The sequence below is a fragment of the Primulina huaijiensis genome, chromosome 2 (assembly GCF_012295235.1).
Source record: "Primulina huaijiensis isolate GDHJ02 chromosome 2, ASM1229523v2, whole genome shotgun sequence".
Lineage (NCBI taxonomy): Eukaryota > Viridiplantae > Streptophyta > Magnoliopsida > Lamiales > Gesneriaceae > Primulina > Primulina huaijiensis.
In genome coordinates this window covers 7,944,615-8,016,703 of record NC_133307.1, presented here as the reverse complement: position 1 = coordinate 8,016,703, position 72,089 = coordinate 7,944,615, and the positions used below count along the sequence as shown (strand labels likewise).

The following is a 72,089-nucleotide window of genomic DNA, read 5'->3' as shown; positions in this document are numbered from 1 at the left end:
AGCTTCATTCAGAGCACCTCAAAGTTGTTCTTCAGTTGCTGAGAGAGAAGAGGTTGTATGCTAAGTTGAAGAAGTGTGAGTTCTGGTTGGAGCAGATTTCTTTCTTAGGACATGTTGTCTCGAAGGATGGTATAGCTGTTGATCCAGTGAAAATAGAGGCGATTCAGAAGTGGCCTATTCCTACCACTGTACCAGAAGTACCCAGTTTTCTTGGTTTGGCGGGTTATTATCGTCGTTTTATTTCAGACTTTTCCAAGATTGCCCTGCCGTTAACTAATCTGACGAGGAAGACTGTGAAGTTTGAGTGGTCCAATGAATGCCAAAGAGGATTCCAGGAGTTGAAAGATAAGTTGACGACAGCTCCAGTACTTGCGTTGCCCAGTGGTTCAGAGGACTTTGTTGTTTTTACCGATGCGTCGAAGAAGGGCCTCGGTGCAGTGTTGATGCAACGAGGTAAAGTTATAGCCTATGCTTCTCGCCAGTTGAAGGATTATGAGAAGAATTATCCTACGCATGATTTGGAGCTGGCAGCTGTGGTTTTCGCCCTGAAAATCTGGAGACATTATTTGTATGGCGAAAAGTGTGAAATTTTCACAGACCACAAGAGTTTAAAGTATTTGTTTTCACAGAAAGAACTTAATATGCGACAGAGACAGTGGTTAGAGCTTGTCAAAGACTATGATGTGACTATTAGTTACCACCCAGGGAAGGCGAATGTTGTAGCGGATGCATTGAGCCGTAATTTGAGTTCTTCTTTAAGTTCTATGATTCAGCAGCCGTTGTTGTTAGATTTGCAGCGAGAGGCGATAGCTTTGGTGGTTCCTGGAACCATTGCTCGTTTTTCAGCGTTGGTTATTCGGGCTACATTGACGGACAGGATCCGTAGAGAGCAGGCTATTGATGTTCAGTTGGTAGAGTTGAGAGCTAGAGCAGAGGAGAGAGGTAATTCAGAGTTCGCGGCGAATAGAGATGGTTCGGTGACGTTTAGAGGCCGTATTTGCATTCCTGCTGGTGATGATATTGCGCGAGACGTCTTGACAGAGGCACATACAGCGCCATACTCGATACATCCAGGCAGCACTAAGATGTATCAGGATTTTCGTAGACTCTATTGGTGGCCAGGTATGAAGAAAGATATTGCCATGTTTATTTCTCAGTGCCTAACTTGTCAGCAGGTGAAGATCGAGCACCAGAGACCTGCTGGGACATTGTTATCATTGTCGATTCCTCAATGGAAATGGGAGCACATTACGATGGATTTCGTAACATGTCTTCCCAGAACGCAGAAAGGTTTTAACTCTATTTGGGTTATTGTGGATCGATTGACCAAGTCAGCGCATTTTCTTCCAGTCAAGACGACATATTCCATGAACCATTATGCCGAAGAGTACATAGCAGAGATTGTTAGACTTTAGGTGTTCCTGTGTCGATCGTGTCTGATCGTGATCCTAGATTTACTTCAGAGTTTTGGAAGAGTTTACACAGAGCTATGGGTACACGGTTAGCATTTAGTACAGCATATCACCCAAGAACGATGGTCAATCAGAGAGAGTTATTCAGATCTTAGAGGATATGCTCAGAGCTTGTACTGTCGATTATCCTGGTAGCTGGAATTCTAAATTGCCTCTTGTTGAGTTCACGTATAATAATAGCTACCAAGCGACAATTGGCATGGCACCGTATGAAGCACTTTATGGTAGGAAGTGTAGATCTCCCTTGTATTGGGATGAGATTGGTGAGAGGAAGATGCTGGGTCCAGAGTTAGTCCAACAGACTCCTGATGTTGTTGCTGTTATCCGAGAGAGAATGAAGATAGCGCAGTCGAGACAGAAGAGTTATGCCGATGTGCGTCGTAGGCCATTGCAGTTTGAGGTTGGCGATCATGTGTTCTTGAAGATAGCACCTCTTAAGGGTGTGATGCGGTCTGGCAAGAAGGGAAAGTTGATTCCGAGATTTATTGGCCCATTTGAGATCTTGGATAAAATTGGTGATCGAGCTTACAGGTTAGCCCTACCGCCAGATCTTGACAGAGTTCATAATGTTTTTCACGTCTCTATGCTCAGGAAATATATTGCGAATCCTTCCCATGTTCTTCGCCACGAGCCATTGGATTTGACGCCGAATTTGACGTACCAAGAGATTCCGGTCCAGATTCTGGATCGCAAATTTAAAGTGTTGAGGAACAAAGAGATCGGCATTGTTAAAGTCTTTTGGAGGAATCATCTGATTGAAGAAGCCACGTGGGAACCAGAGGATGAGATGAAAGAGAAGTATCCTGAGTTGTTTGTGCAGTGACGTCAATTTCGATGAGGAAATTTCCTCTAAGGAGGGGAGATTGTAATATCCAAACCTGGTGAACGGTACAGTTTAAGATTTCGTATGTTTATGGATTATTTGGTTAAGATTAAGTTTGATTTAGATGTTAAGAGTTGTGATTATGGGTCATAGTATTGTTGGTTATTATTGTTTTGTGGTATTGTTGATATTAGTTGATGGGTAGTTGTGTTGTATCAGCGTTGCGATTCGATTTTTGTAGTATAGAGTTGTTTTGGCCGAGAGCAGACCGCACCCGCGGTGATTTGTGCAGCGCACCCGCGGTCTTTATTGCAGAATTTGTGGAATTGTCGAAGAGACACCGCACCCGCGGTGGGATAGGTACCGCACCCGCGGTCGTTGATTTCAGAAATTTGGTTGAGGTGCCGAAGGCACACCGCACTCGCGGTGAGGTATGTAGCGCACTCGCGGTGCATGAACAGTGGAAGCGTGTTTTCGAGATTTAAGTGATATAATGCAAGAGTTGGTTCATTTTTCTCATTTCTTCTCCCATTTTCTCGGTTCTTTCTCTCAATGGGAGGTTAGGGTTTCATTTCTTTTCGTTGATTGAAGCTACTTGTTGGATTATTGAAGTGTGATCAAGGTTCTTGTGGGTTCAAAGAGCTAAGGTAAGCTTGTGGTATAGTTTATTCTTGGTTTTGGTGTTGGGAGAAATCATGGGTTTGTTGTGTTGGTTTTATGAATTTAATGGTATGAGTTTGTGATTATTGGGTTATTGATGGTGCAAATTATGGTTTATTGTTGTAGGTTGTGTACCAAGGGTATAGATTCAAGGTTCCAAGTGTTGTAAGTGGAATTCATTTCCTTGTGCTCACATGATAATATATGTATTGTGTTTCAATGGTTTTAAAGTGTTATTCCCTTCCATTTGATTCATGCTATGTATTAATACACCTTGTTGTATATTAGAGACATTCTTATGTCTCAATTATGTTAAAGGGAATACAAAAGAAAATAGAGTCTTCAAAGTGTTTGTTTTAATGCCAAAGAGAGAATTCAAATGTTTTATTGGATTGATAGATACATAGTCAGAGATTGCATGCAATTAGTTGATCAACGACCATAGGCTTATATCCCTCAGAGTTATCGATGTATATCGATGGGATATAGGTACAGAGACAGAGTTACTATATAGATATCAATCCAACAGAGAAAAGAGAAATACCATCGTTATTGTTATTCATTCTATGATATTCATGTTTCAGAGTTGATGGTATTTAATGTTTTCAAAGCCATGTTTTCAGAGTGTGATATGTACATTGCTATGTAAGAGTTCCACTTGCTGAGTTTTATACTCATTTCAGTTATTTCATGTGATGCAGATAAGAGCGACGAGCCGGGACGTTGATTGAGGCCGGAGTCATATGCATATAGAGATGGAAGAAGGAAAGATTATTTTGATAGCATTTTGGACATGATCATAAAAATGACATTTTGTTTTTTTGTTGTATCATTTGATTGATCATGTGTATACTTTTGACTATATGGAAATGTATTTTAAACCTTCTTTCCTTCAAGAAAAGAATTTTAAATTCCGCTGTTATTTTATGAATTCGGGTCAGAGGGTTACATTTAGGTAGCTCAATTGGTACCAGGACTCTTGATATCAATGTACTTATCCTATAGGTCATGGGATCGAGTCCTGGGGAGGCGAAAGAAACCCCTTGGTAGGAAGGGAGAGATCCTATGAGTAACTCATACGACGCCTATGGAAAGCCCGTGAGGGAAAAGGCCCCATTGAGGGAGCCCAAGATCGGGATAGCCTTGGGTCGATCGGAGCAGTGGGCTGTATGGGCAGTTCACTGGGCCTGTAATGGGTCGTTACAATAAAAGGCGCCTTTTATTGTAACGACCCATTACAGGCCCAGTGAACTGCCCATACAGCCCACTGCTCCGATCGACCCAAGGCTATCCCGATCTTGGGCTCCCTCAATGGGGCCTTTTCCCTCACGGGCTTTCCATAGGCGTCGTATGAGTTACTCATAGGATCTCTCCCTTCNCTGGGCCTGTAATGGGTCGTTACAAGTGCACGCCGTTAAAAGTAATATTCGCAGCGTGCTTTAATGCACGTCGTTGATGACGTGCTGCGGAAAATCATTTTTCTTGTAGTGAATGTATTTCATTTTTACATAATTTTAAATATTCATAATTCATTTGACAAGGACTAGCCTTGGTATTAATATTTATTTCCTCAAAATCTTTTTCATATGGAAGAGAGATTATATGTTTCTTTCTATTTCAAAAAGCATTTGGAAGATCATTACATATTTCTAATGATAATTTATTATAAATAAATTTAATCTTTTCCTATAATTTAATATTTTTTTAATGTATCTTCTATGGTTAGAATTTTTACTTCTCCTTTTAAAGAATTAATTTGAAAGGTTTTCCTATCAATCTTTTCTTGTAATTCATTAAGAATTCCATGAACATGTTTAGTTATAAACTAAAAAGAAATAGGATTATCTTGATAAGTTCCTATGATACATGTTTCATCAACATGCTTTAAAGGATATATTTGATAAATAAAAGATAAATCAAGTATTAATTGGCTAGAAATATCTTTTGCTAATAAAAAACTGGTTTGAATACAGTTTTTATCTTTGCAAATATAAGCTTTAGGTAATTTATAATTTATTTCTAAGGGTTCTCCTCCTGCATGAGAAAGAAAATGAGTAGTTTTATGAAAATATTTAGTAGGAATTAATCCTTCCTGTATTACATTTAAATCAGCACTACTATCTATCATGGCAATAAAATTCTTCTTATAAGAATTATCAATTAATAAAGTAATATTAGTATACCATTTTTGAGATATAATCGTACTTAAAACAGATAAATATTTTTTAACAGAATCAGGAAATGAAATATCTTGAATATTATCAAAACTTTCAAAATTATTATTTGAATCCATTATTATTTTAAATAATGTTTCTTTTAGATTTTCATCGATATCTAAATTATTAATTTTGTTTTTAGCCCAACATTGATTAGCATAATGTCCTATCTTTTTGCATTTTCTACAAATTATTATTTTATTTTTGTCTTTAAGCTTTTCAGCTTTCTGTAATCACGGCTTTCTTTTCTTTTCTTCTTTTTATCTTTTTGTCTTTCAGACAAATGTCTTTTCTTTCTATAAATTTTTTCATCTTTATCTTTTATTTTCTTCTTACCTTTATTAGATAGGTCCACGCCAAATTGATCACAAAATTTACCTAATTGTTTTTTCTCAAGTAAATTCTGCCTTTTAATTTGATTATTTAATTTTAATTCATTACAGAGAGCTAAACCCTCTTAAATACAAATACTTATTAATTTACCATAAGTAAAATTTTCATAAGGGATATATATATCATCTTTTTTTAAAACTTTTCTAATTCTTTCAGCAAATAGAAAAGGTAAACCATCTATAAACTTAGCTTTCCATATACTATTATTACAATCTGATATCTCATAAATTCGAGATAAAAAGGTATCTTTATACCATATAAAATCAGTAAGTGTTTTACATTTTAGATTACTTAATAAAGTACGAATTTGTTCACTATTATCAGTTAATCTACCAGTAAAATGTTCAATCATTGTAATTATTAATGAATATACTGCATTTTCTAATTGAATATTATTTTCAATTTTTATTGAATTGAAAATATCATCTTTCTGGGATTAATTTAAATAATTATCCCACCAACCTTTAAGTTGGCCAGTAAATGCTGCTATAATCATTCTAGCAATATTTTTATCAGTATTACCTAAAGTTTTAATATTTTTATCAGTATTACCTGAAGTTTTACACACAGTACTATACATAAGCATTCAGTGAGCAGTATTATAAATTTGCTTATTACTAACACCATCAATATTTCATTCATAAATAATTTTTCCATTATAACTATTAGAGAAAATATATTCTTGTTCTTCAACAAGAACATCCATGGGAGTAGGTCTATCACAACTAAAATTATTTATAAGAATAGTTTCATTTAATTTTTTATCTATTCTTTTACACATAGGATTCAGTGTAAATAATGGTTTATAATAAATACGATAACAGATACATATTACTTCTGTTCTAGAAGTATAATTATAACCATGAGTTTTAACATTTAATGTTAAAGAATCTAATATATTAATATCAGACAGAGATAAATATAAATTTGGATAAACATCAAAATATATTGGACCATGAGCCAGACTAGATTGAATTATTCCCATAAGAGATTGTTTCCAATTCAAATTTCTACCATCTCTTAAAGCTGTTATAAAGCTTTCTGGTAAACCTTCTAAAGTTAAAAGGTCTAAAAGCAATTTGTATTAAACCTATATGAATATATCTATAATTTTTCATATAAGGTAAAATATCTTTATTATTTAATAATCTAATAATCATTTCTTCATTATGAAGAGGTACCGATGATTCTGTAGTTTTAACTACTTGTTTAAAACTAATTTTTTCAAAGGTTCATAACTTATAGATAATTTTAGATTATATCTTAGGAATTGTCCATTTATTCAATAAATCTAAATTCTCAGGTAAATCATATTATTCATTTAAACTGTTTTGAACAGTTTCTTTCATAACAAATATATTCATTGAATAAAAGTGTCAAATCATAAACCAAACTATTTTCATGGAATCAAATTGAATCTGTTTATACCATCTGAGGCTTGGAATCAAATTGAATCTGATACGTGGCATTGTTTTACTAAATTTTTTCTTAGTGGCTTTCGCACACATGGAGTTAATATCTTTTATAATTTTTCATACAAAAATCAATTATTGTGAACAAGATTGAATGGATTTGTATTTATCGCGCTTAAATATAGTAATATTATATTATGAACATTCTATTTAAATAATCTTGTTGATTGGTACTTGGCTGTCACCATATTTTTAGAAACCCTCCCCCTTTACTCCCCCACGTCTAACATTGGATTTATGCTCAAACTCGATATTAAGTTATTTAATTTTTTTATTGTATTATATCGAAATATAATGGAAACTTTTGTGGTTATTGAAATATGAGGATGATTGATGTAATTTATTTGATATTCAGTTATTAAAAATTGAAAAAACACATGGAAGAAAGGGATTAGACCATAACCCTTGATATATAAATTAAATATTATTGAGTTCAATAATTATCCCTGCTACGTAGAATAATCGAAACATGGTGCTTGAGCTGTTAAACGATTAAAAAGATTTGAGTTGAACTGTTACCACCAGTTATAACTTTTGACCTAGTTGTAAGAGTTTGATCAAAACAATTGATATCAAAGCCAATGTGGCAGTTTGATTTTCATTGATTGTAAAAGTGCAATTATTGAAAGAGAGATTGTTGAGTGCAATAATTGTCCCGGCTAAACAGAAAAATCAAAACGTGGTGTTCGAGCTGCTATACGGTTTTAAAGATTTAAGTCTCACCGGTACAACTAGTTATATCTTTTGGTTGAGTGGTAAGTGTTTGATCTTAACAAATACAAACAAAACAACTTTTATCACACCAAAATTTACAAGATTTTTCCAAAATTTAGATACCACCCTCTCTTGATTATGAGATTACTTCGAGAAATTTTTTGCTTTTGTTGTTGCTATTCTTCCAAATATAGTCCAATAAATTATCTAATGATACACTTCTCTATAAAAACGGTTCCGTTCAATATATCCTTATAGCATTGTCCAAATGTATATTCAACAATTTACATTTATTCTTACATATAGTGAAACGTTCACCATTCATTTTGCTTAAAAAGTACTAAAATTTTTTTATTTTTTTTAAACACTCATTATTTCGGCCGAAAAATACCAATACATTTAAAATATTTCAAACACCATTCTAAAAATAAAACAAGCACTCAAAAGCATAAATAAATAGTCGTAAAATCTTTAACATAATTCATAAACGTAAATGCGGAAAACTAGAAGCGCTGGTTCTCGGGTTATGTGCATCTTCAGTCCAGTCAAATAATCCATCAAGACCTCCACTTCCCTCAGCATCAAACTCACCTGCATCGATCACACCTAGTGAGTCAAAAGACTCAACACACCATAATCTTGATAACAACATAATACGTATACAGATCACATGCAACGTTGAACATACTTTTACGTAAAATAATATTTTTCATAATCATGCATAAACTTTAAACATAAACATTTTTCATAAACATTTTCATATCATCATAAGCATATCCATATTCATCGTATTCATATTCATATTCATATCCATATCCATATCCATATCCATATCCATATCCATATTCATATTCATTTTCGTGGAATTCAGATCGTTAATTGTGACTTCGTATTCATATTCGTATTGGGGCGATGGATCCATCTACATGTAACAACAGTACTGGGCGGCTGGGACATCAGCGACACTCTTACCCGTCAACTGAGCCTTGGCCTACGTATTAACATATCATCGTATCACGTATTCGTATTAGTCACAATTATTTCACTTCCTTCAACATTTCATATTTCCATCACTTATAAAAACATGCATGATAATATCATTTTTCTTTTAAACCAAGCATGTAACATATCTTTTAATGTCCATATTAAATCATAAAATCGATAAATATTTTAAAATAAACATTTGAACATATAAAAAAGCATTCAAAGCACTGCCATGACGTTTACTATTTTCTAGGTGTAAAATTATCGTTTTACCTCTAGACGTAAAAATCCTCAAATTTGACTTTTTCTTAATTTCATTGACTCTAGAATAAATAATTATTTAAGCTTAAATTAAATTTCTCATAATTTTATTTAGCTTAAATTCTATACTTTTCAATTATTTCTTAAGTATTCATTTTTAATGCATTTTAATCCAAAATTAATTCAAACTTTAATATAAAAATCTCAAATTAAAAACTTAGACTTTTTATATTATCTTAGTCCTCATGAACCATAACTCGACCCCCCGTGAGCCATGTTTCGAATTTTTCATTCAAAGAAATCCCTAACTCGACCCCTATGTGCTAACCTCGAGCCATCTCCAATTTTCATTGAGCCAAGCTCGGACCATCTCAAACCGAACCCTGCCCAGCCCCTATAGGAATCCTCTTGGACCCTTAGAACCTTATGACTCAACCCCAAGCTCGAAACCGAAGCCATACATCAGAATAGTTCTCGGCCGATACTCCTTGAATGGTAGGACTCTATGTTAACAAGCCTAGAACCTAGCCACCGGACTAGCCCCTGAACCAAACTCTCTTGCACGCTCTTAGGACCCTAAAGACCTAACTTAGCCCAGCCCAAAGCCCCCTGGCCGACCCATCCTTGCCCTGAGCGCAGCGCGCATGCGTGTGCTTTCTCGGGGCTAGGACTCTCCCCAACCCCTTGACTCGAGTCCTAGCCACGCTAGGACTCCTTCCCTGACCCCTCACGTGACCCTAGCCAGCCATGGTCCCTGCCGAGACCAAGCCATGCAACAACTCCTTTAAACCGAACCTTGGTCCTTAAAACATAAAGCTACGGTTCCAGCTTGTACAATTCTCGTGTGCAGCCTATATCGTGTGACTTAGGATCCTTAAACCATGAAAAAACGTTGCCTTTATCCTAGAACATGGCAGCCCCTTCATGTATGAAATTATCAAGTTTTGAATCAAATAACATGCTTTAAAATTAATGTTTTGCACAAAAACGAAAATAAATGAAAAGGGAACATGTGTTTTCATGCAAATCATATTTATATGCATATTATGGTGTGATGATGAGTGAAAGGAAGAATATGACGTGCCTTTGCGTATTTAAGGCACGATTAAACGTTGACGATTGAATAACGACGACCAGCAGAACCTTAGCTTGAAAACTTTGAAGAGTTCGATGCTTTTCCCTTGTTGTTTCCTTGTGTGTGTGTGTGTGTTTAAGAAAGAAAGGGGTTTGAGAAGCTATGGGGTGAGGGAGGCGTAAGTTTAATGGTTTATGGGGTAGGTTTTGTATTTTAAATATTAATTGATATATTAACAATAGCTTAGGCGCATTAACAAGGTTAATTAGACCCAAATAGCCCATTAATGCTTAATTAAAATATTTGTTTAATAAAGTTTGTGAATTTATTAGTCGGGTTGCCATAACGTTCATATTTTTGTTGAAAACCCAACGCCGATAAAATTTACGTCCTTGCATATAAAATCACCTCAAAACTCTTTATTTTCAAAAATAAGAAAAAGCACCAATCATATTTTAAATAATTAAAAACTATTATTTAATAAAAATATTTTCCAATTTTTCAGTCCTCGGTCTCCGCTCCTCGATCGTAACTCGAATAACCCTTAAAAATACATTTTAATGCATATAAGTAGAAAACTACTAAAACATCATATAAACATATCACATAATCAATTCAGCAATTAAAATCAATTAATTAACTATTTTTCATATTCCCTAGATTTGCATGCAGTTGGATTACGTCGTCTTAATTTTGGACCTTACATATAGATTCATGATTATTTTTTTGGATCCACATACAAGAAGTAATAATGATCATTTTATACAATTTTAACGCTATGTTTGGTAGGAGTGATTATTGGAAGATTAGCGAAGAAATAATGGATTATCCGCTGTTTGACTGATTTTTTAAGTGACATCTGATAACCTTAAGCCCGTGATTGTGACACTGTAGGGCCATGAAAAGACGAGAATGTAGTCCCTACTTTTTGGTGGTATACCCAATCATGAACTGAACAGTAGTACTTATTTAGGCTCCCCGTCCCCATTTTACCCTTTATTCCACCGACGTAAAATACAAAACTCTTCTCCTCTCGTTTCAATGGCTGGTTCTCGTATTTCTCCTGTGTCGATTATGTGGAAGCGTAAAGTCCTTTTCCTTCGTCTATAGCCATCTTGGAAACATCTTTCTGTGGAGGTAAATGTTGTAGTTCTTGAAATGGGTATTGTTTGCCGAAAAATTCATTTTAACGCTTCGGATTAGTGATTTAATATTCATTTTCGCTGATATCTCGTTTCATATTTTTCGAATTGCGAGCCTATGGAAGGTTGTTCTATGCTATTAAGTCATGTTGGGTTAGTTGTGAAGTTCCCCCAAAATTTTTGAACTAACGTTTTCTGTATTTTGTTTATGACAGTGAAAGAAAGCCATTTTCTTTGTTTTTCTAGCAATCTCTATGTAAGTGATAGTACATTAGTCTAATTTTTTCTTATTTACAATTTAATTTGAAAATATAGATTTCTTAACAGAAAATGTATGGAATAATTGATAGCAGAAAAGTGATATACAATTTTAAATTGTGCATTTTGATTAACATCCATTTCCGGTAATAGCGTATTCATTAGATCACATATGTTAGTTTACAAGGTTCTTGTCTTTTGTTTGGTGATCACACACAAAGCTTGTGGGTCAAATTTGTTCCCCATATTTCAAGGTGGAAGGGTATTTTAGTAAAAGCAAAACTTACCCACTACTTATCCACGTCTGAAAAAATATACCAAACAAGAAGCACAGTTATCTCATTAACCAGCAAAACTTACCCACTACTTATCCACGTCTGAATAACAATTACTTAACATTTTATCTTCTTAAATTTAATCACTCGTACCAAACGTAGCGTATATTTATAGGCTAACATCTCATTAACCAGCAAAAAAGGGGAGCCCTTAAATGCTCTTACCATTTTTACAAATAGTGGTTTTAAGTTAAACCTCTTTGGTAAAATAATCCAACAGGACAAAAAAATTATTTATAGTAAACTTTAGCCATTGTTTGATAAGATAATAAAATATAGATTATAGATATATATATATATATCCATGTGTGTCCATAATATTACGATTTATCAATCTAATCATTTGTATAACTTGAGCTAAATATAAGATGAAACAATTACGATCAATTAATTAATATCTTATCATCTATACCAACCGATACCTAATTCCGAGTAATTCACCACTTTTAATTTGAATGCACACAATTTTTGCGAATATAGTTGAATAAACTATCTGATCCAATGATCCACCACGAGACATATTAGCGAATATCCTTAAATTTCCTTACAGATCCCTTTCGTATCTCGTGTGTGCTAAAATGATATATTTTGTAAGTCATAATTAGGGTTTGAAATTTATCATAAACTGCAAGTGGCATATCTTGAATTGAAGATGATAGTGAAACAACAGAAGCAAATACATGTTCAATTGGTTGGATAAATGTTGGGAGGAAACTGAAGTCACCATCTGAAAATGTACCACAAAAAATTTGATAGTTGTTGAAGAAGCATCCATGCGACAATCATAATCATGTGGATGGACCCCATTTTTAGCCTAACCAAATTCAAATATAAAATCCATTGTTTTAAGAAGATTGACACAATTTAATTTTTGGCAAAAATTTGTGTGAGACGATCTCATGAGTCGTGTTTTCTGAGACGGATCTCTTATTTCGGTTATCCATGAAAAAATATTACTTTTTAGCTAAGAGTATTACTTTTTATTGTGAATATCGTTAGAGTTGACCTGTCTCACAGATAAAGATTCGTGAGACCGTCTCACAGGAGACCTACTCATAATTTTTTTCTCTACATTCCAATATTAGAACTATAATTCATGTTATTTTTCGTATACTTTTTTATTCATTTATATATATATATATATATAATAAAGCAAATTTTTCCTCTAATTTTATTTTTCGATTTTTCCCTCTTTCTTTTTGAAAGTATCAACAATATATATGTAATAAAGCAAATTTTTTCTCTAATTTTTTTTTTTCGATTTTTCCCTTTTTCTTTTTGAAAGTATCAACAAATGACACCACCTATCAAATTCTTGTATCATTCAAATTCCATTAAAAAATTTATAAAGAAAAATCCAACCCCATAATGCCCTTATTTTAAAAAAATTTATGATGGTGAAATGATGACCAAGTAATAGAGAAAGGATCAAGAAAGCAATATATGTACCATTTCATTACATGTGGCATATGGTTGGCCGCCACCAATCAAGACATAATTAATTTTTTTGGGTTTACATATAATATTGGATGCGATTGTAATAATTAAAAATCTAAATTTTGCAAAACGTTAATAGATAAATTGATGATAGTACCACTCAAAAGGATCAAATAGTTTTTTTTTTTTTTGAAAAAAAGATAAAACAATGTAATTAAGATTGAATAGCAATATCAATATGGTCTCGTTAGATAAACGACTATCCTACCAGATGATATCCGCGTGTATCAGGTATGAGATATGTGGGAAATCCGCCGGATGATAAGGATAATTTTGTGTTTAAGGAAATTTGAGTAAATATAAATGCTTCAGCTAAAACCTGCAAACAAGAAAAAGAACTCCTGAATGAGCGCTGGAGGGGTGTCCGGCGTAATCACTCCGATGCATAAGTCAGCAAGTTTAAGACGAAGAACAAAAGCGATATATGTGAGTGCTCAAGAAGTCAAAATTCCAGAATCTGTAAATGAGAAATATACATGCAATTTATAGTAGTAAATCTCATCATTACCTTGTTTTCAGTGCCTACCCACTAAGTAAGTTAAGGCGGCTGCCCATATTTTCTAATGAATTATCTAACACACCAAATCCATGCAGTTCTAACAGATAAGATATCTCATGCTTAAACACTCGAGTGCGGCACTGTTTCCAAGGTGGCCCGAGGAGAATAGTTTCCCGGGGACTTCGTATGAGGGCCTGGGCTCTTGTCTGCCCGAGGAGATAATATCCCGAGCATCTCCAAGCCCGGTTGTTGACGAAAGTACTCTACATATTAACTATAATTTTGGCAATCCATTTAGTATCTCGGGTCATCCAAGACCCGGGCTCTTATAGGGGTATCACCACTCATTCTTAAATAGCCGGGCTAGAGTCTTACTCGCTGTCCTGATCAGTCATGCTTGGACTTCAATAGAAAGATTATCCATTCCAGATTATAAAAGTATCGGGGGTTTTTAATATCACAGAGATGGGATGAAGTGCTGGGAGCTTTCATCTCTCGGGCTGTAGGTAAGATGCGGGGGCCTCATGTCTCCCGGACTTTAGATATTTTTTCGTTTAGTACCCTCGGGCAACAGGGCTAATGTCATGCTGACGTGTACCCTAGCATTTAATCCCACCGAAAAGCGTTCTGTATTCCGAAAACACGATAAGTTTGACACACCTCGATATCCGTGTACGTCCTTTCTCCTTCCTAGTACAATTTCCGAGGCGCATCTTGTCCGTCCACGTATCCTTAGATTAATGGCTGAGATCATCTTCTCCTGCCTATATACGGTAGCAAACCAGTTTTTCAAATTACTACACAAATTCAAATCTTACCCAAACTCTTGCCAATTTTCCTCTCGACTCTCCGACGTGCAAGTTCTTTCCTACTCCGGCAATCTCCAGATTCCAGCTCTCTCCTCCGTTTTACACTTGTAAGTTTCTCCTTATTTTTCTTAAAACATGTCTAATTCCCCCACCTCCACCTCAGGGGCCAATGCACGAGGCTCATCTGGTTGTTAGTCCACCGCGCTGCGCTCCGATTCATATCATTCTCCTCCCCCCCGGTCGTCTTCCCATCCATACTTCCAAAAAACCCAAAGCCCACAAGTCAAAACCCTCTTTTTCAAAACCTTCATCTTCTGGCCATTCTCGAGCTCTGAAAAAGAGCAAAGGTAAGGGCAAAACCCGAGTTTCTTCCCCTCCTCAATCGAAAACCCCATGATTTCCTTGGTTCACCTCAATGAGCATCACATTGCGCTCGGGGGCGGACAAGGAACTTAGGACTCTTGGCTCTATCCCTTCTACTTTTTCTATTTTGATTCCCGATCCTTCTGATAGGGCCGATCAGCCTCTTTCTGGCTTTACCACTTTCTTCCGGAATCAAGTTAGAAATGGTCTCCGGTTCCCTATCTCTCCTTTCTATACCGAGGTCGCCAAGTTTTTTTCTGTGTCTATTAACCAACTTCACCCTAACTCCTTCCACATCATGGCCTCGGCCTATATTCTTTTTGAAATGAACAATCTCCTCATCACCCCCCTCGTTCTTCACTACTTCTTCGTTTGCATACTTGGGCACAATGCCAGATTCCTTGATGATATCACTTCTTCCTAGAAGGGATGGAAAGGACGATTCTTCTTTATCCAACTCATGGGTCCTCTCTCTTGTTTGACCTGGTTTCTTCCTTCTCTTCTCCCCCAACCTGCCCTTCCCCAAGCCTAAAAATTCGAGGAACCTTTCCTCCGAAGCCAGGAGCTGGTGGAGGGTCACAAATATTCTTCTTCCACCCTGATTTCTGACGAAAATTTGATCGCCTATGGGTTGAGTGCCCGGGCTGAAGACCCGACTGATCGGATAATCGACCAAGTGGCTAGTTCGGGCACTCAATCCGGTAATTCTCTTCCTTCATGTACCTATTTCAATTCGCACCTTTAACTTTTAATAACTATGTTTGTTCTTTATGCAGATAAAATGAAGTAGGCATTCCTCAAGAAGTGGGAGGCCGAGAGGGCAGCTAAAGAAAAGAAAATGGCAGCCAGAAAAGCGGCTACCGAGAAGAAAAGACTGGCCGAAGAGGAGGCGACCCGGCTGAAGGAGTCAGCCCGGGTAAACACTGAACAAGAATGGGAGGTGCCCCGGGCAGAATCCCTAGACTCCGAAGACCACGTTCCTCTCTTCCAGAGGAAGCAAAAGCCTGTTACAAGCCCCGAGATGATCCTGGTTGAGGGTAACCAAGAAGGAGATCAAGTATCCTCCCGAGCAAACCAATCGACCACCCCTCCCCGCCAACAACCTACACAAGAGCCCTCACAGGAGCCTATCACTTCTACCCAGCCCACTCGGGCTAACATTTTTTGGAAGGAGCCACTCCTACTGGGCTCAAGATTTTCAAACAACTCCTCATCCCGGATGAGGAGGCGCACCTAAGGAGCTCCCGGGCCACCCCAAAACTCTTTGAAGGTTCCAACAAGATCCTGGCAGCAAGTTGTTTTGCCTTGTCTCTCCTCTCTTTTTTTTTATTAACTTCCTTTGTACAGGGTGTCCAGCTGAAGATCTCAGCCTTCGAAGAAGTAGCCGCCGCAGCCACCATTTCTAAAAACCGAGCCCGGCAATTCCAGGATGTCCAGGAGCGACTACAGGAGGAATTGTCCCGGGTTCAAGCCCTTCATGCAAACGAAGTAGCTGGCTTGCGCGCTGACCTGGATAAGGCCAACCAAGAGCTGGAGAAGGCCCGGGAAGATATCAAAGAAGTCCTCATCAGGGAGGAGACCCTTCAGGGACACTTCTTTGTCCTTTAAGATAAGAACAAATCCCTAATGGAGGGTATGGAAGAGCAAATGTCCCAGGCAAACACTGCTGAGAGGGCCCTGGCTGAAGCCGAACAGAACAGGGAGCAATTGCAAACCTCCTTCCTCCTCTTCCCAACGTTTAAGGCGGCTGTAGAAGATCGGGCTTATCCTCTCTTCAAGACCATTTTTAAAAAATGCCGAGAACAATTTGAAGAGGCCGGGCTCCTACATAAGGATAAGGCAAATTTTCTTGACTTCGGACAGGCTATTGCATCACTCCCAAAGGATGGGGAAGAGGAGAAGGAAGACTCCCAAAACGAAGAAGAACAGCCAGGGTCCGGGCAAATGGACTTAGAGTAGGGTTGTACTTGTTTTTTTTTCCTTCTTTTAATTTCCCTTGTAATTCTTGCCTCCGGGCCGTTCTAATGAAATTTTACTCCTTTCACCTTCCGTGCTTTAAATAATGCCTCGGTAACTTTCAATACTTGGTTAATAGAAATGATCGTGACTAACAAATCACAAAAATTTCTAAGTGTTGAGAATCAACAGGGAAATTTAACAAGCATCCAAGACGTTAAAATTTAAACTTGAATAAGAATCCTTATAATTGCTCGTGGTGTAGACCCCTTAAGTCAGGGTGCAAAGCCTTAGATTTGTTTAAATAACTAGAAGACGGAACCCTGTGCCGGGGATAATGTCCCGGGACTTGGGAATGGTCGAGGTGTGGTACCCCGAGCCAGGGTGTGTGCCCTGGGCCTATGGATAACTAAGGTACGGAGCCTTGGGCTGGGGGTCATGTCCCGGGACTTGGGAATGGTTGAGGTGTGGTGCTTCGAGCTAGGGTGTAGTGCCGTGGGCTTATGAATAACCAAGGTACGGGCCTTGGGCCGGCGATCATGTCCCGAGACTTGAAAATGGTAGAGGTGTGGTGCCACGAGCCAGAGTGTAGTGCCCTGGGCTTGTGAATAACCAAGGTACGGAGCCTTGGGCCGGGGATCATGTCCCGGGACTTGGAAATGGTCGAGGTGTGGTGCCTCGAGCCAGGGTATAGTGCCATGGGCTAATGAATAACCAAGGTACAGAGCCTTGGGCGAGGATCATGTCCCGAGACTTAGAAATGGTCGAGGTGTGGTGCTTCAAGCTAGGGTGTAGTGCCATGGGCTTATGAATAACCAAGGTACGGAGCCTTGGGCCGGGGATCATGTCCCGGGACTTTGGAATGGTCGAGGTGTGGTGCCTCGAGCCAGGGTGTAGTGCCCTAGGCTTATGAATAACGAAGGTACGGAGCCTTGGGCCGGGGATCATGTTCCGGGACTTGGGAATGGTCGAAGTGTGGTGCCCCGAGCCAGAGTGTAGTGTCCTGGGCCTATGAATAACCAAGGTACGGAGCCTTGGGTCGGGGATCATATCCCGAGACTTGAAAATGATCGAGGTGTGGTGCCTCGAGCCAGGGTGTCTCCCATTGTCTGAGATAAGTCTTCTGGGGACTCCAAATCGGCATACTATATTCTTCCACAGAAATTTTAAAACTTCCTGCTCAGTAATCTTGGATAAAGGCTCAACTTCTACCCATTTAGAAAAATAATCTACTGCCACCAAAAGAAATTTCTTCTGAGCCCGGACAATTGGAAAGGGACCCACAATGTCCATACCCTATTGATCAAAAGAACAAGAGGCCCAGATAGGCTTCATGGGAGTAGCCGAGCTATGATGAAAATTTGAGTGATGCTGACATCCCTCCCAAGCCCGGACCACTCGAGCAGAGTCCTGGCTAACAGTAGGCCACCAGAATCCAGCAAGCATTACTTTCCGGGCCAATGCCACCCCTCCGAGATGCTCGCCACAACACCCTTCATGAATTTCCCGAAGGACATAATCTACCTCCCCCACAGATAAGCACTTCAATAGGGGTCCCTGAAATGATCTCCTGTACAAGACATTATTTAAGAGAACAAACCTGGTAGCTTGTCTCTTGATTTTTTGAGCTCGAGCTTTGTCTTCAGGCAATTCCTTGCTTAAATTGAATTTGATCAGAGGTGTCATCCAGGAATCTTCTAGTGCTGGCAATGTTTCTTCTTCTGTGGAGAGGACTAGCCAGGAAACATGCAATACTTCCCGGCGCTGACTTCTGATAAAGAAACGGCCATTTTGGCCAGAGCATCTGCCTCCTCATTCTCGTCTCGGGGTATTTGTTCAATGCTCCAATCCACAAAAACTTTTGCATGGGCTTTAATAAGCTGTAGATACTTAAGCATCATGTCTTCCTTAGCTTCATAGATGCTCTTTATCTGTTGAGTAATCAGTTGTGAATCAGAGTTCAAAATAATCCGGGAAGCTCCAACTTCCCGGGCAGCTCGGATACCAGCTAGAACAGCTTCATACTCTGTTTCATTATTAGTCACCCGAGAGTCAATTCTTAGAACCAATTTAATCTTTTCTCTCGGGGGAGCTATTATTACCACTCTCACCCCACATCCAGCAAGGTTAGACGCTTCATCCTCAAAAACTCTCCATACTTCCTCTTCATCTGGTTGAACCATCTCGGATAAAAAATCTGATAGAGCCTGTGCTTTAATGGCAACCCGGGGTATGTATTCAATATCATACTCCCTCAACTCTACTGTCCACTTAATCATCCGTCCGGATACTTCTGAATGAGTTATAATCCTCCTGAGAGGACTATTAGCAAGCACAATGATATTATGTGACATAAAATAGGACCGCAACTTCCGGGCAGTCATAACCAAAGTCAGGGCTATCTTTTCTACCTCGTTATACCGGAGCTCGGGACCTCTTAGAGCATGGCTAACATAACAGACATGCTTCTGATCAGAGCCTTCTTCCTTTATCAGTACTGAACTAATAGCATATTCAGTAGTAGAGAGATAGACAAATAATTTTTCCCCGGGTTCTGGCTTTACAAGAACATGGAGATCTGCTAAGTGATCTTTAAGATCCTGAAAGGCTTGTTCACACTTCTCGTCCCATCTGAACTGATGGGCCTTCGGCAAGACCTGAAAAAAAAAAAAAGATAACTCTTATGTGCTGATCGGGATATAAACCGAGAAAGAGAAGCAATCCTCCCTGTCAGCTTCTGCACTTCTTTGACAGATCGAGGAGATGACATACTCAGTACAGACTTGACCTTCTCCTTATTCACCTCGATCCCCCGATTTGTCACTACAAAACCCAAAAATTTTCCACTCTTTACTCCAAAAATACACTTGGCCAGATTCAGCTTGATTCCATAATGAGTAAGGGTGGCAAAAGTTTCTTCCAAATCAGAAATAAAATCAGCAACCTCCTTGGAATTGCCCAAGATATCATCCACGTAGACCTCTACATTCTTGTCCAATTGATTCTCAAACACTGTTCATGAAGATTAGTTTTTAAACAATTGATTAAATTTACTCAGGTGGATAAATTGAGGTCCTATTCCCGACCTAATCTCCACCACTTCTTGTTCTTCCTCTGTTACAAAATGCACTTCACCCTTCTCTACTATCCTCTCTCCTCCCTCATCACTTCTCACCGCCTTCCCCTCCCTCCTAGCCTTCTTCTGGTCCACCCGGACAGCTTCCACATAACACTTTCGGGAAAAAGGTTGATCTCCCCGGACTTCACCCACTCGGCTTCCCACAGGAAACTTAATCTTCTGGTGGTAGGTGGATGCTACGGCCTTCAGCTCATTCATGGCAGGCCGCCCCAAAATGATGTTATACGATGATGGGGAATCCACTACAGTGAAAGTGGTCATCACGGTTTTCTTAAGCTCCCGGGTGCCTAAAGTCAAAGGCAGGACAATCTCTCCTTCTGGATAAACAATATGTCCAGCAAAGCCGAAAAGCACAGTCTCCACAGTCTCCAACTTATATCCCTGCAGATCCATTTGTACCAGGGCATCCTTAAAAAATACATTAACAGAACTACCCGAGTCAAAAAAAACTCTTAGAATGTCATAATTGGTTATCCTAGCTTGGATCACCAGGGCGTCATTGTGGGGCAGATTGACACCCTCAGATCTTTAGGGCCAAAGCTAATTACTGCCTCATTCCTCCTCACCCCTTCCACCTCCATGCAATCTCGCTTACTTCTCGACTTCCTCGCCCGATTAGAATCTCCATCAGTGGAGCCTCCAGATATCATCTTGATTACCCCCATGACAGGGGGTGAAGTCTTCTTTCTCTCGAGCTCCGAATCCCTTCTTCTACTAGGATCAGCCCTCAGGGCATTTCTTGAATCTCTCCTGACACTAGGTCCTGGCTGCCGAGATGTCCAAGGTGGCAATCTTAGCTTATTATTTGATTGATTACGCCCCTGGATAGAGGGTGGGACATAATCTCTTTTCAATGTTTTGCAATCTTCGGTGTTGTGGTAACATACCTTATGGAGGGTGCAAAATCCCCTCTTCTCGGGCCTGATAAGCTAATGATCCGGGGGCAAATCTCTGCTGCATTCCTGAACTTCTCTGTCCCGGGTAATTTTCAAGGGCACATGAAGTGAAAAATGCCCTTTATTACCCCTTCTATGTCCCTTCTCCTCGGGTTTAGCTACCTCTCCTCTCTCCCTTCTTACAGCCTCTCTCTTTTGCTTTTGTGCCTCCTCCATGTTGATATACTTCTCTGCCCCGGACAACAAATCATCAAAATCCCCAGGTACCTTCTTTGTCAACGATCGAAAAAACTTACCCTCCCTCAGCCCCTAGGTGAATGTCGTTGTCTTTGTCTCGGTGGCACAGGTGGGAACATCCAAAGCAACTCTGTTAAACCTTCTAATATAAGCCCTCAAACTCTCCTCCGGTCTTTGCTTGACTTCAAAAAGACTAAATGTGGTATTTTTGTACTTTTTGCTACTACTGAAATGGTATAGAAACACTTTCTAGAAGTCCTTGAAAGAATGAATACTCTGAGGGACCAACCCCTCAAACCACCTCTGAGCTGAATCTATCAAAGTTGTCAAAAATACCTTGCACTTAATTCGATCAGTGTAACAGTGCAACATGGCCATATTCTCAAACCTGGCCAGATGTTCCTCGGGGTCTGCATTGCCATCATAATCCTTAACTTTGGCAGATTTAAAGTTCCCGGGAAGAGGTTCTCGGACAATAATTTCAGCAAATGGGCATCCTTTGACAACTTCCCGAGAAGGACCCTGACCTTCCAACTGTCCCTCCAAGACCTTCATCTTCTGTCTCAACTCCAACAACTCTTCCGCCACAGTCGGGATTTGGAACGGGCACTAGACTCCCCCTCTTCTTCTCTCACTCCCTCCTTCCCTACTTCATGCTCCTTTCCTGGCGGGGTAACTTGATGAGAAGATTCTCTCATGGCTACGACTTTCTCCACCGTCTCGGATACAATTCGAGCTAACTCCTCCGCGGACATAGTAATAAGATTCGGAGGTCCTGTGGGAGGAACACCACCTTGTCCCAAAGTAAGTGCACCATCTCCAGGAGCCCGTGAAGTGTCCTGATTAGTTCTTCTAGTAGGAGCCATATCAACGCCTTAGACTCAAATTCCCACAGACGACGCCAATGATCATATCTGCTTGTATCGGGTATGAGATATGTGCGCAATCCACCGGATGATAAGGATAATTTTGTATTTAAGAAATTTTGAGTAAGTATAAAGGCTTCAGCTAAAACCTGCAAACAAGGAAAAGAACTCGTGAATGGGCACCGGAGGGGTATCCAGCGTTACCACTCCGATGCTTAAGTCAGAAGGTTTAAGACGAAGAACACAAGCGATATATGTGAGAATATATGTGAGTGCTCAAGAAGTCAAAATTCCAGAATCTGTAAATGAGAAATATACCTGCTATTTATAGTTTTAAATCCCATTATTACCTTGTTTTCAGTGTCTACCCACTAAGTATGGTAAGGCGGCTGTCCATACTTTCTGATGAATTATCTAACATGCCAAATCCCTAAAGTTCTGACAGATAAGATATCACATGCTTAAATACTCGAGTGCGGCACTGTTTCCAAGGTGGCTCGGGGAGAATAGTTTTCGGGGGATGTTGTATGAGGGCCGGGGCTCTTGGCTGCCCGGGGAGATAATATCCCGGGAATCTCCATGCCCAGCTGTTGAGGAAAGTACTCTGCATATTAACTCTAATTTGGGCTATCCATTTAGTATATCGGGTCATCCAAGACCCAGGCTCTTATGGGGTATCCCTACCGATGATCATAGTCTACAGAGAAACAACCATTAAAATGAAGTCCACATACAACACTGGTTCGCTAGTAACTCAGTTCCACAAAACATTGGGTTACTTATAGGGATGAGTTGCGGGAAGTTCACGAATTTTTCGTGGGTTCTCAAGCCCCATGCATTCCAAACCAAGAAATTCATTGAGATTGGCAGGGCTCCTCTATAGCCTTCATCGAAGTAGAACTACCTTTCCCATTTGATGTATCCTCAAATTTTTTAGCTCGTTTATCCCAATCAGTAAGACAAACCTGATATAACATCGGACACTATGGTGAACTCACAACAAGAGAAGCATCCAAAGGCGTGCCAGTCGCTTCGACTTCTGGTTGTTACTAATAACACACTGCATTTGATTCTGAACCAGTTGGTTGGACTACTTTGCTTATCGGCTCCACCATTTGTTCATTGAGTTTCATTCCTTGTGAGGACTGACTAGCTAATTGTTTATCCAACACACATATCATGTTCTCATTCACTCCGCTCTTTTCTCAAGAAAAATCTGCCTCCTTCCGGTACTACTCGGATTCTAGGAAATATTCCAAAAACATATCAAAATATCTATTTTCGAAAATATCCACTAAAATATATCACATATTAAACAATTAAAATTATTTATTTAATAAAAATATTTTTCCTTATATGTTCTTCGGTATCCGTTCTTCGATCGTGTCTCGAATAACCTTTTAAAAATATTTTTATGCATTCTAATGTAAAACTCTATTTTAAACATGTAAACGTACCTATCATAATCAATTCATGAAATTAAAACAACTTAATTAAAATACATAAAAAATTTGATAACTTGCATGCATGTGGTTCACGTGGACCTTCAAATTTTTGAGAAGCTACAATTAATGTAGTGTCAAAAACCAGTACACGTAAACCCATGCATGATTGAAATAATTTATTTATTTAATTAATAATTTAGGTAATGTATGCTAGGTGTTAAATTATTTTAAAGGTAATTATATTTATTTTATCATGTAATTTAAAATATTTTCTCGACTTTTAGTTTTCATGCAAATGTTCAATGCCGAACCGGAAAAAGAGACCAGAGGCGTTTGAGATGTTAAATTTTAAAATTATATTTTTATTTTAAGCCGAGAATTATGTGTTTTAAAGGAATTACGAATTTTAGTATTTAAATGCTAAATTTAATTTTTCGAACGAAATAAAGACATCTAGCGGGATTTAAAACCTTTCACTTCAAATACAATATTTTAATAATTATCTTTTTGACTTAATTAATTAAATTAGCTAGTATCTAATTATGGGTAGAATTTAGGATTTGTAGGACTCTTGAAATTGTAAAATTTTAAAAAGTTGGAGTGCTTAATTAATAATTAAAAACTTGATTAATTAACCTAAACACCTACTAAATATTCTAAGCATTATATAGAAGATTCCTATTTCTAAATCTATACATCACACGACACACACCCACGAATCACCAAGAACACACACTATTCTCACACATTTTGGCCGAATTCTTCAACTAGGGTTGGAGAATTTTTTCGAATCTTCTTCCAACAGTAGCTTAAGCCGACCATCACACAAAATTCCTTGATTTATTTAGTCCCTTTTGAAGAAAGAAAACGCAGAAAACCATCTCCGTTCTTCCTCGCGTTCGTTTTCGATATTTCGTGCGTTTATAATGCAAAGGCATTTCAAAACCTTTATTTCACGCATCGATCATGTTATATACTGTATTTTGGTATAAATTATGCATGAAAACTCATTAGTTTGATTATATGAATTCTAAAACGTTATTAAAATCATTTTTGATATATAATATGCATGAACTTCTTCGTTTTCTTGAGTTTTAGATCGCCATCTTCGCTGGACCGATCCAAAGACTTGCTGCTATATATGGTTAATTTATGGGGTGTGCTTAGATGTCATCAGGTGGCTCGGGATGGGCCGATAGGCCGCTGATGCAAAAGGAGCCGAAGTGAATATCACAGCGCGCATAAGGTGTGGCCGCGGTTATGGGCGTCAGGTTCAGTGTAAACTGGACCAAGGCTCATGCCTAGTGTCTGTTCAGGGTGGGCATAGGGTCCCGGGGTAAGCCTGGTATGGGTTGGTTAGGGTATGGTTGGATGTCAAAGCTGCTAGATCCGAAGCTTTGTGTTGCACGCGGTAGGGGCCGCGCATGGGCTGCTCTCGATTTTTGTGGTTTAAGGGTTGTGCTTGTGTCAAGGTCTGGAAAGGGTCGAATGGGGGTCTTAATTGATGTCTAAAGGTCTTGTCTAGGGCTTGGTTCGAGTTGGAATAGATAGGAAGTCGTACGGAACGCATAAGTGCCATAATGTTGCTCTTTGGTGCATCTTATGTCTCATGGTACGGGGATGGTTTAGGGCCTTGGGCAGTATATTGGGATGTGTTTTACGTGTGGGTCGAGTACCGAGGCGATTGGTACATCCTATGAGGTTCTGTTTAATTCGGGAGTGTCATGTGTCCGAATGCACTTTAGGGGCTGTTTTGGTAGTTATTTTAGGATGTGGTGGCAGGATGTCCGAGGATGATCCAACGAGATTCACGATGTTCGTAAGTATGTATGACGTGCAAAATAATTATTTTTGAGCTATGCGATTTGTCTTGTGGCCAAATTATGTTAGAGGTTTGGAAGCCGGAGAACGTGTTGGGGGAACTCTACAACCTCTTCAGAGAATTATGTTACGTTAGGAAGTGGACATCCAGTCCAAGGGCTGTGGTGATCTCTGTCGGCCCAGTACTGTGGTTAGTTTGATTAAACGACTTATGTTATGAGCCACTTTTATTGAATAGAAATCTACGCAAATGATTTACGATTACGATGACTATGACGAGCACGAAAATATGATTTTATGAAAATGTTTATGCAGGAAAGTCCCGTTATACATATTTATGCTTATATTATTCTACGTACAAGCTATGTTTAAATTGCATGAATTTTTATTACGTATTACTTATTATTCACGGATTATGCATGATGAGTCTTTAGATTCACTATATTTGATCGACGCAGATGATGTTGTTGAGGCGACGAGAGGTGGTGACCAATGAACAGGCTCGGGCCAGTTGCAGTGCAAACCCAAAGATCTTGTAGTTCCCGAGATTTATTATGCAAGTTTTAAAAACTATTTATTTTGATTTTTTGCATTTGTGATGATGAGGGCAAGCTTTGAAACTTAGTAGGTTATGCTAGATTTTTTCAAATTATGTTGGTCGTTTTGACTTGAGATTTTTATGGTGGTGTTATTCACACGTTGAAGTTTTAATATTAATTTTTATTTTATGAATTATGTTTATAATAAATTAATTAATAAGAACATTTTAAAATTTTCTACAAGATTAGGCCTCTTTTGACACGGTCTCATTAATCTTTATCTGTGAGACAGGTCAATCCTACCGATATTCACAATAACAAGTAATACTCTTAGCATAAAAAGTAATATTTTTTCATTGATGACCCAAATAAGAGATCTGTCTCACAAAATACGACCCGTGAGACTGTCTCACATAAGATTTTGCTTTTTCTACAAATATTAAAGTAGTACTATTTTATGGTCGGTCTTCTTTATTTATTACAAAATTAAATTTAATTTGATTTGAATTGATTTAAAATCGTTATCAAAAAAATTATTATCGTTAATTTTCATCACAAAACTTATAATTTTATCTAAATCTTATCCAAATTCAAATAATCATATCACCTCTCATTTAAAAATTATTATTAAAAAAATTCAAAATCATATAAAAATAATTTATATAACTTTTTATTTTAATTAATTCTCAATTTTTTAATCACTAATAAATTTTTGTGATTTAGACGTTAGTGAATCCATGCCATAAACAAAAAAGAATGAAAGGAAATAAAAACAAAAGGCAGAGTGAATGGTAGAACTTGGCCGTGTCATTACTCATCACTTTACTAAAATTTATTCCCAACCAAAAGAAAGATCATTATAATGGACATATAAAATATACAATATGATTGATACCCTTTGTTTACTTTTTAACTCTTATCGCCATAAATGCTCCATTTTTGTGTGTGATTTGGCCCTTGATCTCTGAAGATTTTTATGCAGATTGGATCTCATGGGTTTGCTTCCGATCTTTTTCAGAGTTAATCTAGAAATGGGCTCCCTGAAATAGCTTCGGTGGCCGATTGTAAAGCTGAAAATGCTTTGATTGTGATTTGAAGGTTTGTTTTGTTTTTTGGTTTGCCATTTTTGTTGAATCTCACATTCTGTTTACAGTTTCTTGCCTTTACATTTACGTAGAAGGTGTAAGGTATTCGGCACTTACGTTTATTGCCGTTCATGTGTGATTTTTTGCGCGTTATAGCTTGTGGTTTTTAGCACATTCCAGATCTTGATTTTACACATTCTTGGTTGTGATTTTTAGAATGTTCTTGTTATTGATTTTGTAGTTTGGTTTGAGTTTCAGTTGGTTTATGAATCTGTGATTTGATTTCTCGTGCTTGTTGACTTTCATCTGTTGTTACAGTAAGTTGGGGTGGGGGAATTGAAGATCATTTTCTGGGAGTGGGACCCACCCTTCTTCAGATTTTCGTTTAATTTTCAGAATCTGTAATTCTTGATTACGAGAGCAATACTCATATTTCTACATCAGGCAAGCAAATGGGGCGAATTAATGGGTTTTGTTGTGCGAAAGTTTATATAATTGTTATGAGAATAGACATGAAATTTTTGAACATATCTTATTTAGGATTGCTATCCGAAGTGAGGTATTTTATAATTTACTTCCAAATCTTTTTCTTGACTGATCTGTAAATACTTGACATAACTCATCATAATTGGATTGATATTTTGTTGGTGCGAGAAACATGCTTAAACTCTCTTTGATGTATTTGTGTAGGTGGATGAAGCAGCATGGATTTGGTGTTGCGTGTTGCCTATATTGCTTCTGTTACCCTAAAATAAGGGTGTGATATGTCCTCACCAAGATTAACAGGGGAAGACCATATTGATTGTGATATCGAGTTTTTGAGTGTTTCGAAACGTCTTGTGAAGAGCATGAGCCAGAAGTTTAAAAGAAAGAACCAAAAATTTGAAGATCATGATAAAGATGAGGTGACTGGCATGTCTTTGAGGTGCCTTTCACTTTATGGTCGTGGTGGAGGTTGCAAAGTAGGCGCGGACACAGGTGAAGATTATGGTGATTCGGGCAGTAGAAGAGGCTCAAGTGCAAGTGAGGAGGGAAAAGGGTACACTATGATATGTGGAACTGAGGAAACAACTGTTGATTGCTTCGCCTATGGTATGATGGAGAAATTTTGGAGGAAGAACAATCGAAAGCTTCTAATGTTTAACACAGTGCAACAAAACAATAGCATGAATGCACGTCTTCCGGATGACATTCTCGAGATGTGCTTGGTTCGACTCCCATTGACGAGTCTGATGAATGCCCGTTTTGTCTGCAAAAAATGGAGAAACTTGACGACAACTCCTAGGTTCATGCAAATGAGGAGGGAAGGCTTATTCCAAAATCCATGGTTATTTGTGTTTGGTGTTGTTAAAGATGGTTATTGTTCCGGAGAGATTCATGCTTTTGATGTTTCCCTTAACCAATGGCACAAATTAGATTCTCATGTTCTTAAAGGAAGATTTTTGTTCTCAGTTGCGAGCATCCAGGATGATATTTATATCGTCGGGGGTTGTTCTAGTTTGACCAACTTTGGGAGGGTGGATAGGAGCTCATTCAAGACTCACAAAGGTGTATTGGCATTTAGCCCCTCTACTAAATCATGGCGTAAAGTTGCTGCCATGAAGTATGCTAGATCGTCACCCGTATTAGGAATTTCAGAGTTAAGTTCCGATTGTGTGATCATTAGAAATCAACAAAACCGAACTGACAGACGTTGCTACAGGGCAAGAGTTGGCGGTGTATCAGATGTTTATGAGGATCCGCACCGACTCTCTGTTAGACGCTCGAGGCACTCTCTTGATGAAAATGACAACTCACTAATTCCCAATGGCAAGACATACAAATTTGTTAGGCAAAAAAACGAAAGCTCACACAGCAAAAATAGTAGAAAATTCATAATGATTGCTGTTGGAGGTCTTGGATCATGGGATGAACCATTGGATTCGGGGGAAATGTATGATTCCTTATCAAATAAATGGACAGAGATTCAGAGGGTACCTCTAGATTTTGGCGTTGCTTGTTCTGGTGTCATATGTGGCGGGATTTTCTATGTGTACTCAGAAAGCGACAAACTTGTTGGATATGACATAGAAAGGGGATATTGGACCAGAATCCAGACTAGCCCCTTCCCACCTCGTGTGCATGAATATTATCCTAAACTTATATCTTGCAAGAATCGGCTATTCATGCTCTCGGTTTCTTGGTGCGAAGGAGATGGTCAAATTGGCCGGAGAAACAAAGCTGTTAGGAAGCTTTGGGAACTTGATCTTGAGTATCGATCTTGGACAGAGGTTTCTGTACATCCTGATGCCCCAATGGATTGGAACGCAGCATTTGTAGCTGATGAAGACCTTATTTTCGGGGTCGAAATGTTTAAGATTTTTGGACAGGTATTGGATTTCCTCACTATGTTTAAAGTTTCCGACACTGGAACAACGAACTGGAGTCATATTTCAAGGAATCATGTGGCGCATGATTTGGATGCTTCTTCCTGCATGACAAAATCAATGGCAGTGCTTCGTTTGTAACTACGGTAGATCTGGTTTGCTTCTGTATGATTTTATTTGTGGCAACTTTTCTTGAATTCTCTCTGATCAACTTGCAGCAAACATTTATTTATTTTATTTTTATTTTTATTTGTTCTCGTATGAAGAATGATTTTTTGGGCGTAGCTTGATCTATTTTTTACAAACACATATTATATGAACTCTGTTTAGCTTTCATTTTGCGAGTTTCAAAATGTTACTTGCAAAAGGTTAAATATCAGCAGATTTGAAAGATAAATATAATCAGTTATTCATGTGACAAAAGAAACATGCACAAGCTGTTGCCAGTTCAAATGAGACCAAATCACACTTCAGCATCTACTAAATTCTTCACAAGTATTCTAAAATTTACAACTCAAAACTTAAAAGAACACGAGAGAAAGTACATACAGAGAATCCTTACGAAGAAACTATATCGAGCAATATATCACTACTTTTTTGTAAATATACTAGAGAATTTGGGGAATTTATCCACATGCTGTAAGGCATGCTCAGCTATCTGTCGTGTTCGATAATCTCCATGTTGGAAAGCATCCACGAGGGCGGTACTTATATTGGGATTATCAGAAACTACGTCAGTTATTTCATCACTTCTCAATAATCTTTCAACTGCCCATACTGACCTCCTCCTTAGACTTTCATTTCGTTTTCCGAGTAAAATGTCAAGTATAGGCTTCACTCCATCTGCATCTAGCAACACTTGAACTCCTTGTTCTGCATCGACACCATCATCTAATAAAGTGGACAGCGCATCTAATGCTGCTTCCACCACCTTGTCATTAGTGTGGTCCAAAAGGGCCACCAACTTGTCTGTGGCATGCCCTTCTAAGAGGCAAAATGTTTCTTTCAAAGAACATATCCCACGATGAACCCTACACAATCCAGTTATGACTGGTGGTTTGCTTAAACAAGGGAAAATTGAGGCACAAAATCCTGAAGCAGGAAACTCGGGTAGTTTAGTCAAGTTTTTAGACTCTTGGGATAAGTTCTTTAAAGCCGTGGCCGATACCATCTGCACATTGTCCAGCCCGTTGGTTTGCAGGAGGTCTATGAAAAGTGACGCTAGATTGTCATCGTGACAAAGCTTGAGAGCAGCTCCTGAGTCCTCGGACAAAACAAATGTAATTCTCGCTAATACCTTCACAAGTCCTTCTAAATAAGGGGTCATGAAGCGGCTGCCTCTCATTTCCCCTTGTCGAATCCGTTTTATTCGGGAAATAAGCAGCTGGAATACCCCTTCATCTAGCATCTGTCTGGTGAGGACTGTATCCCTTTCAGGGAGATCAGCTAAAAGCCTAGCAGCTGCTGCCTGCTCCTCGGTTATTCCTGTATTTTCAAATATCACCTTAATTAGGCTTCCGAGCTGACCAGATGTAGCACGTAAACAACCAGCTAATTCTGGCCCCATTTGCGGCGCAAGATTTTGAAGAAGCTTTATCGAGGCCGCCCTTAAATCCCTTTGAGGCGCTTCAATAAACTGAACCAAACTAATAGTGGCACCAGAACTTTTAATAGCAGAAACGACACCTGATACAGTTGTCAGAGAGCTGGTCAACCCGACAAGTACTTGGAGAAGCTTGCACTCAATTGCTGGCCCAGTGTTGCTGATAAGATGTAGGAGGCTAAGAATTTTTCCTTCAGAAACCAGTGTTTGGTTGTCTGGTCCAACTGGGATTGAATCAAAAGCATGTCCAGAATTCACAACATTCGCAAGAATGGTTGCCGAAACTTCTTTTAAACGTATTGGAAGCTGGTTAGCTCCAAGGGTGAACAAATCCTTAACGAGAGGTGGGAGGATACCGATTTCTATTAACACCTCGGCACTAGCCTCGTCTGATGAGATCTGGTTTAAAGCTTTGAGAGCCGCCTCTCTGGATTGCATATTATTGTTCATCATAAGATTGATAAGCGAATAGCCAACAGTTCTGGCGACAAAGACTTTCACATCATTGTTTAGTACCAGTTCTCCAAGAAAGGCAGCCATCGATAACTTAGTTTCCAGAGAGCCTGCAATGATTCATACCAAAGTCTTACTACAGTTAGTTTTTTAGTAAATTTTCCTGTAAGCCCATCAAAAGTAATATCATTGTTGCAACTCTAACACTACTATAAGGCTTTTTCTTTCATCGACAATTCGACATTCATAATAGCATTCCAAAAGAATGATAAATCTAACATAAAAAAGGTACCGAGGTTGCTGAGCGCACCTTCAAGCAGTTTTCTCAGGAGAGGCTGCAATCTTCCGCATTCAGCCATTTGTCTTACATTGTTCTCACATTTTTCCAGATTCTCTAAGGTTTTTTCTGCTTTTTCAACAGTTACAAGGTTTTCAGAATCACTGCTTGACATTCCTACTAAAATAAGAATAGCTCCATTCACTGAACCAATCTTTTCGCATAGTGTTTCGGATTCAGAGAGCTCATAAAGTAAAGAAACGGCTTCTTCCCTCTCTTTGGATTGCTCATGGGATAAAAATTTGACAATGGTGCGCACAGTGTCCCCTTCAGCCATTATGTCCTGCAAAACCAATAGCGCTAAGTATTTGCCATAAACGACAACTTGAACTGAGACAATCACTTAAAATGCAAAATAAATCATCAACCTTTGACAACCTTATTATCAAAGTCTTCCTCCACCACAATTTGAAGAGTTTCAAGAGCCATGCAGCGAACTCGGCGACTACTGCTCTTCAGCACATCAATGATCATTGGTATCAGCTCTACATCACGAATCACTTGCTTATTTGCTTGACTTTTTCGGCAGAGATTCTGAACAAACTTCAAAGCCTGTCGAATATCATTCTCTGGGCTGTCCAAGGATAATGACCTGCGAGCCATGTCAAGCTTAGCAGCTTCGTTTCTTGCATTCCATTCTTCAATCGTTTGCTGTAAAGCGATACTTGGATTTAGTTCTGTGCTTCTCAACTCTCTCAATGTTAGAGGGCAAACCAGCCTTCTGCCACTCTCTCGGCAATCCCTGAACCATTTCTCGATCGCCTCTCTCTCGAAAGTTTTCCCATTTTCCAATGTCACAGGATGTTTCATCATCTGTTTTGTTAAGGGACATATGAATGCGTCATAAATAGGTTCTATATGTAGTCTCTCAATATGGTGGCTGTCATCTGAGTGATCCTTCTCGCCATAACTTCCATCCCAGCTTCCAGCCATGAAAAATCAAAGCAGCTGTCAAAAAAACAGCAGCATAATTGTTTCCTTACTCAGGATTGGGCTTGATCATAAAAAAAAAAAAAAAAAAAAAAAAAAAANAGAGCGAGAGCGAGAGCTCGTGCGCTCAGATCACTAGCTTGTTTAAAATAATTAAAATTTTCTCATGACATATTCGCGACCCCAGATCACTAGCTTGGCTCCTTAATTTTCCAATCTGTCACAAAAATATTTTAAAATTTCACAACCACACTACAAACATATAAAGTTGAGTTCGGCCTCTGGTGCAGATTGGGATGCAAACAATATCATTTGATTGATTTACATGCAAAATATCAACTCAGAAACATTACCTTGAATACAAAAAACACAGTGTGTTAATGGATCATAAAAAATCCAATAAAAAAGAAATTGGAATTAGAAGTAATTCACAACCCTGAATCTTGAAATAGCCCCGGATCGATCACCGGGTTTCGCTTGATTCCTCCAAGAACGACCGACAACGGAGAATAACGAAGAATTAATAATGGTAAAAAATGGAGGAGTTGACCGAGACCACCAACAGTCAACGTTGTGTAGATTGCACGCGATGATGCTTCAGCTTCAGATTCATGTAGAGAATTGTCCTCGCGGGGAAGGAGCACCGCAACAACAAAATTGCATTCAAGTCAACGATGACAGCTTTGAATTCTCAGTCAAATTCTGCTCCACCAAACAGTGATGATTGTTTGTTATTCTCATTTCGTATGATATTTTATGTCAAATATTTAAATCTTCACGTTTTCTCCAAATTGACAATTGTTCACACCAAACTTTTTTAATTGTAAATTCTCTCTCTTTCATTAATACTGTAAATTCTTCCCCATATATAGCTTTTATTAAAAGATTTTGGTAGTTATAAGTAATATGAAATCAATCACTTCAGTAGGACTTAATATTGTCTAACTGAAATTTTTAGCAAACTTCAATCTTAATCAAAATAAGCAGTAAAACTTCTTATTCTCGAGTACATATATGTCACAGAGAAATTTTAAGCATGAATTGATCTTTAAATGATTAGATAATAACTCATCGACTTATGCTTGCTTTTATAAGTTTGACTCGCATAAAGATTTTTCAAAAAAATATAATAGATCAATTAATTCAGAAAATCAAATAGTTGAAGAGCTTTTAAAAGCTTGTCAAACTAATCTATTTATAGACTTCATCTGCAACGTTTTTAAATCATATACCCGTTTCAAAGTACTGATATCGTTGCCATGCCATCGTCCTTTCTGATATATTTTGGTAGTGCGCGTGAATTCTGCTGAGAATCAGTGACTGTTGGCAAGGAAAATATTATCCGATATTTCAGTTGTGCGGTAATTCTTAATCACTGGGTATATTAATATTCTTCAGAGAATGTTTGGATTTGGGCTGACTGCTTGACTGAAATAAAAAATCAATTAAGCTCCATCAATTGTCCTTAGATTAATTAGCCTATTAATATCCCTCTTACGCTATCGGTTTAGCTCGGTAGTCAGTTGGACTCTTAGAAAACTTTTTCTTGTAAATATTTAATTTTCTTCTTGAATTCAGTTAAATTAGGCCATGTAATTATCTGTTGGTTCAGTAGCCTTATTAATTCACCAAAATGTAAAAATTTATAGCAATTTCTCTTTTTTTGGTGTTTGACAAAATTATGCCACTTGAGATAAAGTACTGAATTCATTAATCTCAGTAGAATATACAATTGATTTGTCTTGCTGACTATACAAGATATGTGCTCTAATTATTATCTTTTTTGGTCCAAATCTGAAAATTATTGGCTTGAATTTGCCTACCAATTTGAGTAATAGTAGCCACTTGAGATTTTTAATCTGCTCTAATCGAGTGACTATGTCAATCATTCCCCGAGATAAATCCGACACTTTTTTGAGCATTTTATCTTTAAAAGATTCCAAACCTTCCTAGTATTCAGATGGCTTCTTTTAATAACTGTGACGGAAGCAGAGATAGCTGTGAGGCTCGAATGAATCTGATCCAAAGTGTTTTCATAAGATATATTCGGATCAAGATAAGAAGGCTCTGTTCTTGGAAGTTTCTTTGATATGAACTTTTGCTGATTTTCTCAACATCAGTTTCTGTAAGATCTCTGTTCAATAATCAGAAATCGTAAGTTAGTCTGACTAACTAATTCTTCAATATGAACTTCTTCAACCTTACTGATTTGCTCAGCATCAGTTTCTGTAAGATCTCGTTCAGCCATTGCAATTTCAACTACCTCCTGCTCTATTCATTGAACAAATTCAGCTTCTTCAATTTCTACCACGAGTACATCATCAGATAAGATGACTTTTGCTTTAGAGATTACTACATCAGTTTTTTAATTTCCTTGAGATGCAGATAGGAGTGTACTAAGAACAATATCATCATCATCATCAACTTGTTTTTGTTGTACAACAGATTGTACAATTTCTTCTACATCGGTCAAAGTGATTGCCTTAGGGGAGGAAAAGTGGAAATATCTAGCTGAATATATAGTTTAGCTTCTTTGGGAGCTGATTCAGTTGGGTTCTCAGAGATTGAGATGAAGATCCAACAACTTTTTTGTCCTTGGACTCCATTGGCTCGAACAAATTATTATCATTTTCCCAAAATCTTATTTTCATCTGCGGTATGACAAGATTCATATCCAGTTGATTGATCACTTGAATGTCATCAAAAGCTTTTGGACATGTAGGATCATAGTTTGATCTTTGTTCAGCACAAACTATAGCCAACTTATGAATCTTCAAAATATCAATAAGGTATGCTTGGCGTTGAAAAGCTTCAGAGATGACCACGGTCACCGCTTGATTCAACACTGACTTCTCAAGTTTTATGTACTTTTCCAACACAACCTTCTTTTTCAATTTCTTTGCGAAGGTGACTGTCCGGAGCTCCACCCATTCATCAAAAAATTTGATTTTTTTCTTCAGTAAATTCATTTACCTCGTTTATCAACAAGTCAATCTGCATCCAAACTGCTGATATAGATTCAGTTTCCTTAACCTCAACAACATTTTCTTTCCCTTTCCATAAAGCTATTGAGAGGGTAGAATCCAATCCTGATCTGGTTGATTATATTGGATCTTTAATTATCATTCTTTTTGTTGGTATTGGAGAAAGAAGAGCTATTGGCATGCTGATCTTTCTTGGCGGAGCTGTCACAATTATCAGTTTCAGTTTCTTTGTTGGCTCTTCAATAGCCTTGTCCCAAGTAGCCTTGACTACTTGTACTTGAGAAATAGGTAAAATATTGATTGGCGTAGGCGTTAGTTTGGTTTTTGTTATCATTGACTTCTTTGCAGGAGGAGAGGGAATTGCCACTTCAGAATCACTGGATTGAAGAATTGTGTCTTTACTAACATTCTTCTCCACAGTATCCATTTCATCTCCAATTTATTTCTTAAATGCCTGTAGTCCGGCATCGGCGATGTTCATTGCATGTCCCTTAGGCCTACATGCCTGAGAGATAGTATGCTAGCTGTAGTGAGAGCCTTGAATTTATATAGTGTCAAATAATTGCTCAGCAAGGCTCCTGCATCTTCAAACAGCCGGCTCAGAGGGATGGCAAAACATGCTGATTGCTTCTCCTTTTGAATAATTGCCTTCAAAATCTGAACAGAATGGACCGACCAGTTGATCTTCATTCCTGTGGCAATGGCTATCATCCCCAATAACTTCTCGGTGGTGAGGCATCAAAGGAACCTTCCTTGGCTAGAATAGGCTTGGACACCACATCAACCAGCAGTTGATGCTCCAGCTTCATTTCCTTCTTATTTCCTGATGGCTTGATTGGATCACTAGAAGCGAAGAACTTCAACTTCATATCCACAACTGATTGCTAAGACACTACAGAGAATTCAGTTAGTCCTTCAGAGTGCAATTGGAATAGGGTTGAGAAGAAATATTGTTCAACCAACAAATTGTCCTCTCCCAGAGGTATCGATATCTTCCAATTTTTCGTAAATTTCCCTCTGACATAGAAACTCTTCAGCTCAGCCACATAGATATCTAAAGATAAACTGAGAAAAGTCTTGAGTCCAGATGAGTTGATAACTTTGAAAAATTGAGTAATTTAAACATCTTACATGGAGTAAATCGATTCAAAATCGATTCCGAGTGCATTCATGATCTAGAAAGGAATTTTTGATCCTGTCATTTGTGAAATGAAATCTTGAAGTTAGAGATTAGATAATTTTATGAGTGAAAAGAAAGAAGAAAGCTTGAGAACAAAAATAATAGTATGCTCGAATAATGAAATGCTAAGTTAAACTGAAAATTTTAGGGATTTCCATGTATTTATAATGCGAAACTTTTGACCTGGTAACAGACGTGACATGTGCGTCACACTGTCGATTGAAGATTTTTTTTAAAAAAAACAATAAGTACATTGTATGAATTTTAAAAGTTTGTAAGATTAAATGAAATAATCAAGTCGCCCTTAATGGTTAATAATGAGAATTTAAGTAAATCAATAAAGTCAATACTAAATGATAAGATCGGTTAGACTCACAATACTATCTATCAGTTAGGTTGTCAGGCTAACTGTCAGTTGGTAAACTCAAAGATTAATTGAAAACCGTTTTATCAGTAGAGCTTCATGATTCGATATTCTCCCTAAATTCATGCATTTATGATAAAGCAATAAGTCCTAAAATATTTTTAAATGAAGAAAATTTACTCTCTGTAAGCAGTTTGTTGAAGATATCGGCTGCTTGTAGTTCATTAGAGACGCATTCCAACCATATATTCTTCTTTAATGCACGATCTCTGATGAAATGATGACGAATATCATATTCTTAGTCCGAGTGTGAAAAACTGGATTGTATGTGATAGTTATTACACTTGTATTATAGCAGAAGATTGGTGACTCTATAGCATCAATTCTGCAGTCTTTCAATTGTTGGTGAATCCATAACAGTTGGGCACATCAGCTCCCAACAGCTAGGTATCCAGCTTCTGCAATTGAATTGACCATTGATATTTGCTTCTTACTAAACCAAGAAATTAGTCGGTCTCCAAGAAATTGACATGATTCACTAGTACTCTGCCTGTCAAGCTTACAACTTTCATAGTATGCATGAGAATATTAAACTAGATTGAACGATGAGTCCTTAGCATAACATAATCTCACATTTTGTGTTCCTTTAATATATTTAAGAATTCTCTTGGTAGCTGAGTAATGAGATTGTTTTGAATCAGACTGAAAACGAGCACACATACAAACTGCAAACATGACATCAGGTCGAATGAAAGTTAGACATAGAAGAGAACCTATTAAACCATGGTACAATGTTACCTCGATTGATATCCCCCTTCATGTCACACCCTTACTCTATACTTAGCATAATTACCATAATCAAAATAGGGTTTGACCGATATAACTGTAGTATGAAGCAAATCAAACAAGGGGCATCACTTTGACGATTTATAAAAATTTTGGCATGATGTCCCTATATTTTGTTTAAACCAAAACTCAAGCAATACCATATATACAACAACATCAACTATATTTTCATACACAACCATGCACCATATTGTTATACAAATACATATTCTCATATACATGCATACTTTGTATCATCATAAACATAATATGGAACTTGTTTAAACCTTAACATTACACTCATTATACTACATATGCGGAAGCTATACAATAATAAGTCCCGGTTCTTGTCGAGGTGAGGCACGTCACAAGCATCCATTGGCGAACCGGCATCCTATGCATCTTCACTACCTGATCCTGTAATACATGAGCTACGTGAGTTTATAAAACTCAATAAGTTGGCACTTGTACGTATCAATATGCGTCGAAGGAACATACATATCAAGTCGTGACAACAATGAATCTTTAAACCATGTCATATCATAGCATATATTCATGTTCATTTTTGTACTTGAGCCTCATTAGTTGACCTGTACTACCGTGCTTGCTTTATTATATAGCTACTACTGTGTTGGACGTCAGGGAGCAACCTTTGGCAACCCCACGCCCCATGAACATATATTGGCCAATAGCTTTGGTGGACTTAAAACCACCCATGATGTCAACAAGCTCTATATCATGTAAAAATCAATCCTTTTCTTTTCATGTTCATGTTCATGTTCATAACATAGCACCCATCATCAATATTCATGAGTTTCTTACATATTTAATACATAACAATGGAATATGGTGCTATATTTTCATCAATAAGATACTAACAATGTACATATAGCAATAATCAATGGGAAGTATTTGAAATCATAATATTACTCATGTATTACTTCAAGAACATGCCAACTTACAGTCCAAGCTTAAGAACACTGGTTTGAGATGATGTTTCTCGCTCCTATACTGTCAAATATACCAATAATTCAGTCACTATTGTATATACTAGATAAAAATCATTCCTTTATTGTCCTCTACATGTACAATAACTAAAAGATAAGAAAACTTACACCCTTATGAAGTTCTTGTGATGGGGAACAAAGTTCTAACTTCAAAACTTTGAAAGGAATGAAGAAGAAAGCTTTGGAGGAAGATTTCTATAGATTTCTCTCGAGTTTGTTGCTGGTATAGAAGTGGAGAGCTGATAAAATGGCTTAGAAAGTCGAAACTTATCATCTTATATGCAAGGCGGCGCTCGGGCGGTCATTTTCTACCGCCCGGGCGCGGAATGTTCTGTAAAATTGCTAGGCTTGAAGTGAACCGGCGCTCGGGCGGTCATTTTCTACCGCTCGAGCGCCACAAGTTCTGCCTCTGCGCACTACTTCATCAAAGATCGCTCCAGAAACGGCTCTTCCGTTCATAATCTGAAAAAGTGGTAAACATGAAAGTTGTAGCCCTATGTCTTGGCTTGAATCTCCAATTGGTTTCAGGTCATTTGGAGGTCTGAGTAAAAAGTTATGCTCATTCTCCTAACATGTGTCAGTGAGGGAATGACGGTATACACGACACACTTCGGGGCACTTTTGGCTTGTCTTCCACAATGATTTGGACAAAACCCAAAACATGAAAGTTGTTGCATTATATCTTAGCTTTCTAATGGTTATAGCCTCACTCAATTTGGATCAATATTCAAATCATTATGCTAAAACTCGTAAAAACTACCACAATTTCATCTCATTTCCTATCAACTTCATAACACTACTTCTACCTACACATCTTACTATAACTATTTAGACATATTTTCATTCTCAATACACCATGAACAATATAAAAGTCATGTTCAATCTCAATATTGATACCTCAATCAATATGTAAAACATAATGAGCTAAATAACTATCTATAATGACATAAACGTATTACTAATCATTTGTACGAGTAACCGGGCATTACAATTCTCCCCTCCTTCAAAGAATTTCGTCCTCGAAATTTGACATACCATATAGTTCAGGATATCTCTGTTGGATCTCGTCTTCTCGCTCCCAAGTTGCTTCTTCAATTGTATGATTACGCCATAACAGTTTCACTAAGGGTATTTCCTTGCCTCGTAACACTTTTGATTTCCTATCGAGGATTTGTACCGGTCGTTCTTCATATGAGAGATTCGATGCAAGCTCCAACGGTTCATAATGAAGAACATGAGAAGGATTAGCTAAATACTTTCGTAGCATGGAAACGTGAAAAACATTATGAACGTTTGACAAGTTTGGTGGTAAAGCAACTCGGTAGGCTCTGTCTCCTATTCTTTCCAAGATTTCAAATGGACCAATATATCTTGGACTCAATTTTCCTTTCTTACCAAAACGTAATATGCCCTTCAATGGTGATATCTTTACAAATACATGGTCACCAACCTGAAATTCCAATCGTCGACGTCGCACATCAGCATAGCTTTTCTGTCGACTCTGGGCAGTGTGCATTCTTTCTCTGATCTTGGTCACCAATTCGGCTGTCTGTTGTACCAATTCAGGGCCTAATAACTTTCTTTCTCCTACTTCATCCCAATGTACTGGAGATCGACATTTTCTACCATATAATGCAGTATATGGTGCCATTCCAATGCTTGACTGATAGCTATTGTTGTAGGTAAATTCAGCCAACGGTAGTTTACTGTCCCAACTGCCTGGAAAATCAATAGTACAGGCCCTCAACATATCTTCTAAGATCTGATTTACTCGTTCTGATTGTCCATCAGTTTGAGGGTGAAATGCTGTACTGAATGCCAATCGAGTTCCCATAGCATGATGTAAACTCTTCCAAAATGCAGACGTAAATTTGGGATCTCTATCAGATACAATGGACACTGGGATGCCATGAAGCCTCACTATCTCCTTGATGTATTCTTCAGCATATTGATTCATCGTGTATGTGGTCTTCACCGGAAGAAAGTGAGCTGATTTCGTAAGTCGATCCACAATAACCCATATAGCATTGAATCCTCTTTGTGTTCTTGGCAAACCAAGGATGAAATCCATTGTGATATGTTCCCATTTCCACTCAGGAATGGGTAGCGGTTTCAGGAGCCCTGCTGGTCTTTGATGTTCAATCTTGACCTGTTGACAAGTTAGACATTGTGCAACAAATTGAGCAATGTCCTTTTTCATACCTGGCCACCAAAATAATGGTTTCAAATCTTTGTACATTTTCGTGCCTCCTGGATGGATCGAGTAGGGTGTAGCATGTGCATCAATAAGAATGTCATTTCTGATTGTTCCTTGTTTTGGCACACACAATCTACCTCGATATGTCCACATTCCTTCTCCATTCAATTCAAAGTTCAAATTGCCTTTTTCTTCATCTCGCTGCCTCAGTTGTTGTAATTCATTGTCTACACTTTGTTCGGCCCTGATTCTATCTGCAAGTGTTGGTCGAACCATGAGAGATGATAATTGGATTGCAGTTCCCTTTGGCATAACATCAATCTTCATATTCTGTAAATCCCATAAAATTTGTTCTTGTACTTGCATTGTAGCAATAGAACTGGACTTTCGACTTAATGCATCTGCAACAACATTGGCTTTACCTGGATGATAGTTAATAACACAATCATAATCTTTCACTAATTCCAACCAACGTCGTTGACGCATATTCAATTCTTTTTGCGTGAATAAATATTTCAAACTCTTGTGGTCCGTGTAAATTTCACACCGTTCACCATACAGATAATGGCGCCATATTTTCAACGCAAATACCACTGCTGCCAATTCTAAATCATGTGTGGGATAATTCTTTTCATATTCTTTCAATTGTCTTGAGGCATAAGCAATCACCTTCCCATGTTGCATTAAAACTGCTCCTAAACCTTGTTTCGAAGCATCACTGTATACCACAAAATTTCCTGATCCTTCTGGAATAGCAAGGACTGGTGCTGATGTCAATTTTGTCTTTAAATTTTGGAAACTACGATCACATGCTTCGTTCCATTCAAATTTCACATTCTTTCGTGTTAAAGCAGTCAAAGGCAATGCTATCTTAGAAAATCCCGCTATAAACCGACGGTAATAACCAGCTAACCCAAGAAAACTACGTACCTCAGTAACAGTAGTTGGTCGTAGCCAGTTATTAACAGCTTCAATCTTGCTTGGATCCACGGATATGCCTTCTTTTGAAATGATATGACCCAAGAATGATACTTGTTCAAGCCAAAATTCGCATTTCTTCCATTTGGCATATAACTGTTTATCTTTCAAAGTTTGCAAAACTAATTGCAGATGTTCTCGATGCTCCTCTGTAGTTCGTGAGTAGACGAGAATATCATCTATAAATACAATCACGAACTTGTCTAGAAATGGCTTGAAAATTCTGTTCATTAAATCCATAAAAGCAGCTGGTGCATTCGTTAGTCCAAATGGCATTACAAGAAATTCATAATGCCCGTACCTGGTTCGGAAGGCAGTCTTTGAGATATCATCTGATTTAACTTTTAATTGATGATAGCCTGATCGTAAATCAATCTTCGAAAAGATGGCAGCTCCTTGTAATTGATCAAACAAATCATCAATTCTGGGGAGTGGATACTTATTTTTGATTGTCACTTTGTTCAACTCCCGATAATCAATACATAGACGGAGGGTACCGTCTTTCTTCTTCACAAATAAAACAGGTGCACCCCACGGTGAAAAGCTCGGTCTAATAAACCCTTTATCAAGCAACTCCTGTAACTGTTCTTTCAATTCTTTCATTTCTGTAGGAGCTAATCGATAAGGAGCTTTTGAGATCGGATGAGTTCCTGTCACAACATCAATTACAAATTCGATCTCTCTATCTGGGGGTAAGCCTGTTACATCATCAGGAAATACCTCTGGAAACTCACAAACAACATCTGTATCTTTTAATTCACGAACAGGTGGGTCAATAGTTAACACAGATGCTAAATATCCTTGACACCCCTTCTGTAGTAATTTACAAGCCTTCATACAAGAGATTATCCGAAGAGGTAAGGATATACCTGCACTTGCTACTGTGAATGGTTCAGCTCCTATCGGCGCAAATTTGATCATCTTTATGCCACAGTCAATAGTAACTCTGTACTTCGAGAGCCAATCCATTCCCAATATCACATCAAAATCCGTCATCCTCAAAACTATCAAATCAGCATACATCTGATGGCCTTGGACATATATTGGACACCCTCTCACAATCTGATCTGTCTGTAATTCTTGCCCGGAAGGTAAGGCTATGGCGAGTTGTGCCTCTGTTGTACTTGCTGTAATGCCCAGTCTCCTTACAAACGATTCCGAAATAAAGGAATGTGTGGCTCCTGAATCTAGTAAAACAATAGCAGTAATACCAGAAATCAAGAACATACCAGTGATCATCGATGTATCCGCATCCACTTCCTCTTTAGTCATGGAGAAAAGGCGTTCCTGTACTTCTCAGAACTCCCTGGACAATTCCTGGCGAGATGCCCTGGCTTTTTGCAATGATAACAAACATTGGAACCTTGCATACATTCCCCGCCATGAAGTTTGCCACATTTAGGACAAGGTGGTCTGTCCTATTCTTTACGTGGAGGGGGACCCTTGCCACGGGGTTCCTCTGGTCTAGTACCCCTGCTATCATTCTTTTTGCCTTGTCCCGTTCCTTGGCTCTTCTGAAAGTACTGCTACCTTCGTTGTTGCTTGTCCTTGTCAATGTCATGTTCATCTTGTTCTGCCATAAGTGCTCTTTCTACTATCTCCCCGTATGTAGCAACTTTCGACATCCGTACATCTCTTTTAATTTCAGAGCGAAGTCCCTGCATGAAGTTTTCGCCCTTAATTGTGTCATCTTGTGCAATATACGGTACATATTGGACTCCAGCCTCAAATTGTTGTATGTATTCTGTCATTGACATGGTTCCTTGCTTCAGGTTAAGGAAATCGCTGGCTTTCTTGGCTCGTACATCTTTACTGAAATACTTGTTGTAAAATACGGTTTTGAAAGTTTTCCATGTCAATGGTCCAACCGATAATGCAATCCTTGCACTCTCCCATCATATTCTTGCATGTTTTGTTAACAAAAAGACGGCACAAGTTACTTTGTCAACATCTTCCATATGAAGGTAGGAGAAGATGGACTCCAATGACTTAATCCACTCTTCTACTACTGCTGGATCGGTGCTTCCCATGAATTCAGGAGGATTTAGACGTCGAAAACGATCACACACATCAGTTTGAACAGGCCCTTGTCTGGGGATCATGGCTTGTGCATGTGCCTGCTCATGTGTAGTCCGTTGCATCTCCAGTAATTGTTGTATCTTCTCCCCATGGACTTTCGCTTGTTGTTGGAGCAGCTGAGCAAAATCATCTATAGGTCGTGGTGCACTGCCCTCACCTTCGACCGCTGGGGCTTTGCCCTTAGATGACTCTCCTTCATGTACCTTACGTTTAGGTGGCATCGTCGCTTATCTTAACCTACATATAGATCACATAGACACATAACTTAGCATAAACTATGGGATACAAAGATACTTACTTGCCGAGTTCTCCATGTGGATGAAGTGCAGTGTCTTCCCTGTCGAAGAACCGTGGGCTCTGATACCAACTAAAATGTCACACCCTTACTCTATACTTAGCATAATTACCATAATCAAAATAGGGTTTGACTGATATAACTGTAGTATGAAGCAAATCAAACAAGGGGCATCACTTTGACGGTTTATAAAAATTTTGGCATGATGTCCCTATATTTTGTTTAAACCAAAACTCAAGCAATACCATATATACAACAACATCAACTATATTTTCATACACAACCATGCACCATATTGTTATACAAATACATATTCTCATAGACATGCATACTTTGTATCATCATAAACATAATATGGAACTTGTTTAAACCTTAACATTACACTCATTATACTACATATGCGGAAGCTATACAATAATAAGTCCCGGTTCTTGTCGAGGTGAGACACGTCACAAGCATCCATTGGTGAACCGGCATCCTATGTCTCTTCACTACCTGATCCTGTAATACATGAGCTACGTGAGTTTATAAAACTCAATAAGTTGGCACTTGTACGTAACAATATGCGTCGAAGGAACATACATATCAAGTCGTGACAACAATGAATCTTTAAACCATGTCATATCATATCATATATTCATGTTCATTTTTGTACTTGAGCCTCATTAGTTGACCTGTACTACCGTGCTTGCTTTATTATATAGCTACTACTGTGTTGGACGTCAGGGAGCAACCTTTGGCAACCCCACGCCCCATGAACATATATTGGCCAATAGCTTTGGTGGACTTAAAACCACCCATGATGTCAACAAGCTCTATATCATGTAAAAATCAATCCTTTTTTTTTCATGTTCATGTTCATGTTCATAACATAGCACCCATCATCAATATTCATGAGTTTCTTACATATTTAATACATAACAATGGAATATGGTGCTATATTTTCATCAATAAGATACTAACAATGTACATATATCAATAATCAATGAGAAGTATTTGAAATCATAATATTACCCATGTATTGCTTCAAGAACATGCCAACTTACTGTCCAAGCATACGAATACTTGTTTGAGACGATGTTTGTTGTCCTTATGCTGTCAAATACATCAATAAACCAATCACTATGTATTTACTAGGTGAAAATCACTCATTTATTGTCCTCTACATGTATAGAATCCAAAAGAGATGAAAACTTACACCTTTAAGAAGCTCTTGGGATGGATCACTAAGTTCTAACCTCAAAATGATGAAAGGAATGAAGAAGGGAACTTTGGAGGAAGATTTCTTGGTTTTTCTTTCGTGTCTTGCCGTGAAGGGAAAGGAAAGAACTGATAAAATGGCTTAGAAAATCGATACTTATCTTTTCTCATGCAAGGCGGCACTCGGGTGGTCATTTTCTACCGCCCGGGCGCGGAATGCTCTGTAAAAATCCTAGGCTTGAAATGCAACGGCGCTCGGGCGGTAATTTTCTACCGCTCGAGCGCCACCTGTTCTNCGTGAAGGGAAAGGAAAGAACTGATAAAATGGCTTAGAAAATCGATACTTATCTTTTCTCATGCAAGGCAGCGCTCGGGCGGTCATTTTATACCCTCCGGGCGCGGAATGTTCTGTAAAAATCCTAGGCTTGAAATGCACCGGCGCTCGGGCGGTAATNTATGTAGAGGACAATAAATGAGTGATTTTCACCTAGTAAATACATAGTGATTGGTTTATTGATGTATTTGACAGCATAAGGACAACAAACATCGTCTCAAACAAGTATTCGTATNCCCAATTAATTTCAGGTCATTTGGAGGTCTGAGTAAAAATTTATGCTCATTCTCCTAACATGTGTCAGTGAGGGAATGACGGTATACACGACACATTTCGGGGCACTTTTGGCTTATCTTCCACAATGATTTGGACAAAACCCAAAATATAAAAGTTGTTGCATTATATCTTAGCTTTCTAATGGTTATGGCCTCACTCAATTTGGATCCATATTCAAATCATTATGCTAAAACTCGAAAAAACTACCACAATTTCATCTCATTTCCTATAACTTTATAACACTACTTCTACCTACACATCTTACTATAACTATTTAGACATATTCTCATTCTCAATACACCATGAACAATATAAAAGTCATGTTCAATCTCAATATTGATACCTCAATCAATATGTAAAACATAATGAGCTAAATAACTATCTATAATGACATAAACGTATTATTAATCATTTGTACGAGTAACCGGGCATTACACTTCATCTTTATCAAGCTTAACTGATGAGCTCATGGAGGTTGCTGCTACTGAACAATATTCCTTTCCAAATTTCTTCAGTAATTTTTTGGTGTAATTTGTTTGACTGACAAAGATTCCAGTATCCAAGTGATTGACTTGAAATTCGAGAAAGAAAGTCAGTTCATCCATCATGCTCATCTCGAATTTATCCTGCATCAGTTTAGCAAACTTCTCGCAGAGATTTGAGTTAGTGGATCCAAAGATAATATCATCAATATAAAGCTGGACTAACAATTTATGATTATTTTTCACAAACATGAATAAAGTTTTAACTATTGAGCCAACTGTAAGTCATGATCAAGTAAAAATTGTGATAGAGTGTTATACCAGGCACATGTCGCTTGTTTGAAACCATACACGGCTTTGTTTAATTTAAACACATGATCAAGTAAAATAGAAAAACAAAACCTAGAGGCTCTTCCACATATACTTCCTCTTTTAATATCCCATTTAGAAATTCATTCTTCACATCCATCTGAAAAATTTAAAGTTTTTATAAGAAGCATAAGCAATAAAAATTCGAATAGCCTCTAGTCTGGCTGCTGATGCAAAGATCTCATCAAAATCATTTCCATCTTCATGTTTGAAGCCTTGTGAACCAGTCTTGCCTTGAGAGCAGTTCTGTTCCAAATGCTATCTCCACCGTTTGGAATATAATATATTATGTTTTAAATATCATATTCAAATTTCAGTCTATTCCAACGATTCGATTTTCATTTACAGCCTCCTCAAACAAACTGCTCAGATTATAAGCGAGAATAGAATACCTACTGTTTTTTGTCCATACATTGGTCCAAACGACATCCAAGTCCAATATTAATTGTTCACAATTTATTTTAATTACTTGTGAATGTGATGTATAAATGTAAGTTTGATCTGACAGTTGAATAAATAGCAAAAATATCTTTAAGGTTGTTGGAAACTTAATTTCGGTTGTTTGACAAACTAAGTGTTTAATTTATTGGACTAAATTGATCAAGAATTTTGAAGTAACTGAACTACATAAATCAACTGACAGTTGCCTAACTGAAGATTAATGCGCAGCTTATCGAAGGCAACTGAAACCAGCTGAACTGAACATACGAGGTCAACTGACTGATCAATTGGAAACTGATTAGTTAATATATTCAGTTATGAGCTTACCAGTGATTGCTTATCAGCTAATAATTCAGCTGTATACGTCATCAGTTGGAGAAAAAGACACCCAACCGACAACAGTACAAAGCAGACTGCAACTCATAGTGGAACGCCGCATTTCAGAGCTTACAGTGTACGAATGTAAGAGGAATTTCGACGTGGCAATCAATGGATATAAAGATTCAAATTATATTTAATGTTACCGTTGAAGAGAAGCATATAAATAGGTGAGAAGAGCAGTTGAGAAATACAACACACATCTAATCGATCTATCTATTCTCTCAAGCTTGCTGTTACCTTGCTGAATCTATTACTCTTACTCAAGAATACAAAAGCTCACACTTATCAGATATATTTGTAGCATTTGAGGCTAACTTTCGAGCTTATAAGCACAAACTGTGTTGTTGTTTATTTGATCTTTAACTAGGTCAGTTGCGCTAAGATCAGTCGAAGAACTGTGAGATATTTCGTAAACTAAGAGTTTCAGTTTTGGCAGTGTTAAGTCAAAACTGAAGTGGGTCTGTACAAGTTTTGTATCGATCAAAGTCTTTTATTGCATATCCTATCCTTGTGATAGAAGGGATGATGTAGGAGTATTTGAAGTATCCGAACATCCAAAAATCTTTGTGTGTTCTTATTTCAGTTATTTATTCTATCTTTCATTCAGTTTATTTCCGCAACTGTCATCAGTTAAATTGATTGTCATTGACCGACGAGATTCCTAGTTTCAGTTTGTCACAAAACTAACACTTCATTTGAAAAGATTATAAAATCGTGAGTGTTTATTCAACCCCCATTTCTAAACACTTCTCAACCAATCAATCGATCCTAACAAGTGGTATCAGAGCAGTTGAATCTTGTCTCAGAATACTCTTATTCACAAAACTGATCAACATGTCTTCATATAATAAAATACCGATGTTTTCCAGAGAAGACTTTGACGATTGGAAAATCAGAATGCAGGCTCATTTAGCTGCACAAGATGATGGCATGTGGTATGGCATTACTGAAGGTCTCATGAAGATCCTAAAATCAAATACAGCAGTTGCCATTACTGATGGGGCACCTCATCGCATAGAAAAGCTCAGAGAAGAATGAACAACTGAGGATAAGAGGAAAGCCAACCTAGACAATGTGGCAAAGGATATCTTATACAGAACACTGGACAAAGTCACTTTCAGCAAAATCAAAATGTGCAAGACTGCCAAAGAGATGTGGGAGAAACTGATCCAGCTATGTGAAGGAAACGAGCAAACAAAAGAGAACAAGCTATCAGTTGCTGTTCAGAAATTTGATAACATCAAGATGAAGGCTGGAGAATCCATGCACGAATATGATGAGAGGATCAATGGTATTATCAATAAGCTGAATGCACTTGGAAAAGTGTATTCGAACAAAGAAGTGGCACTGAAGGTGGTAAGAGGTCTTCCCAAGGAATGGGATGTCAAGACCATGGCAATAAGAGAGTCAAAGGATCTTAATAAGATCGAACTTCATGACTTGTTTGCTGATCTAAAGGCTTTCGAGTTTGAACTACAGACCAGAGAAAGAGAACCTTCAACACCAACTGCCACAACTGCTTTAACTACTGTCAGACTGGAACCAACTGGTTCAGTTGACAAATCTGCTGATCAACTGAGCAATGATGTTATGTCATTGTTTGTCAAGAAATTTGGAAGGTTTATGAGAAAGAATCAAGGGAACTTCCAGAAGCAATATTAGAAAAATCAGTCCAAAGAAGAATCGTATGCTTGCTACAACTATGGCGAATCTGATCATTTCATAGCAGGCTGTCCTAAGCCAAAGAAGGACAGTCGAGAATCAACTGAAAAGGGAAAGAAGCCCTATGAGCACAGAAGAAGGACCAAGGATGACAAGAAATCATTCAAAAAGAAACATGAAGTGCTTTTGGCTGAAGAAAGCAAGTGGGCAGAAACTAACAGTGACGAGTCAGAACCAGAAAGCCTAATCAGTTCAAGTGAAGATGAGGAGGAAGTCAAGTGTTTAATGGCAGATGTTGCTGAACTGGAGTCAGTAAGTGAACATGTATTTGACTTCAGCTCTACTGATTTCACTCGTGAAGAACTCATTATCACGTTGCATGACATGGTAAATGATTATCACCAACTTGCTCGATCATTTCAGAAGGTTAGAACTGAGCAAACTGATCCCAATGACAACAAAGCAGAAACTGATAAGTCAGTTGAACTATTGAGTCTAAAAAAGGAGATTGCACAGCAAAAAACTGAAATGATTGAAAATCCAGCCTTGATATGTTAGTTAAAAACTGAAATTTCAAAACATACTGAACTGATTCAAGCTTGGAACAAGTCTTTAGTTGCATTGACTGAAATGCAGAATTCACAAAAATCTGTTACTGATAAAACTGGTTTAGGCTTTAATAATCATGATGAAAATTCTGCAAGTGATACACAGCCAATGTTGAATGAAAATAAAGGAAAGTACATTATCTTTGTAAAATCAACTATGGTAAATGAATTCTCAGAACCAAGTAAACCAGCTGTTCAATTGACTAAAAGTAAGAACAAAGGAAAACGGTATGGAATTGGATATAGCTCTGAGAGTTCAACTGATGAAAGAAACTGGTCACCTAAATGATTCAGTCGCAAAAATCAGTACTCAAGGAATGACTATTACAATTACTACAACTGTAAGCCAGTTCAGAAACGATATCAAAAGAATAGTCAATTGAAGAAGGATATGAATCATACTGTTTTATCCTCATACAACACACATATTGCCAAGAATTCGAGAAAAACCATTTGGAACACAGCAACTGGGAAGTCAGTTAGACTGGTCCAAGTCTGGGTTCCTAAAAGACTAATCTATTTAGGACCCAAATGAATATGGGTACAAAAATTATATACTGTGTGTGATTGCAGGTAACAGGTTCAAACAAAGAATCAACTTGGTATCTAGACAGTGGCTGTTCGCGGCATTTGATATGAGATGCAAATTTGCTATCTCAACTGATCAAATATACTTGACCAAACATCAGTTTTGGAGACAACTCCAAAGGTAAAACTGTGGGTAAAGATAAGCTTATCCATGGTAATTTTACAATTAAAGATGTTTTTCTAGTTGAGAATTTGAAGTATAACTTGATAAGCATCAGTCAGTTATGCGACAATAATTTCTCAGTTCAGTTTGACAGACACATTTGTTCGGTTAGAGACTCAACTGATAAGGTCATCGTAACTGGAAATCATTGTGGAAACACTTACGAAGTCAGTTGGACTGAACACTCTTATGCACCAGTTTGTTTCATTGCTTCCGAATCTTCTAAAAACTGGTTATGACATAAGATGTTGAACCACTTAAACTTTAAATCTATTGCATATCTGAGTAACCATAATCATGTAACTGGTTTGCCCAAAATAGATTTTTCAAAAGAAAAAATTTGTTTAGCATGTCAGTTTGGTAAACAAGTAAGATCTTCATTAAAAAACAGAGGTTTTAAATCATCTTCCCGATGCTGAGAACTGTTACATATGGATCTTTTTGGTCTAATACCAGTAATGAGTATAGAGAGAATGAAATACACCTTAGTGGTATCAAGACTTGGGTTATTTTTCTCAAATCCAAAGACCAAACTGCTGCACAACTGATTAAGCTCTTCAAAAGACTATTAAATGAAAAATCAGTTGGGATTGATCGAATAAGGTCTGACAGAGGGACTGAATTCATCAATTCAAATCTTTCAATTTTTTTTTATAAAATACTGGAATCAAGCATGAGCTCTCAGCAGCTAGAACACCTCAGCAAAATGGTGTAGATGAGAGAAGAAATCGGACCCTTAAAGAAGCTGCTAGAACAATGCTTGCTGATTCTGGTATTTCTCAAAGGTTTTGGGATGAAGCAGTAAACACTGCATGTTACACTCAGAACATATCAATGATTAATAAGAATCATGTGAAAACACCATATGAGATCTGGCATGGAAGAAAAAGTGTGGTTTCTTATTTCAAAATATTTGGCTGCAGATGTTTTATTCTTTATAATGGTAAAAATCATTTAAAAGCCTTTGATGCTAAATTTGCAGAGGGAATATTTCTTGGATATTTTCAGTTAGCAAAGCATATAGAGTCTTTAATAAAATATCTTTAAATGTTGAAGAATCTATTCATGTTGTTTTTGATGAAACTGTGCTAACTGATAAGCCAACTGATCCAGTTGAGCTACTTGATCGTTTTATAGAGATCAGTTTGGAGGATGATAATGAAGAAAAAAATCATATAAAAAAGAATATCCTTCAAACACCTGAACCAGAAATACTAGATCAATCAGTTGAATATGAACCTACTCCTGATAATCAGTTGGTGAAGCAAACAGATAATATTCATTTACCAACTGATACAGCTCCAACTGAAACGGAAAAAATTCAGTTGCCATAAAAAACACTTGCCGATATGGAAGCAGCAAATACTAAACTCAGATGAAAGAAATCACATCCTCTAGAATTGGTGATAGGTAATCCATCTGACCTTGTAAGAACAAGAAATCAAATGTTTAATTTGTTCATTCATTCTGCTTTTGTCTCACAACTGGAACCAAAGAAAACTGACGAAGCTCTTGCCGATCCTAACTGGATAAATGCAATGCAAGAGGAGCTAAATCAGTTTACCCATAAAAATGTCTGGAACTTAGTTCCAAGACCAGTTTTTAAAACAATTATAGGTACAAAATGGGTATTCAGAAATAAACTGAACGAAGATGGTTCAGTTGCATGCAACAAAGCAAGAGTTGTAGCACAAGGATATAGGCAGGAAGAAGGAATTGACTATGATGAAATGTATGCACCAGTTGCGAGACTGGAAGCAATAAGAATGTTCCTTGCCTATGCATCATTCAAGAACTTTAAAATTTACCAAATGGACATAAAGAGTGCATTTCTGAATGGTCTGTTGCAGGAAGAAGTTTATGTTGAACAACCACCAGGTTTTATGAATCACTCTTTTCCTGATCATGTCTATCATTTGAACAAAGTTTATATAGTCTTAAACAAGCTCCAAGATCTTTGTATGAGACACTTTCAAAATTCTTAACTGATCATGATTTTACTGTTGGATCAGTTGACAAGACCTTGTTCAAATTTTCTAAGAATGATTACATTTTATTTGTGCAAACATATGTTGATATTATATTTGGGTCAACTAACCCCAAATTATGTGAGAAACTTACCAAGTTAATGGATGACAAATTTCAGATGAGTATAATGGGTGAACTGACATTCTTTCCCGGACTTCAAGTGAAGCAACTGGAGACTGGTATTTTTATCAGTCAGACCAAATACACGAAGGAATTGCTCAATAAATTTGGCATGGAAATATGTTCAGCTGCCAACACTCACATAGTTCATCAGTCAAGCACGACAATGATCAAGGGGGAATATCAGTTGAGACGATACTCTACAGAGGTTTAATAGGTTCATTTTTGTACCTAACTGCTAGTCGTCCTGATATTGTATTTGTTGTTTGCATGTGTGCTAGATTTCAAGTAAATCCTAAGCAATCGCATTTTTCAGTTGCCAAAAGAATTTTAAAATATCTAAAAGGTACTCAAAATGTGGGATTGTGGTACGCTAAAAACTCTTCTTTCAATTTAGTTGGATATTCAGATGCAGAATATATAGGATGTAAGCTAGATCGTAAAAACACCAGTGGATCTTGTAAGTTTCTAGGAGACAGACTGATCTCATGGTTCAGCAATAAGAAAACATCCATAGCCACTTACACAACTGAAGCAGAATACCTTGCTGCTAGAAGCTGCTGTGCGTAACTACTCTGGATTCAGCAACAACTGAAAGATTATGGAGTTGATGCTAAAGAATCTCCAATATTTTGTGATAATACAAGCACGATTGCAATAACTTAAAACCCAGTTCTTCACTCAAGGACCAAGCATATTGATGTCAGGCATCACTTCATCAGATATCATGCTTTGAAGGAAGCTATCAGACTGGAATATGTGTCAACTGAACAACAAGCTGCTGACATCTTCACCAAACCATTACAAGAGACTAAGTTTTCTCACTTTTGCATTATACTTGGTTTAATTGATTTATCTTAATTTTATCAGTTTATTGATGATATATCAGTTGTTATTCACTTTTAACAATTAGTCATTTAAATGGTATTACTCATTCAGCTAGTGAATTGTTTGACAACTGATATCAGTTATGTTATTGTTGCATCAGGTTATATTCACTTTTAACCATTAGTCTTTTATCTATTATTACTCATTCAGTTAAATGAAATATTTGTCAACTGATGTCAGTTATTATTGCAGAAAATTAAAGAGACAACAATAAATCAAAATTTCAGTCAATTTGAATAAAATTGGAACCAAACTACATGATTCATTTCCCTTTCAACGGCATCTTGCCAGATGGTTAACCAGTTATTCAAATCTTGACAGTACAGTCTCCTATAAGATTCTGAAGAGGAAATCTTCACAAGCGTGTTCCACTCCTTCCACAGCATAACGTGCATCAGAACTTGATCAGTAGCTAGTTGTGAGACATGGGTGACTTTAAATCGCCGGAAATACTTCTTGGCAATAGCTCGTTGTCTAGCTGTAGGGACTTCTCCATGAAGCCGTATACTCTGTAGTTCATGCACCTTGATCCAAGAAGACATGACACCTAACCAGACTTTCTCTTCGATGCTTTCTTTCAAAGTCTCTATTTGACGAAGTGTTGATGAAAAAACCGGGAAGTTGGAATTGCTTGCACTAGACATGTTTGCTGAATTATTGTTATCTAATATTCTTACTCTTATTTATAGTCAGGCTGTTATCAGAATAATAGAAGAAGACGAAGAGACTCCAGTCAAGTGAAAGCTTTTGACTTATCCAGACTGAGTTTTTCTTACCCTATCTTTTATTTATATGGATTTATTGAGGGAGAATATCGGATTTAAATGGTTAACTGAGAAGACAATCATCAGTTAGTCTTCAACTGAACTAAATCAGCTCACAACTGATCATTCATATGCTGACCCAACTGATCTTCTCACGTAAGTTAACTGATTAATCTTTAAATATTCCATAATAAGTGATGTGACTGTTTGTGTGCACATTAATTGGTGTCTTTCAACTAATAGTATCTTGGAACGTGGACCCATGTAATCCATGAATTTCTCTACATACGCTTTTTCCACACGCACACATGTTTTTAATTCAAATTTTCCTGGACTCAAGTGTCCAATAATTTGAACAGTCACCTACATCAGTACTATACCCACTCCACTTCAGTTTTTCACCTTACTCTTACTTCAAATTTACAGAGCAAAAACAAATTCAAGTTTTCTTTCTCGCAGAAAAATATTTAATCAAATGGCAAATCGGATCCCATCTCATATCATGAATGCTATGGCAATCAACTTCGACTCAGTTATGACTGTATTAGATGAAGCTGTGAAGAACATCTTTATCAAGCTGGAAGCAGCTGGTCTGAAACAATTTTCATGATTATCTTCCAAGAAATCTATACTAAAGAGATTCAGGAACTCTATGCCAACAGATATGTCACAACAACCGACAGTATCTCAGCTACTGTAAATGGTCAGCTGCTGATCATTGAATAGGATTTCTTCAGCAACCTATTTCAGCTGCCTTCCGACGGGCTATTTAATCTCACTGAAGTAAAGGCTTCTGATATTGAGGAGATGCAAACCCTTCTTTCTGTTGATGGTCGGAAAATCAAATTTTCCGATCCCAAGAAGGAGCTAAAACCAGAGGTACAACTGCTAGCAGATATTGTAGCCAAAGGGCTTTTAGAAAAGACTGGATCCTTTGCTGCACTTACTCTTAAAAAGTTTCAAGCTATGACTGCAATCATGGCTGGGCGGAGAATGAACTGGAAGAACATTATTTTCAACATCCTAAGGAATATGTTTCAAGTGTCCAAGCAATCAAGGTGTTTTGCGGTGCAGCTCAGCTATTTGCTAAAAGTTAAAGGACTGGTAACTGATGAATCTTAAAAGTCATCAAAGCTGAAAATCTTCAATGCCAAGAATGTCCAGCCACCAAAGCAGAAACTGGACATATCTCCTAAGCAGTTCTTGAAAGCGAAGAAGGAGATTGGGACACAAGAGGCTCCCAAGTCAATTTAGAAACAGAAGAATCTTAAGAAGAAGTCGATAAAACGCAAGTTGATCATCAGTGAAACTGACTCTGAAAAGACTCCATCTCCGAAGGTATTCAAGAAGCCTAGAACTTTGAAGACAAAACCTGCTACTGTGGTTGGGACAATACCAACTGAAAGACTGATGCAGTCGGAGGCTCAACAGCCTATCAAGGCCATCCATCTGAAAGCTATTCTAACTGAATACTCAACTGAGGATCAGTTACCTTTGTCTGCTGTTCTACCGAAGAAAAAGGTCACCAAATCAAGTGATAAGAAGAAACTTGCTGGAGTTAAGGCTCCATTGATCAATATCACTGGCTTCACCCCTCTATCTCCTGCCAGACGAAAGAGGCTAGTAATCAGAGAACAAATTGATGCGACTACTTCAGGGTTGAGCATTCATCATGCCCTGACTGAATCTAAAGGTAAGGGCAAATTAAAAGAAGAGCCAAGGCCAACCAATGCCATCCAAACGCACATTGATCTTATTTGGAAAGAGATCAATGAATTTTCAGCCAACAAGATCAAGACTTACGATGAATGGGTAAAGTTCAGAACTGACGTCTTTGCCAAGGGGCTACAGAGAAAGTCCAAACTGAAGAAATTTATTGAGCTGGAAAATGTTGTTTTGAAGGTAGTCAAGGCATCCACCATTGTTCAAGCACTGAGGCGAAAGAACTATTTCTTCAATCAGCTGAGGACAAAGAGGCTACAGAAAATAGTTGCTCAACTGTGACTAAACTATGATCCTACCAGTCCAACTGCATACAATGACAAAGCTATGCATGACCAACTGGACTCGGATCTTCTCTCGTTGCAGATGGAGATCAAAAATTGGGAAATTGATCAAGAACTGGTCATTCCAGAAGCCTCTCAAGATTTTTCTTCAGAAGATCCAGCTGAAGAATCAGTTCAAGAACCCTCCAAGGACAAAGTTGCTGAATCTCCCCAACAAGCAACTGCCACTTCCACTTCAGTTGCTCAACCTTCATCATCTTCAACATCTACCTCTTCAACTGCTGATCCGAAGCCTTATTCCGAAGCTGATTTATCATTGGCCAATCTTGACGAGGTCATCAAATCAGTCACCTCTGATATTCAGCTAGAAACATCTAGATCAGTTGAAGATGTTGTCTTAACTGAGGAACCAGAAGATCCTATTTTGAAGAATCAGCTGTTCAAGCTGTTTTGTCTAAAGAACCTGCCGAGAAGGCCATTTTTGAAGAAACTGAACAGCCAGTTCAGTCAGTTGTTATGACTGAACATGCAATTTTTGAACCAACTGAGGAGAATCAGCTGCACTCAGCTACAACTGAAGAAGTGCCAGCTGAAAAGCCAGTTCATCAACCAACTGAAGAGCCAGTTATTCAACAAACTGAAGAACTTTCTACTACTTTTGTCTCTTCTCCTCCAAGGAACATACAACAGAAGATATTTCAGAAATTGTGACGCATGAAACAGAAGCAACTGATGGCACTATGGTTATCTTTACTCAACAAAAACAGGTGCCGATTCCAGAAATTTCCAGAGTCATGTCTCCTGGTATTTCAGATACTGATGCTCTGTTTGAAGAAATCTAGAATGTTCAGGCCAACATCGTCAGTTTAATTAATTCTATTTCTGAGATAAAGTCAACTCAGCTTGCACATTCTTTGAAGCTAAACTCCAACAATGAGTTTACCACAAACAGACTCAATCTCATTAATCAAACGGTGTCTTCTTTCCTTCTCCAGATGGAAGAAATCAAGAAAGACAGACTGTCGACTGAATCTCAATTTCAAACTCAAGCATTAGTCGGTAGACGCTTTGATTTTCTGTAAAACAAAGTCACCAAGAGGATTGATACGCTGCAAGACATTGTGATGAATACTATGTCAGATATCACAGCAGATGTTCGAATTTTATGCAAGAAAATTGATGTTCTTGACAAAAAGGGAGAAATAAGAGAAATAGAAGATCAGAAAGACAAAGGGAAGAAGAAGATATGAAGATCAATTTAATTCATTTACAGGTTGAAGACTTCTCTTTTTTTTTTGGGTATGAATCTGTACATTAGAGGAATTATTTTATCTACAATAAGTTCAAATCTTTCTTGTACAAAATCTGTACATTAGAAGAATTATTTTATCTACAATAAAGTTCGAAGAATTTTTTTTAGTTCAGTTGATCAGTTCATACTTTACAAGTTTTGTCAAACACAAAAAAGGGAGAAATTGTTGGAAACTTAATTTCGGTTGTTTGACAAACTAAGTGTTTAATTTATTGGACTAAACTGATCAAGAAGTTTGAAGTAACTGAACTACATAAATCAACTGACAGTTGCCTAACTGAAGATTAATGCGCAGTTTATCGAAGGCAACTGAAACCAACTGAACTAAACTTACGAAGTCAACTGACTGATCAATTGGAAACTGATTAGTTAATATATTCAGTTATGAGCTTACCATTGATTGCTTATCAGCTAATAATTCAGCTGTATACGTCATCAGTTGGAGAAAAGGACACCCAACCGACAACAGTACAAAGCAGACTGCAACTCATAGTGGAACGCCGCATTTCAGAGCTTACAGTGTACGAATGTCAGAGGAATTTTGACGTGGCAATCAACGAATATAAAGATTCAAATTATATTTAATGTTCCTGTTGAATAAAAGCCTATAAATAGGTGAGACGAGCAGTTCAAAAATACAACACACATCTAATCGATCTATCTATTCTCTCAAGCTAGCTGTTACCCTGCTGAATCTGTTACTCTTACTCAAGAATAAAAAAGCTCACACTTATCAGATATATTTGTAGCATTTGAGGCTATCTTTCGAGCTTATAAGCACAAACTGTTTTGTTGTTTATTTGATCTTTAACTTGGTCAGTTGTGCTAAGATCAGTCGAAGAGCTATGAGATATTTCGTAAACTAAGAGTTTCAGTTTTGACAGTGTTAAGTCCAAAATGAAGTGGGTCTGTACAAATTTTGTATCGATTAAAGTCTTTTAGAGCATATCATATCCTTGTGATAGAAGGAGTGACGTAGGAGCATTTGAAGTCTCCGAACATCCATAAATCTTTGTGTGTTCTTACTTCAGTTATTTATTCTATCTTTCAGTCAGAGGCCCTATCGGGCACCTCAGTAGCAGCAACAGCAGCGACCTCAGTTTAAGAAGCTCTATCAAGCACCTCAGAAGCAGCGACCTCAGTTTAAGAAGCCATTCCAAGGACAGCAGCTAAAGAGACCATTTCAGGGACCGCAAGGCAAGGGTCCTATTCCTTAGTAGAAGGCTCCTCAGAAGCTCGGTATGCATCCAGTGTGCCTGAAGTGCAACCGCCAGCATCCAGGACAGTGTTTATGGGGCCTCTAGATAAAGAATTCATCCGCCCTATTTTCTCACCGTGGGGCGCACCAGGGCTTTTAGTAAAGAAGAAAAATGAGAGCATGAGGCGGTGTTTCGATTACCGAGAACTGAACAAGGTAACTATCAAGAATAAATACCCACTACCAAGGATCGAAAACTTATTCGATCAGTTGCAGGAGGCTACAATATTCTCTAAGATAGATCTACGATCTGGTTACCATCAGTTGAAGGTAAAAGATGTAGATGTTCATAAGATAGTCTTCAGGACTATATATGGGCATTACGAGTTCTTAATGATGCCATTCGAACTGACGAATGCCCCGACAATCTTTATGGACTTGATGAATCGAGTATTTCAATCTTACCTAGACCAGTTCGTCATAGTGTTCATTGACGACATCCTTACCTACTCGAAGAGCCATGACGAGCACAGTCAGCATTTGAGTACAGTTTTGCAAGTCTTGCAGTGTAGAACCTGTTAAATCAGACTACGTATAAGCCATGCATAATTACTATTATTTAAATTAAAATGATTTTTTATACATGAGGATTTAAATTCATTCTTTTAAAATTTGTTGAGTTATTATTATTTATTTTACACAGTATTTTAGTTTTTATCTTTTCAGTTAAGTAAATGAGGCCGGACTGGAGTTGGAGTATTAAGATAAAATTTAATGATAACAAAATATTCCTAGAATTTATTCAAGATAAAGGATAATTTATTTTAATGTAAAAGAATGTTTAAGAATTAAATTAATTAATTAGAGATAAGTAGTAAATAAATTCTTTTATGTCCAATAATTTAATTAAAAGCCTAAATTAAAATATGTGACCAATTGACATAAGTTAATCTAGACTTATTTTATTTAAGAAATTGTAATTTAACATGTTAGTAATTTATTTTAAAGATTTAGCCATTCATGCAGAATAATGTCTACCCTAAATTAATTTATTAATTCACTAAAATAAATAATTAGTGTTTAAAACTTTTAAGAGATAAAATTCAATAATTAAGCAATATTTCCCTCCATTTTATTTTTAGAATTCGGCCACCCCATTTAAAAGATTTGATATTTTTGGGCAACTCACCATTTTAATTCATTTCCTTATCTTTTCTTGGAAGATAATCCCTTCATTTTAATTCACCAATATTTAATAATTATGCAATATTCTCCCTTGCTTTAGACACCTAGAAATCGGCCATCACCTCCCCCTAAATCTCCCTCAATCAAATAATATCACACATAATTCCATATCTCACAAGCAACTAGGATAGAAAGGTTTTATAGTTGCCATTCAATTCCCATTCAATTAGTAGATATCCTCAATCACCTCCTATCCATTTCCCTCTCCTCATTCTCAAAATTTCAGAGCTTATTCAGTAGAAATATCATGAGCCATCAAGGAAAAATAAGAGAGAAAAGTAGAACAAGAAAAGAGAACTCCGTCTCCGTCGCGCCGTCTCGTCGTCTAGTTTGCTTTCTTTTCAAACGAAAATTTCCAGGCATGTTTATATTATCTTTTGCGCTTCAATCAAGTCATATTATTATTTTAAAACATCATATGTGCATGAATCACGAAGCAAAACCGATTTTTTTTCATTTCGAAAATATTGTGCAGATTTTCGGCTCATTCATTGTGCCTTCACGGTTTTGTTGTTTTGATGATTTCAGGATTGGGCTCGATTCCAGGCATCCAAGGCTGCATCTAGGATTGTTATAGGGTGTGTTAGGAAGAGATTGGTCCGTTGGTTAGAGTTCATTCACCACAAAAAAAAGCATTTGACAGCAACCTTTCATAGCTGCCATTTCGAGTCTCAATTTTTGATTCTTGCTTGTCTAAGGCGAGGGTTCGGATCTTGTTTGGCGTAGGGCATGTAACCATGATTAGAAATCTTCCCTAGTATGTCTAAGACGTGACCAAGTCTGCCTTTCAAGGCTTGGTCCATGGTTCCATCGGTTTTAAAAATAAAACAACGCAAGTGTCCCACGGTTTCGATTTCTGACTTTTTTGTGTCTGAGTTGGTTCGGTTTTGAGGTTTGGTGTGGATCTTGGTTGGCTTTTTAGCCCTTAGCCATGGTTCACACAATACCTCATGATGTCTAGATCAATCCATGGTCGATCATATGGCCATTGGAGTGACCAAGACAGCAAGAGAAGCGCTACACCCCCACGCATGCACAGCTTGGCTCTCGGGTGGGAGTGTGGCGTTGTTTCGGGTGTGGCTTTGATTGTGGCTGGCCTAGGGCCCTTAGCCATGGTACAAATCATACCTTAGGATGTTTATAAGAGGCTCTGGTTGGTGGTTCAAGCCCCAATGGCCAATAGTGTAAGGCCCAAGGATTTGGTTATTATAATCGGACATGATTGGTTGATAATTGATGTGCTGTTAGATGTATTGTATCGTATCGAAAAAGACGAGAAAATATACAAAATGTGCGCGAGGCAGGCAGAGGACCTCGCGCATGTGCGCGAGACAGGGCGCGCATATGCGCAAGGAGGTGTGCTTCAAAATTTTAAGTCCAGAGAACTTCACGCATATGCGTGGAAGAAGGGCGCGCATATGCGCGAGCTGTCAAAAAGAGAAATTCCGAGACCCGTAGGTCTCGCGCATATGCGCGAGAAGAGGGCACGCATATGCGCGAGATGATGAATTCGGAAATGCCGAGACCGTAGGTCTCGCGCATATGCGCCGGTTGAGGTCGCGCATATGCGCGAGACATGCAGAATGAAAAATAAGACATGTGTCCTTGCCATGCATTTGGATGGGTACACCTCTTCATTTCTGTCAAAATTCCAGCAAAAGGGTCGAGAATTCCTCCAAGAAACCCCCTCAAGCTACAAGAGATAGTAATACCTTGGTTGTGCAAAATCTACTCATCCAAATTGTAATCCGAGGTGAGATTCTTGATTCTCTTGTTAATAGCATCAAAAAGAGGTAAGTTTTAGGAAATTCCAGCATGGTTTGAAAGTTAGAGGTTGAGAAAATGAGTATATGTTCTATATTATGTGTTCATAAGATGAGAAGCAACGTAGAATAGAAACCGGATCGAAAAAATGAGATTGTATGAGATTGTTATGCATTTCAGCATATTTGTGGTTGAGATTATACAGATTTTTGACTTGTATATGATATTAGTTGATGAGGACGAGTCATGGATATTGATCTTATGATATTTGAGTTAACGGTATCGCGAGATTACGCCGTTATGTCGTCGAAATGTACCGAGATTAATATTGATCGTATATGTATTGAGTTGGGTTGAGATTGATAGAATGCATTTTGAACATGTCATTTCAGATTTGTTGTGACAAGCTTCGACATCGAGACCTTGACATTTCTAAAGACTACGACGAGGAAGGTATAATTCAATGTTTGATTGGGGAGATACAACTCGAGTTAGAATTGATTCGAGTTTCCCAAAATCACATACTTGTTATGTTTGTACTTTATATTGATTTATATATTTGTACTGAGATAGGAGAGTCATTGGTAGATACGCCAATTTTCTAAACGTTCGGTGATATCGAAACATAGGGGAAGATTCACTCCTATTGTAGAATTCGATACAGACAGGACCGAAGTTTAGGAATAAGATGTAACGCCACCCCGATTGCGAGAATAGGTGGGAGACTTGTTACATCTTGTTCACACCGGGATCCTTAGATTTAGATATGAATTGAGTCAAAGATATGAGTTGGATTTACATTGCTTGAATTCTTATGATTATGTTTCTGTTGTTGATTTCATTCATGATAGTATGTTCATGATTTATATTGTGTATATGCATGTATACATGTTTTATACTGGGATTTGTTCTCACCGGAGTATCCGGCTGTTGTTGTGTCTGTATGTGTGCATGACAACAGGTGGTACAGGATCAGGGTCGCGACAAAGATGAGAGATCAAGTTAGCGTGGAGATTTCGGGCGTAGCAGATGAACTAGGAGTGTTTACATGTGACATGTAGTTGTGATAAACTCTAGTTTGTATTATGGAAAGGGAATAAGACATGTATTTACCTTTGTTGAAATAAAATAAAGAATGTTGTTGTGTATGATTTTTATACAACTGTTTTTGATATTAAAAGCAAAATTTTGACCCACATTTTCTAGCAAAGATCCACTTAATCCCAAAGATAATTGAGTTAGAGCCCGGGTCCCCACAACAGGTGGTATCAGAGCGAGGTTCCTTTAGACTGAGATAGAATAGAATGAGCGGGGTAAATTGAGTCTCTTCCTTGCTTTTTTTGTGCTAGCATGATTTATTGCTTTTCCTATTACGCGTTGTCTTGTTATCTGAGTTGATTACAGCATGTAATTGCCAAGCATGAATCAGAACCGATTCTAGATCACAGGTATATGATCAGAGGAGGGCTGAGAAAGATTGTATAGATTGTGTACTAATCCGTTTGATAATTAGATATGCCTCCTCGAAGAATACCACAACCAGCCGCATGTCAAGTGCCAGAACAGGGTAGTACGTCAGGTACTCAGATGGACGTTACTGCAACACCGATGGAGACTTTATTGAAGAGGTTTCAGTCATTTCATCCTCCGACCTTGAAGGGTACTGAGACTGCAGTGGATTGTGAGAGTTGGCTAGACGATATAGAGATGCTGTTTGAATCTCTTGCCTATACAGATGAAAGAAGAGTGAAATTAATAGGGCATCAGTTGCAAGAAGTGGCGAAGAGTTGGTGGCTTACCACGAAAAGAGCATTGGAGCATCGAGGTATCGATATTACTTGGAAGGTATTTAAAGATGAGTTTTATCAACGTTTCTTTCCAGTGTCGTACCGAAAAGATAAAGGGGCAGAATTTGCAAACTTACGACAGGGGCAGTGAACATTGAAGAATATGTTGCCAAGTTTTCTTCCTTGCTCTGATTTGCGCCACATGCAGCAGGAAGTGATGAAGCGGTCGCTGATCAGTTCATCAATGGCTTAAACCCTGACGTTTTTACTTGGGTGAACACGGGACGACCCAACACTTTTTTTGATGCACTGAACAGAGCGAAAGGAGCCGAGCTGGATTGATTCGACAGCGAGGAGCTTCATATAGTGCTCAGAGTCAGAGACCGCCACAGCCCGCCGCCCAGTTTCCACCACCTCCTCCTCGATTTGATAGTGGAAGCAGTAGTAGTGGCAAGAATGATTTTCTGAAAGCGAGAGGTAGACATTTTAAGAGATCAGGGAGCAGTTCGTCGAGCTCCAGTGGGTCACGACAGAGAGGTCCTGGCCAGAGTTTAGAGTATACGGGTGTGTATTGCAGTTCCTGTGGAGGTAGACATGCCACTGAACAGTGTCAGGGTGTGATGGGTCGTTGCAATATCTGTAGACAGTAAGGACACTTTGCCAGGGTTTGTCCACAGAAACGGATACAACAAACTCAGAGTGTAGGAGCATCTGGCTCAGTAGCTCAGCCTGAGAGGCAAGCTTCATCTGTTCACTCCTTTCAGCCGCCACCTGCACAGACCCAAGTCCGAGCCAGAGGTGGCCAGACAGTGAGCCAACCTCCCAGACAGCAGGCTCGAGTATTTGCACTGACAGAAGAGCAGGCCCAAGATGCGCCAGATGATGTGATTGCAGGTAACTGTTTTCTTTGCGGTTATCCTGCTTATGTGTTGATAGACACCGGTGCATCTCATACTTTTATATCTGAGCGTTTTTCATTGATGCATGCTTTACCTGTCGAGTCCTTGTCTGCTGTAGTGTCTATTTCTTCTCCGTTGGGAAGTGTTCTTGTATCTGTGACTTCATTTAGACATTGTATACTACAGTTTGAGGGTCACGAGATTGATTTAGATTGCATTGTGCTTGGGTTAGCTGATTTTGATTGTATTGTCGGTATCGATATGTTAACCAAGTACAGAGCCACTGTAGATTGTTTCCAGAAGATTGTTAGATTCAGACCAGAGATGGCTAATGAATGGAAATTCTACGGTAAGGGTTCCAGATCTCGGATTCCCTTAGTATCTGCTCTGACTATGAGTAGATTGTTGCAGCAAGGAGCAGAAGGTTTCCTTGTCTATTCAGTAGATCTACTGAAATCGAGCCCGTCATTGGCAGATCTGCCTATGGTACGTGAGTTTGCCGATGTATTCCCCGATGAAATTCCAGGGTTACCTCCAACTCGAGAGGTAGATTTTAGCATCGATCTCATTCCAGGTACTGTTCCTATATCCCGAGCTCCGTACAGAATGGCACCTATTGAACTGAAAGAACTGAAAACACAATTAGAAGATCTTCTAGCCAAGGGATATATCAGACCGAGTGTTTCTCCTTGGGGCGCTCCAATGCTATTTGTGCGAAAGAAAGATGGTTCAATGAGATTGTGTATTGATTACCGGCAACTGAACAAGGCGACGGTAAAGAACAAATACCCATTGCCTCGTATCGACGACTTATTTGATCAGTTGCAGGGATCATCTGTCTATTCCAAGATCGATCTGAGATTTGGATATCACCAACTGAGGGTCAGAGATGTTGATATACCAAAGACAGCATTCCGAACAAGGTATGGACATTATGAGTTTATTGTCATGCTTTTCGGTTTAACGAATGCTCCAGCGGTGTTTATGGGATTGATGAATCGTGTTTTTCATAAGTATCTAGATGAGTCTGTTATTGTTTTTATTGATGATATTTTGGTATATTCCAAGAGTATGGTTGAGCATGCCGAACGCTTAAGAATTGTGTTGCAGACGCTGAAAAATGAGAAATTATATGCTAAACTGTCAAAATGTGAGTTTTGGTTGAGACGGGTTGTGTTTTTGGGGCATATAATCTCTGAAGACGGTATTTCTGTTGATCCAAGTAAAGTTGAAGCTGTAATCAGTTGGCCTAGACCGACTTCTGTGCCAGAGATACGCAGTTTCATGGGTCTGGCAGGGTACTATCGACGATTCATCAAAGATTTCTCCAGTATCGCTAAGTCTATTACCCAGTTGACACAAAAGAATGCGCCATTTGTGTGGTCTGAAGCCTGTGAGTCTAGCTTCTTAGAATTGAAGAAGAGGTTAACCAGTGCTCCAGTATTGACGATACCTTCAGGTACGGGTGATTTCGTTGTATATTGTGATGCATCTCACAAAGGGTTAGGATGTATTCTTATGCAGCAAGGACATGTGATTACATATGCCTCGAGACAGTTGAAGCCACACGAGACTCGTTACCCCATTCATGATCTTGAATTGGCGACCATTGTATTTGTACTCAAGATATGACGACACTATCTGTATGGCGAGAAGTTCGAATTCTATTCTGATCATAAAAGTCTGAAGTATTTGTTTTCTCAGTCAGAGTTGAATATGAGACAGCGTAGATGGCTTGACCTACTGAAAGACTTTGATTGCGAGATCAAGTACTATCCAGGGAAGTCAAATGCAGCAGCGGATGCCTTGAGTCGAAAGGTATGTTCCCTATCCTTATCGACGATAGGTGTTTCGAATTTAGTTGAAGATTGCTGTTTGTCTAGATTAGAATTTGATACAGATAGTAGACCATTACAACTTGCTACAATTCAAGTTCAGCCAGATTTGATTTTGAGAATCAAAGAAGCACAAAGAACTGATCCAAATGTTCAGAAGTCAATTGAGATGGTCCGAGCAGGGCATTTGTCCGAGTATCAGGTACTTGATCATGTTCTGTATGTGAATAAACGTCTTGTAGTGCTAGATATTTCAGATTTGAAACAGCAGATATTGTCAGAAGCGCACTGTAGTCGGTTCAGTATTCATCCTGGTGGCAGAAAGATGTATAATGACTTGAAGACACAGTTCTGGTGGAAACAAATGAGGTCAGACATTGCAGAGTTTGTGTCCAAGTGATTGAATTGCCAACAGGTGAAGGCCGAGAGAAAGAAGCCCGGAGGTCTACTTCAGAGTTTAGCTATTCCTGAATGGAAATGGGATCACATTTCCATGGATTTCGTGATGAAGTTACCTCGATCATCCTGAGGTTGTGATGCGATTTGGGTTGTGATAGACAGATTGACCAAATTAGCATGTTTTATTCCATACAGAATGACGTATAGACATGATCAGATGGCAAAGATATATGTCAGAGAGGTAGTTAGATTACATGGTGTGCCGAAATCTATCGTACCAGATCGTGATCCCCGATTCACTTCACATTTTTGGCACAGTTTACAGCAGGCTTTAGGTACGACATTGCACCTGAGTACTGCTTACCATCCCCAGACAGACGGACAGTCAGAGCGGACTATCCAGATCTTGGAAGATATGCTGAGAGCTGTAGTGCTAGACTTTGGCACTAGTTGGCAAGATTCATTATCACTTTGTGAATTCTCGTACAATAACAGCTATCAAACAAGCATCGAGATGGCACCGTTTGAAGCATTATATGGAAAGAAGTACAGATCTCCGCTGTATTGGGATGATGTATCTGAGGTACCAGAACTTGGGCCTGATATGGTTCGGGAAATGACTGAGAAAGTAAAACTGATACAGAAAATAATGAAGACAGCTCAGGATAGACAAGCCAAGTATGCGAATGTACGTCGTCGACCGTTAGTGTTTGAACAGGGAGACAGAGTATTTTTGAAGATTTCTCCTTTTAGAGGCATTGTCAGGTTTGGTAAACGTGGTAAGTTGTCTCCTAGATACATCGGTCCGTACGAGATCCTTGAGAAGATTGACGATCGTGCATATCGACTTGCTCTTCCTCCTTCTTTATTCAGGATACATGACGTCTTTCATGTGTCGATGCTACGGAAATATATGCCAGATACTTCTCATATTCTTCAGTCTGACGAGGCCGAACTCGATGAGACTTTGAGTTATTTTGAGCAGCCGATTCAGATTATTGATCAGAAGGACAAACAGATCAGAACGAAGACTATTCCACTGGTGAAAGTCCAATGGAGTCGTCATGGCACTGAAGAAGCGACCTGGGAGACAGAATCAGAGATGAGACAGAAATATCCAGAGTTATTTTTATGACGTATGTATTTATTTATCTTTTGAGTATATTGCTTCCTTTACAAGCTTTGATTGGTTGTCTGAGATTTCGGGGACGAAATCATATCTTAGAGGGGGAGAAATGTAAGGCCCGAGGATTTGGTTATTATAATCGGACATGATTGGTTGATAATTGATGTGCTATTAGATGTATTGTATCGGACCGGAAAAGACGAGAAAATATACAAAATGTGCGCGGGGCAGGCAGAGGACCTCGCGCATGTGCGCGAGACAGGGCGCGCATATGCGCGAGGAGGTGTGCTTCAAAATTTTAAGTCCAGAGAAACTCGCGCATATGCGTGGAAGAAGGGCGCGCATATGCGCGAGCGGTCAAAAAGAGAAATTCCGAGACCCTTAGGTCTCGCGCATATGCGCGAGATGATGAATTCGGAAATGCCGAGACCGTAGGTCTCGCGCATATGCGCCGGTTGAGGTCGCGCATATGCGCGAGACGTGCAGAATGAAAAATAAGCCATGTGTCCTTGCCATGCATTTGGATGGGTACACCTCTTTATTTCTGTCAAAATTCCAGCAAAAGGGTCGAGACTTCCTCCAAGAAACCCCCTCAAGCTACAAGAGATAGTAATACCTTGGTTGTGCAAAATCTACTCACCCAAATTGTAATCCGAGGTGAGATTCTTGATTCTCTTGTTAATAGCATCAAAAGGAGGTAAACTTTATGCAATTCCATCATGGTTTGAAAGTTAGAGGTTGAGAAAATGAGTATATGCTCTATATTATGTGTTCATAAGATGAGAAGCAACGCAGAATAGAAACCAGATCGAAGAAATGAGATTGTATGAGATTGTTATGCATTTCAGCATATTTGTGGTTGAGATTATACAGATTTTTGACTTGTATATGATATTAGTTGATGAGGACGAGTTATGGATATTGATCTTATGATATTTGAGTTACCGGTATCGCGAGATTACGCCGTTATGCCGTCGAAATGTACCGAGATTAATATTGATCGTATATGTGTTGAGTTGGGTTGAGATTGATAGAATGCATTTTGAACATGTCATTTCAGATTTGTTGTGACAAGCTTCGACATCGAGACCTTGACATTTCTAAAGACTACGACGAGGAAGGTATAATTCAATGTTTGATTGGGGAGATACAACTCGAGTTAGAATTGATTCGAGTTTCCCAAAATCACGTACTTGTTATGTTTGTACTTTATTTTGATTTATATATATGTACTGAGATAGGAGAGTCATTGGTAGATACGCCAATTTTTTAAACGTTCGGTGATATCGAAACATAGGGGAAGATTCACTCCTATTGTAGAATTCGATACAGACAGGACCGAAGTTTAGGAATAAGATGTAACGCCACCCCGATTGCGAGAATAGGTGGGAGACTTGTTACATCTTGTTCACACCGGGATCCCTAGATTTAGATATGAATTGAGTCAAAGATATGAGTTGGATTTACATTGCTTGAATTCTTATGATTATGTTTCTGTTGTTGATTTCATTCATGATAGTATGTTCATGATTTATATTGTGTATATGCATGTATACATGTTTTATACTAGAATTTGTTCTCACCGGAGTATCCGGCTGTTGTTGTGTCTGTATGTGTGCATGACAACAGGTGGTACAGGATCAGGGTCGCGACAAAGATGAGAGATCGAGTTAGCGTGGAGATTTCGGGCGTAGCAGATGAACTAGGAGTGTTTACATGTGACATGTAGTTGTGATAAACTCTAGTTTGTATTATGGAAAGGGAATAAGACATGTATTTACCTTTGTTGAAATAAAATAAAGAATGTTGTTGTGTATGATTTTTATACAACTATTTTTGATATTAAAAGCAAAATTTTGACCCACATTTTCTAGCAAAGATCCACTTAATCCCAAAGGTAATTGAGTTAGAGCCCGGGTCCCCACAAATAGCCTTGCAAACGAAGCGATGCAAGCACAAGCGCTATTGTTGTAATTGGACAGGAGATTGGGGTTCGATTCAGAGGTGTCGTTTGAGTTCTCGGTTGGCTTTTAGCCTATGGCCTTGGACTGGACAGTACCTTACTAAGTTAAGAAGTTCATGTTTTTGGCCGTTTGTGATTTGGTTAAGTTTAGAGGTCATACGAGAATTTACAGTGCAATGTGCCAAAGTGACTCTCGAAAGAGCGTTTCATGATTTTTGCCACCCTTCACATTTTTTCGTGTACTACAGCCTAGGGTCATGTCTTCCAGTATTTTATGTGTAATTTAATCATGGCTAAATGATGGTTCAATATCGGTTCGGGTTGGTACGAAGCCATGGTTGAATACCAAGTTTGTTGGGCGTAATTGTCTCGTTTTTGGTTCAGTTATGAAGTGTTGGTCAAGTTAAGTTTATTTGCATGATCCTCATGTTAGAATTAGGTCGCAGCGAGCCTGATAACGATCCAACCTATTCGGTAAAATAAAACAAGATTTTAATTATATTACGTGCATAAAAATAAAAAAAAATGATTATTTTGAGATATATGCTATATGTCTTGTGGTCACCTCACGCTTGTGGGATTCAGCTTATGAGATTATTACTTCACCCGGTGACTTACGACCGGTTCATGTTCATGTATGGGTACGGATATCCAGTCCAAGGGCTGTGATGATCTCTACCGCTCAGTATACTGTGGTTTAGTCTGATCAGGCGCTCACGTTATGTTATGGGAGTTATGGGCCACTTGCGTAGAACATTATCTCTACAGAAAAATTATGATATGCTATGTTATGATAGAGCTCTATCGAGCAAACATTTTACGTACGATTTCCAGTTATGCACGTATTTATAATTACTCATGACACGATTTTTACGTTACGCTTTACGATATGATATTTTTACGTTGCATGCGATTTTATGATATATGTAATTGTTATTCACGATATATGCATGCTGGGTCTTTAGACTCACTAGACTTGATTGTTGTAAGTACTGATGAGGTCTAGACCGGGGGCGGGGACCAGTGAGCTAGCTTGGGTCGGCAGTAGTAGGAACCTGAGGACCTCATGCTTCAGTTTATTTATCATTATTATGCAAACTCATTTTTATCACGATGAATTATTTTAAGTTGTTGTTTGAAACAATATTTACTTCCGCTGCTATTTTAACATTAAACTTTTTATCAATTTATTTTATGAATGATGCATGTAATTTATTTTAATAAGAAAAATTTTAAATAATTCCGCAAATTTACAAATACGAATTACGGGCCTCTACAGCTGGTATCAGAGCCTATGTTCTTGCAAAGGGTTGTACTACTACCGACCTCGAGAAGCTTATGAAGTCACGTCTTCGGTCTTTAAGTTTTACGTTTATGCATTTCGTTTAAAGCATGAAATATTTTGACAGCATGTTTTCGTGAAATGTTTTATGTCAAGATTTTGATCATGCAGTATTTTATTTAAATTTAAAGAAATATTAGAAATTATGCATGTTGGTTACGTATGGGTTGTATGTATGGAACAGTATGCCTCCTAGACGCATTCTTGAGCGCATGAGAGATGATGAGCCTCGTCGCGAGGACGGGGAGGATCGTAGGCAGGAGAGAGATTTACCACCACCCCCTCCACCGGACATGAATGCCCAGATGCTAGCTGGGATGTAAGGCCTGAAATTTGATATCACTCTTTTGAACT

The 72,089-nt window shown here is 38.2% G+C and overlaps 2 protein-coding genes across 4 annotated transcripts; one reads left to right on the top strand and one right to left on the bottom strand.

Moving 5' to 3' along the window:
• The first annotated feature begins 26,648 nt into the window (after nt 1–26,648).
• On the top strand, nt 26,649–29,610 carry LOC140966524 (F-box/kelch-repeat protein At5g42350-like). 2 transcript variants are annotated; one of them, XM_073426787.1, is made up of 2 exons: nt 26,649–26,970; nt 27,648–29,610. In XM_073426787.1, exon 2 carries the CDS (start codon nt 27,722–27,724, stop codon nt 29,462–29,464), a length of 1,743 nt encoding a protein of 580 aa, XP_073282888.1. In that variant the 5' UTR covers nt 26,649–26,970; nt 27,648–27,721; the 3' UTR covers nt 29,465–29,610. The 2 variants fall into 2 exon arrangements, with proteins under 2 accessions (XP_073282888.1, XP_073282895.1); XM_073426794.1 differs by lacking the exon at nt 26,649–26,970 and adding an exon at nt 26,995–27,401.
• Nucleotides 29,611–29,707: 97 nt separating this feature from the next.
• On the bottom strand, nt 29,708–33,374 carry LOC140966506 (U-box domain-containing protein 44-like). Of its 2 annotated transcripts, none has more exons than XM_073426773.1 (4): nt 33,000–33,374; nt 32,095–32,664; nt 31,690–31,999; nt 29,708–31,489 (listed from the first exon to the last, which is right to left on the bottom strand). In XM_073426773.1, the coding sequence occupies exons 2-4, from the start codon at nt 32,647–32,649 to the stop codon at nt 29,913–29,915; spliced, it is 2,442 nt and encodes an 813-aa protein (XP_073282874.1). In that variant the 5' UTR covers nt 32,650–32,664; nt 33,000–33,374; the 3' UTR covers nt 29,708–29,912. The 2 variants fall into 2 exon arrangements, with proteins under 2 accessions (XP_073282874.1, XP_073282880.1); XM_073426779.1 differs by having other exon boundaries at nt 33,082–33,374.
• Nucleotides 33,375–72,089: the final 38,715 nt, after the last annotated feature.

Excerpts from the sequence above, each read along its gene's own strand:
- LOC140966524 (XM_073426787.1), top strand. The coding sequence starts at position 27,722 with ATGTCCTCACCAAGATTAACAGGGGAAGACCATATTGATTGTGATATC.
- LOC140966506 (XM_073426773.1), bottom strand. The coding sequence starts at position 32,649 with ATGGCTGGAAGCTGGGATGGAAGTTATGGCGAGAAGGATCACTCAGAT. Across the intron at positions 32,000-32,094 it reads AGGAAGACTTTGATAATAAG|GACATAATGGCTGAAGGGGA; the intron begins GTTGTCAAAGGT and ends TTGGTTTTGCAG. Across the intron at positions 31,490-31,689 it reads CCTGAGAAAACTGCTTGAAG|GCTCTCTGGAAACTAAGTTA; the intron begins GTGCGCTCAGCA and ends GAATCATTGCAG.